This window comes from Nicotiana tabacum, chromosome 19 (genome assembly GCF_000715075.1).
Source record: "Nicotiana tabacum cultivar K326 chromosome 19, ASM71507v2, whole genome shotgun sequence".
Taxonomy (NCBI): domain Eukaryota; kingdom Viridiplantae; phylum Streptophyta; class Magnoliopsida; order Solanales; family Solanaceae; genus Nicotiana; species Nicotiana tabacum.
In genome coordinates, this window is record NC_134098.1 from 19,869,207 (window position 1) to 19,941,295 (window position 72,089).

At 38.1% G+C, this 72,089-nt stretch overlaps 5 protein-coding genes and 1 pseudogene across 8 annotated transcripts in view; 3 read left to right on the forward strand and 3 right to left on the reverse strand.

The window, feature by feature from the left end:
* Positions 1-6,943: 6,943 nt before the first annotated feature.
* LOC107793908 (kinesin-like protein KIN-14T) lies at positions 6,944-21,042 on the forward strand. The gene is made up of 11 exons (XM_016616356.2): positions 6,944-7,613; positions 8,151-8,234; positions 8,344-8,499; positions 12,542-12,648; positions 13,689-13,873; positions 14,317-14,478; positions 14,838-15,053; positions 15,253-15,290; positions 17,409-17,536; positions 18,835-20,209; positions 20,405-21,042. The coding sequence occupies exons 1-11, from the start codon at positions 7,328-7,330 to the stop codon at positions 20,518-20,520; spliced, it is 2,853 nt and encodes a 950-aa protein (XP_016471842.1). The 5' UTR covers positions 6,944-7,327; the 3' UTR covers positions 20,521-21,042.
* A 399-nt stretch (positions 21,043-21,441) lies between these two features.
* On the reverse strand, positions 21,442-26,095 carry LOC107793910 (pentatricopeptide repeat-containing protein At5g56310). The gene has a single exon (XM_016616357.2). It carries the CDS (start codon positions 25,805-25,807, stop codon positions 24,089-24,091), a length of 1,719 nt encoding a protein of 572 aa, XP_016471843.2. The 5' UTR covers positions 25,808-26,095; the 3' UTR covers positions 21,442-24,088.
* A 550-nt stretch (positions 26,096-26,645) lies between these two features.
* Positions 26,646-27,693, forward strand: LOC142173406 (uncharacterized). Its single transcript, XM_075238989.1, has 2 exons — positions 26,646-26,849; positions 27,349-27,693. The coding sequence occupies exons 1-2, from the start codon at positions 26,646-26,648 to the stop codon at positions 27,691-27,693; spliced, it is 549 nt and encodes a 182-aa protein (XP_075095090.1).
* Positions 27,694-33,265: 5,572 nt separating this feature from the next.
* On the reverse strand, positions 33,266-39,034 carry LOC107793912 (transcription factor Pur-alpha 1). 2 transcript variants are annotated; one of them, XM_016616359.2, is made up of 5 exons: positions 38,407-39,034; positions 38,226-38,273; positions 34,206-34,346; positions 33,865-34,101; positions 33,266-33,773 (listed from the first exon to the last, which is right to left on the reverse strand). In XM_016616359.2, exons 1-5 carry the CDS (start codon positions 38,698-38,700, stop codon positions 33,621-33,623), a joined length of 873 nt encoding a protein of 290 aa, XP_016471845.1. In that variant the 5' UTR covers positions 38,701-39,034; the 3' UTR covers positions 33,266-33,620. The 2 variants fall into 2 exon arrangements, with proteins under 2 accessions (XP_016471845.1, XP_016471844.1); XM_016616358.2 differs by having other exon boundaries at positions 33,865-34,104.
* A 20,174-nt stretch (positions 39,035-59,208) lies between these two features.
* Positions 59,209-72,089, forward strand: part of LOC107785718 (bifunctional protein FolD 1, mitochondrial-like) — a 15,608-nt gene continuing 2,727 nt past the window's right edge. The window contains exons 1-5 of one of the 3 annotated variants that reach the window (XM_075239739.1): positions 59,401-59,539; positions 63,399-63,455; positions 64,577-64,893; positions 71,774-72,010; positions 72,081-72,089. The exon at positions 72,081-72,089 is cut by the window's right edge and continues 159 nt beyond it. In XM_075239739.1, coding sequence (XP_075095840.1) covers positions 64,747-64,893; positions 71,774-72,010; positions 72,081-72,089 — 393 coding nt within the window. In that variant the 5' untranslated portion in view covers positions 59,401-59,539; positions 63,399-63,455; positions 64,577-64,746. Of the gene's footprint in view, positions 59,540-63,398; positions 63,456-64,576; positions 64,894-71,773; positions 72,011-72,080 lie in introns of all 3 variants that reach the window. The other 2 variants (XM_075239736.1, XM_075239737.1) reach the window with 2 other exon arrangements.
* LOC142174019 (U6atac minor spliceosomal RNA) lies at positions 62,214-62,361 on the reverse strand (annotated as a pseudogene).

The following is a 72,089-nucleotide window of genomic DNA, read 5'->3' on the forward strand; positions in this document are numbered from 1 at the left end:
CTTATATGTGTGTCTGTATTTGGGTTTGGAGGTCCGTAGGTTAAGTTGATGCAATTTGGCGAAAATTGAAAAGTTGAAGGTTTGAAAGGTTAAGAGGTTTGACCGGGAATTGACTTTGTTGATATCGGGTTCGGATTTCGATTCCGGGAGTTGGTATACCTCCGTTGTGTCATTTGGAACTTGCATGCAAAATTTGACGTCATTACGGGTTGTTTTGATATGTTTCGGCGCGAGTTGTAGAAGTTGAAAGTTCATTAAGTTCGATTTGAGGCATGATTCATAGTTTTGATGTTGTTTGATGTTATTTGAGGCATCGAGAAGGTCCCCGTTATGTTATGGAACTTGGTGGTATGTTTGGACGGGGTCCCGGGGGGTCCTGGGGGGACCCCGGGTGTGCTTCGGACGAGTTTCATATCAGTTTTGGTCATGATGGCAGTTCTGGTGCTAGTTCTTCGCACCTGCGCATATTTGGTCGCAGGTGCAGACGCGCTTATGCGTTGGAAGTTTTTCTTCTGCGAACCAGAGGCATCTTGGTGGGTTTCGCTTCTGCGAATGAATAAGCGCAGATGCGCAAGCGCTTCTGCGGGTTAGGGATCGCTTTTGCGACAAAGGGGCACGAGCTGGGTATTCGCTTCTGCGGTGAGACTGGCGCTTCTGAGAAGTCGCAGGTGCAGAAAATTCTCCGCAGGTGAGGTCATGGTTCTTTATGTTGATGTCTCATTTGCGACGTTATGGCTCACAACTGCGAGGCTGCAAGTGCGGCATTTTGTCCGCAAATGCGAAAAGGGCTGGACAAAAGCAAATATTTCGAGGGTTTGATGATTTATTCACTTTTTGAGTTTAGAGGCCTCGATTTTGGGCGATTTTGGAGGGGTTCTTCACGTGTTTGATTGGGGTAAGTGTTCTTTTTCCGGATTTGATTATATTTCGTGATTCCATCTTTATTTTTAACACTGAATTAGTGAATTGAATGAGAGAAAATGGGAATTTTTGTAAAAACTTTCAAAAATAAAAATTGAGGATTTGAGGGAAGATTAGATGTCGGAATTGGATAATTTTGGTATGGTTGGACTCGTATCGGAATAGGTGTTCGGATTTTGTAAATTTTGTCTGGTTTCGAGGTGTGAGCCCGGGGTTGACTTTTTAGTTTTTATTAAAGATCAAAGCTTTATTATCCGAAATTGTTTCATATGGTTTTTATTTATGATATTAAGTTATTTTGGCTAGATTTGAGTCGTCTGGAGGTTGTTTCACACAAGAAGGTCATTCTAGAGTATCGGTTTAACTTCTTTGAGGTACGTATCTTGCCTAACTTCGTGTTGGAAACTACCCCTTAGGATTTGGGTTGTTTGTGCTATTTGTGTCATGTGAAAGCCATGTACGCGAGGTGACGAGTACGTACTCGGGCTTATATGTGGAAAATTGAACGGTTTAGACTCTTAGGTTTCTTTCATGTATTCATTTGGAATTGTAAGCACATGTTGTACTTTTTATTCGTCATGTCTATTATCACATACTTTATTTAAAGTTGTCGTTACATGTCACATTCTTTACTTGTCGAGTTGCTCTTAATCGCCTTTATCATTATGTGATTTCTTTTATTGTGGAGTTATTCTTAGTTGAAATTGTTGTACATGATATCTTTTTTGTTGCCGGGTTATTCTCATGCATTTAGATGTAGTACTAGATTGTGCCATCTATTTCATTGTTAGCCTAATTCATACACTAGAAGCCAAAGTTAGACATTTCATGGAAATACTTTCACTATTAAGTTTATCCTTAAACAATTAATTGGAATTGAGGTTATCGAAAGTCATTAAACTATTTTAATTAAAATTATGTAAAAAGGGGGTGTCGTTCCTTGTTGAGTTACTTTCCCATTTTCGTTTGTTGTTATTGAGATTTTATACGCACTATGTTTGAGTCGTGGGCTATTTGTTGTGGAAATATTGATATTTGTTGGATCCTTGGAGAGGTTGTGGCCTATGGAAACTTGTGTTACGAGTTGATACGTCGTGTTGTTGTGATGTTAGCATTTGTGAATTTTTGTGTGGTTTTGGTTGTTGTTATGCGAAGTATAAGGGTGGCATTTCACCGTTGTTGTTATGCGGAGTATAAGGGTGGCATTTCACTGTTGTTATTATGTGGAGCATAAGGATGGCATTTCACCGTTGTTGAATGTACGGAGAGATAAGGGTGGCTATTATGTTATTTTTCGGGCAGAGTGATAAGGGTGGCTATTATATGAAATGATACAGGTTGCTATCAAAGAGCTAAGGGTGAAAAATGTTATTGTAGTGATAAGGGGGGCAATGTCAGGGACGATGTGTGATGGTTTGGAGACATTAGGTTGGTGATTTTCGTGTGATGGTGTGTTTTTCCTTGGGTTTTTCATACACCTTACGTGACTTGCTTGTGCTTTCGATGAGCTATTCGATGTCTTTGATATTACGTGTTGACTTGGGCTGCAGTAGTACACTCGCACAAGCATACACCGTAGCATGCCACTTATACTAGCTCAGGAGTATGAAACGTGACATTTATTGATCATACCCATGTGTTCTTGTATTATCTGTTTCCATGTTGATATTGAGTCTGTGACCATGCCAGGCGGATTATGATTGTGAGACTGTGACCACGCCGAGCGGATTGTGATTGTAAACATGTGAACATGCCAGGCGGATTGTGATATTGGCACGTGAGTTGTCCGTGTGGTTGTGATTCGAGATGTGGGCACGAGGTGCCGTGAGTACATGATGGTGGGTTAAGACCCGTGACTTGTGACTATGAGATGAGGTATCACAGGGTGATTCGTTGTGAAACTTGTGTTAGAACGGCTTGATTAATTAGTTGTCCTTTGTATGCCTTATTTGGTTTTTATGATACTTCATAGTGTTCTTATTGCTTTACTATTTATATCACTTGTTGATTTTTGTTACGATTTACTGATTTCCGCTTTCCATTATTAGTTATATACTTCTATATTGCATATGTTATTTTGTCCAATGAGTGTTTTGACTTGTACCTCGTGACTACTCCACCGAGGTTAGTCTTGATACTTACTAGGTACCTACTGTGGTGTACTCATACTACACTTCTGCATGTTTTTGTGCTGATCTAGGTACTTCGGAGTCTATTGATTGTTAGATAGCGGACATATATTGCTGTGGAGATTTCAAGGTATACCTGTCATCGCATTTGCAGGCCTCGGAGTCACCTTCAGAAGTTATTTTGTACAATTTATTTCTATTCCAGAACAGTTGTACTTAGAGGTTTTCTAGTGAACTCAGTAGAGCTTATGACTTGTACTATCAGTTTTGGGATTTGTTGGCTTTGTATAGAATTTTTAGTTTTATATTCAATAGTTGTTTGTTGAATTTTATCATTAATTCAATAAGTGTTAGGCTTACCTAGTCTTAAAGACTAGGTGCCATCACGACATCCTACGGAGAAAAATTGGGGTCGTGACACAAGCTCTTCTTTTATATGGATAAAACCACTCTTGATGGCTGCATTAGGTCAGTTGTACTAATACTTACATTTCTGTACTTCTTGTGCATATTGTGGTGTTGGTCCCAGCGGTGGCTAGCAGTACTTCTGCTCGGATCATATCTATAGCGGAGACTTGAGGTAGAGCTGCTGGCGTTCACAGTCCCTGAAGTCCCTTTCTATTTCTATGTTTACTGTTTATTTCATTTCAAACAGTTGTATTCCGTTTAGACCATACTTGTAGTATTCTAGTTGCTCATGTACTTGTGACTCCAAATTTCTAGGGATTAGACTAGACTGTGCTATATTATAGATTTATTTTATGTATTTCAGTTTTACTAATTGATAATAGTTATTATTACTCTGTTTTAAATTGTTATAATGGTTAACTAATTATCTAATGTTGGCTTGCCTAGAAAGTAGATGTTAGGCGTCATCACGGCCCCGAGATTGGGATTCCGGATCGTGACATAGTGGCTCGCCTATTGGTGCAAAAATTATGTTTATCTCTCATATTGAGTATTATGTTTAATCACTCTTATTGATGTTATTTATGTTTCCTACCTTGCTTGGTACTGTAATATATATGCTTGGTAAGGAGAGTGCATTACACGAAAGGTGTTTCCGTGCATGTGAAGAAGAGAAATTATGCACGAAGGGTGTCTCCTTGCAAGTGAGAATGAGAATTTATGGCACAAAGGGTGTTTCTGTGTAGGCGAGGACGAGAGACATGCATTATATTGTGTTATCTTTCCCTCATGTATACATTTATTCTTTCTTTTCGGAGTTGTTATTGTTGCACCTATGCTTTTATCTTGTTTGTTGTTGCTACGTCTATGCCTTCCACCACATTTGCTATTACTCCATTTGTGCATTTTATTTTATGCTATCGTATATATGCCTTCTTCTTTGATCCGCTATTGTTACATCCATACCTTTTATCCTGCTTGTTACTGTCATATACATTCCTCTACCTTGTTTGTTACTATTATCCATATGTCTTCTACCTTGCTTGTTGTTATTACATCTGTGTCTACAACCTTGTTTGTTGTTGTTGTTACATCTACGCCTTCTACCTCATTGTTGTCGTTATTTATATGCCTTCTACCTAGTTTGGTGTTGTTATACATGTGATTGGTGAGAAGAGAGATAAATGCACGAAGGGTGTTATCATGCCATTTGATTTAACTTACATATATATGCCTGGTAAGAATGAGATAAATGCACAAACGGTGTTACCGTGCCATTTGATTTAATCTCTTGAACATTATCTTTTTTATTTATACGGGTTTCAGTTATGGCTCATATTAGTTCACGTATATTGTTCCTTCCTCACAGACTTGATTTAGTGGAGAGGTTTGGTTGTATATTTGGGGAACATGCTCGGTATTTCTTTTATTTGATCTTTTTATTATTACTTTTCTTCCTCCTTGTTATTTTCTTGCCTATGAATTGCACATCTTATTTTAAGTGGGTATCTTTGGCTTAAAAAACTCGCCACTACTTCACCGAAATTAGTCGAGATACCTACTGAGTACATGAGATCGGTTATACTCATACTACATTTTTACACCTTTTGTGCAGATTCTGGAGCTGAGTTGCTATAGGAGACGAAGCCTTCCATTTGTTTGTGGTAGTCTAGAACTTATATTTCTGTTTATATAAATTTTAAATAGATAATGTACTTTTCTTCAAACCAAAGTTGTATTCAAATATTAGTCGTTCATGGTTTCTACTACCAGTCCTTGAATATATATTCAATAATTTTGGCTTAGACTGTGTTTCTTATTGATTGGTTTATCTAGCGGGTCGAGTTAGATGTTATCACGACTTGCTAAAAAAATTTGGATCGTGACATAATTAGGATTTGGTCTTGATTTTGGATTTCGACCAAGTGGGTCGGTCCAAGTTGATTTTTTGTTGACTTTTTCAAATATGTTAAAGAACGAATCTTTCTAGTATTAGAAGGTTCCTCGAGCTTGTTTTGACTTATTTGAACATTATTTGACAAGATTCGAGTTGTTTGGAGGCTTGTCTTAAAGGGAAAGCGATTGTGGATTGTTGATTTGTTGTGAAAGAGGTAAGTATCGTGATTAATCTTGACTTGAGGGAATTAGGATATAATTGGGTCTATTTACCCTTTTCATTCTTTGGTTAATCGGGCAAACTTTTTTCCTCCCATCCTCCTCCCTCCCCCTCCCCCAATACCCGTAGCAACTCATTAGAGGATATATAACGGATGAGTTTGCATCCAATGCAAAGTTGAAATCCACATAGGAAATTAGGGACCATTTTATGGATTACTGTAAATGTAAGCACAACTAAGCAGTAATTGGTGGATATACAGATAACTTAATTAATTAGCGATTATTCGTATTTATATACTAGATTTGTTTCTCTGTGGATCCCGTGGCACAAGGTCACAACCTAGGAAAACTGGGAACAGTATGCTATGGACCATGTCACAAGGTCACAACCTAGGAAAACTGTGAATAGTATGGACCATGAATTCTTCTATATTTCAGCAAAGCAATTCAATAAAATATGTTCTTGTTATTAGGGTTGTTTTCGTAGGATGGGATGAGATTTTCTTGTGGCCCATTCATTGGCTGTGCTGACGTGCATTGCAAACATGAAATTTATCTAACCAAGACAGGAAACCAAATGCACAGTTTTTACTTCATTCTTATCTTAGATGGCCAATTGTATGGCTCACTCTTTCAAGATTGACAAGGCCTTAGATTTGTTGGTTGGTGAGTGCTGTGGTACCTACCTAATTAACCTATGATACAATATCTTTTAACATTGTACCCTTATATTTTTAGACTTGGGATTCCAACATATTTATTAAAATTCAAAATTTTCACTTTTTGCACTCCGAAGATTGACTACGATACTATTGCAGCATCTTTTAGCACAGTATGACATGCTTCTCAATGGAAGCTCTTTATTAGAATTACACTCTAACAAGCATTTTAAACTGTTGTCCATAAGGTTGATCAAATGTTTAATGAGTAACCTTATTGACTGTGCTTTGAAAATCTAAATTTGACTACTAATACTCGAATATTATGTTGGGAAATTGTTAATAATGATAAGGGTAAAATTAGAAAATACTACTAACTAATTCTCTCTTGATTTAATAAAAGGGATAAGTATTAAAAACTTTATTTTCAATATACTAAACAAGTAAAATGAAGGAAAGGAGTAACCTTTAGGCAAAAAGTTCTAATAATAGAATGACCGGTACCAATTAAAGAGGTTGTCTTTATGTAGTTAGGAAATGAGGGGAACCTATGGCCTAATGAATGGGTCCAAACTCCAGACTAGCTTTCTCTCAATAAATGAATTTTTGTTAATTAACCCTAAAAAAAGGGGGTCCCGACTCCCGTCCTTATAGTCTCAACCAACATAACTAGCTTCTCTCTTTCTCTGTCACATTGTGAAAGCAGTAATGTGTCTTGTCAAGTTCTGTCTCTTAGTCGAGTCATACATTTAAGTATGTTTTTTTGTCAAGAAGCCAAAATCCAAGCATGAATATAATGCTTGTTATTATTGACACCTGAAATAAATGTAGAATCTCTTCATGCTAGCACATGGAGATGGCTTTTGGAGCAGTCTTTAGAATTATTATGAAAAAGCTCTTCCTATCATCGCTGGTTAAACATCAAATTTATTCTCTTGCTCAGTCTCTCTTCCACTAAGATCTTCAGCAAGTCTTCTAGTAAATTGATGATTGAAGTCTGATCGTCCTAAATGATAAGTCTCCTAAATCTCAGTTTAGTGCCTAATTTCTTCCATAGCGCGCACTTCTATTAGTCGTACGTGATCAGGCATAATGCCCCCTGGAAATATGAAAAGCATAGAGTATTCTGAGAGATCCTTTGATTCTCTTAGTGAATCAATTCATTCTCTCATGGGAATGAAGACACACCTAACTTGTAATTGGGTGGATTCAGTCCGTGGCATAATCAAGACCCTGCAGCCACAGCCATCTGATTGTGTGGGAGATGATAAAGAAGAAGAAAGAAAAGCAGAGAAACAGGAAGTACTAAATGGTAATAAGACATGCGAGAATTGTAGCAATAATGACGACCCAAACGCTGCCATTTCAAAGATTAAAGGTAAGTTCTACTAAGGCGTGTGATAGATAGGAGTATCTTTTAATGGTCAGAGAGAACACATTTTTAGTTAATTATATTTTGTTTGAACGCAGGGATGTATTCAGTGCAGAGATTATATCTTTTGCTCATACACACTATTTTTGCCCAAACAATTATTAAATATGTACAAATAATAAATTTTAAACCCATTAAATTAGATGAGATGTGGCAGAGCTGCAAATCTAAACTCATATAGTTCAAATCCTAATTACGCCTCTGTTTATACGTGCTTCATCTCCCGTGTGAGTTTGAATTTTTTAATAGTTAAAAAACATACCTTGAATTCACAATCCTCTTGATTTACATGACATCATGTTAAAATGTGTGATCATCTTATTTAAAAGTTTAAAATTATGCATTTAATTACTTAATTATAAATATGTCTCAACAAATTCATGGATGGTTACAATTATAGTTCCATAACAACAAATGTTCTCTGTAAAATCGAAAGCCTTCTCTGATGTATTATTTTAATTTTCTGCATATACCATATCTCAGATGAAATTGCAGTCTTAGATACTTGCATTAAGAAACTGAACATCCAGAGGAGGCAAGTTCTCAATGAGCTCCTGGACTTGAAAGGTATACATCAATTTTTCCCTCCATTAATGCTTCGTACAGCAGTTATATTTTTTTTAAAAACAATATTGTCAAATATATTAATTAAATCTTATTACGAAACATTACACAGGGAATATTCGTGTATTTTGTCGTATAAGACCCATTAGCATTGCCACTAAACAGCCAGTTTCAGCTATGGGATCAAATGAGGTGCTTATAAATTTGGCAGACCATAAGTTCAAAATATATAGCTTTGACAAGGTTTTCCATCCTTCTTCCTCACAAGGTACTCTCTGTCTTTCTTCTTATTTATTTATTTATTTATTTATTTATTTATTTGTATGTATTTACTTAATCCAATTACATACTTGAGTAGAAAGTAAGGAAGCCTGTCTAATCTATAGTGATAAGCAAACCACTAAATTTAAAATTTTGATACTAGGAATTAAACTATGACCTCTTGCATTTCTTAGGTTGGGTAGTTGACCAAAGGGCTTGAGGAGATTTGCACGAAAGTGATAGTCTCGCGTTGTAGTGTACATTTGTCCCTGGTTTAAATATTTGTGCGGAACTGACCTGTTTATCTTTAATAAAATAAATTTAGACTATAATACCTCCACCTTAAAGTAGTCAACGGTGTCAATGGTTCGGTTCGGCCGGTTATTTTATAAAATTTGTACCATACCAATTTTTCGAATATTCTATTATGTATAATCAAAATTAGACTTTTCGAAACCGTCTCAATCATGTCGGTTTCTCTTTGGTATCGGTACGGTTCGGTAAATTTTCGGTAATTTTTTAATGTCAGGTAAAAGTCACTAGTAGAAGTAGAATGCAATAACATACGTACTTTTATGGGACTTAGCAAACTTTATGACATTTTTACAGTTTAAAAGGTGATGAATTAAGAAAATATAAAAGATGGCTAAAATATAGATCCATCAACTATTCTACATCAACGTAAAAGAAACTAAGCAAATACAAAAATAATATAAATCACATGAGTGAAATAATATTAACTAAGCTGAGATTTAAGAATAAAGTCAATAGAAGATTAAATATTCAAAAGGATAAATCAAAATCACACGAAAGGAAACATATTCAATACATTGTAGTTTGCTACTCATAATCACTATAATACCTTGTGTCTTGCTAGTGAACATGTTGGAAATAATTTAGTTTCAATAGGAGTAGTACAATAGGTTTGGGAATTATGATTTTGAGTTTAATTACTTGTTGGCTTGTAACTGTTTCATAATTCCAAGGCCCAAAAAACATTTTAATGCTTTATTATTTTTATACTTAATATATAAATATATTGTTCACATTGTAAATTTATTCGGTACGGTTCATTATTTTTTTGGTTTGTTTTCATAAAATAAAAAACCTACCCTAATTATCGGTACGGTTATAGATTTATATAAAAACCTACGGTTTTATTAAAAGAAACCTAAATTATCATTCGGTACGGTACGGTTCGATCGGTTTAGTCGGTTTTTAAATATCCATTGACACCCCTACTGTGTTGCACATAAACAGTAAGGTGTTCTTTGCCATTTTAATTTCGATCCAACCACCTAAATCTACCCCAAATAATCTTAAATTTAAATTAGTAACCTAACACCAACACCGACAGGGAGAAATAGGAAAATAATCACTTTCAACCCCTGAGTTTAGACGATAATTTTTAAGTTGTTATTAGTATTTAGTCACTTCTTTCACCCGAGTTTGGACTCCTACCTAAAATATGGAAGAACGACTACTGGATTTCAAAGATTTTTCAAGTGAAATATTTGCACATTATGCTGGAATTCGCTCCGATCCTGTGTACTGGAGTTTCACTTAGAAATTTCGAACTCCAATATACGATGCTGAAATTTAGATCTTTTACAAGTGAAACTCCATGATTTATCTATGGTTTCCTAATTGTCGAACCATGAACTCCTTGACTTTGTCATTAAATTTCTTGAAATTTCTATGTTGCCAAGAATAAGAAAACCAAACACCCAAAAGATTAGAGTTTATTGTCATTTGTGAAACTGCAAAACAAGTGGTGCTATAAGTGGCATAATGGTATTACAAGTGGCATAAAACATTTAGTCACAATACTAAAAGCATTCTTTTTAGATTGTGTTTTAGGAGTTAAAAGAGCTCAGCTTTAAACTAGTCGAAAAGATAGCACGAGTGGAAACCCCTCAAAATCGCATGTTGACCGTAGCTGACAACAACAACAACCCAGTATAATTCCACTAGTGGGGTCTAGAAGGGTAGTGTGTACGCAGACCTTACCTCTACCTTAGGGTAGAGAGGCTGTTTCCGATAGACCCTCGTCTCCCTCCCTCAAAGAACTCCCCACCTTGCTCTTGGGATGACTCGAACTCACAACCTTTTGGTTGGAAGTGGAGGGTGCTTACCACTAGAGCAACTCATTCTTGTTTGTTGACCGTAGCTGACATCCCCTCAAAATCGCAGTCAGTGGCACCAAAGGGAAACTGGAATCGGGGAAGGAAATGGAGGGCCAAGGCAAGGACGGCTGCAAAGGAGTCGCTCAAACTTGGCAACAAATGTCAATCCAATATGCAAATAAATTCCATCATTAGAAAAGGCAGCGCCTTTGATATGATATCACCTTCTTCAATATTCAAGAAGCTTGAGGTTGAAATTATTAAAGTGAAAATCAATAGTTTCAAACTACCCACTTAGTATAAGAAAGCTCTACAAAACGACTAGCAGAAGTTTTGACCTTTACAAATTAGTGAACTACAATCAAATATCTTGAGGAAAAAGAGATAAAAGTAACCAAGCCAGAGGTAGCTACCTCTACCGAACTTGTGAGATACTCCTGATGAATTTATGGTTAAATTTGATGATGTAGAGAAGCTTTTAGGAGATGCATGTACCATTGAAGTAGAATAGGTACACCTGGTCGAGGGCATAAAGGACCAAAATTCATAATTTTGAGAAGTCATCTTTAAAAATGATCGGACACCTCAACAACAACAACAACAACAACAACAACCCAGTATAATCCCACTAGTGCAGTCTGGGGAGGGTAATGTGTACGCAGACCTTACTCCTACTCTGGGGTAGAAAGGTTAAACCCTCGGCTCCCTCCCTCCAAGAACCCCCCACCTTACTCTTGGGGTGACTCCGAACTCACAACTTCTTGGTTGGAAGTGGAGGGTTCTCACCATTAGAGCAACCCACTCTTGTTAAAAAAAAAAATGATCGGACACCTGAAACCTTTTAATGCCAAAGCAAATTTCAACGAGAATCCACTTAGCCATGTAATCCTGGCAAAGAAGCAATCCTAACTTTCACCTTTATGAGCACTCTAAAGAAACTATGGAAACAACTTTGATCACATCTTTACCATTTGCAATATGGTGGACTTGGCTTGGGAGGCTTCACCAATAAAGGGAGTTCCACGGACATTATTTTTTTAGGATCCAAAGCCACAAACATATTGTTCTTCACAGTGGATGGTAAGCTCGCCCATTACATTTTAATTGGGAGGGATTGAGTAAAATTCTGTCCATTGTGTACCATCAACCCTCAATCATGTGCAATTTTTCTGATATGGAGATAGTTTCAGCCACCAAAAATCCATTTCCTACTGATATGCATATTTCAGAGGAAGTGTTATGGCCTCAATCATATTTTTCAAGTGCATTCTCAAGAAGAAGCCATAACCTTATGATACTTTAGCCCTCATATTGGTTAGAATCCAGTATTAGGCAGATACTTGACCTTATCCATAAGATAATGATGTATTCGAAAAATAAGTCCTGTTTAGAGTCAAGATGTGGAGCCAAGAATTGTCTCCCACAACAAATAGGAGGCAAGACAATTAACAAAAATAGTCAAGTACTTTAACAACTGACGGAGAATTTAACTCCCTAGCTAGGAAGGATACCCAACTTTGTTGTCCAAGATCGACTCATTAATGTTAATCTCGGTACAAAAAAAAAAACTATTTTTTTTCTATTGGGTGGTGGGAGGCTTAGTGAGAATTGAACTTTAGTCCTATTGGATTCAAAAAATTAACTTAGTAAATTATTCCTCATTTCTATTTTTAAAAGAACGAAGAAATACCATTTTCATTTTCATGCACTAATCCAGGAACATAGACTACATTTCTTGATTTTCTTCGATGCGCAAATTTTAAGAACAAAGAAACTTTGAAGAGATTGAATTTAACACAAAATCAGATTTAATTACAATATGAAACAAAAAAACAAAGGGAATTGATATATTACGTTGATAACTTCTCTGGTTCAATGACTAACTGGAGAAATGCAAACCTGATTGTTTCTTTGCTACGGCAGGTGAGGTCTTTTCAGAAATTGAACCAATAATCAAGTCTGCTCTGGATGGCTATAACGCATGCATATTTGCTTATGGGCAGACAGGCACAGGGAAAACATTTACAATGGTATGTTCAACTACCTATGCTTCGATTGACTTCTGATTTAGCATGCAAAGCAGATCATTTCAGCCGGTGTGAAATAGAGTTTTGCCATAAAATGGCACTCATGATATACAAGAATTATTGCATGCTCATCTTTCGGAGTGCAGTTTATCTGCTAGAACTGTATTAAACACCAGGGCCATTTGGTTTAAAGTATAAGAAAATTTAATCACCATTCTAAATTATGTATTTTACTTATACTGTGTTTGGTTCTCAGTATAAACACCTACATAACTAATACAATCTCTGTATGACTAATAGATTCCGATAGTGAACTCTGCAAAGTTATGAGAAGTTCAATGTCGGAAACCAAATGTCGTATTAGAAACTACGATAAAACTTATACGTGAATCTATATATTAATTTATATAGAGATAGATGGTGGGATTAGAATACATGGATAAAAGTATCTGAAAACAAAAATACCCTCATAAACTAGGCAATCCCTATGCCACAAGCTATCTACTACTCCCTCTGTTTTAATTTAGATGACACATTTTCCTTATTAGTCTGTTCCAAAAGAATGACACGTTTCTATAATTGAAAATATTTCAACTTTAAACTCTTCATTTTACCCTTAATGAGAAGCTTTTATAACAACACAAATGTTTTGGTCCCATAATGCTTTTACCCCTTAAGCTTTTAAGACCACAAGTTTCAAAAGTCTTCTTTTTTTCTTAAACTCCGTGCCGAGTCAAACTACCCATCTAAATTGAAACAGAGGGAGTATTATTCAACGCATAACAATCCCTGCACTATTATTCATCAGATAACAATGTCTAAATTATTTTTCACACATAGACAGTCCATGCATTATAATCTCTGCATAACTAAACCGTACACGGAACAACCCCTTAGGATTTTACTCAACTTCTAGAAAAAAGTTAAATGAGAACCGGACAGGAAAATTAACAAGTGATATCTAGAGAGAGTCCAGTATAAAATTTCAGAAAGCGTACTGTTGCATTTTCTAAGATGATGATTTTGGTAACTATACCTGCCAGGAAGGCACGGAGGAGTTTCCAGGGGTTGTGCCCCGTGCAGTTGAGGCGCTCTTTAAGCATGCGGCAGACAGTAACCATGCATTCCTCTTCAGCTTCAGTATGCTGGAAATATACATGGGATATCTAAAAGATCTCCTCATTCCTCATAGTCAGACAACAAAATCAATGTTCCCTTTACCACCATGGTAAGTCACAGACTAACCTGTTAATCTGCTGTAAGGTTGCACGGCTTGCATGCTTTTCTGATTGAACTATCTATTTTGATGGATCCGCTAGACCTGGTCCTGTTGAGCAAGTAATGATACAATAAGAACTCCAGAATGATCTTATGCTTATTTGTTAACTTGAATGAATCCACATGCATAGACATCTTAGGAAGTGTTTCAGTTGCCTAATCTGCTAATACTAAAACATGAAGTTAAGCCATTCGGAATGGCAGGTTTTCATAAATGCTCACTAAGAAAAAGTTCCAGACCATGTTCATATATCGAAACCTCAGATGATCAAACACACATTTGACTATGAACGATCAGGTTAATTGATGATCAATACTTAAATTTTCATCCACTTCCTACTTTCTGGAAAAGGTTAATTGCTTTCTCATTTAATGCAAGTTTTCTACATGCAGTCTCTCAATCCAAACACATCCCAATGGAGAAATCGAGATTGAAAACCTTGTGACCATCCAAGTAAATGACTTCAACCAAGCCATGAGACTGTACAAGTTAGGATGTGGTTTCAGATCCACTGCTTCCACAAATTCCAACCGAACATCAAGCAGATCTCACTGGTAAATCAATTCATTTTGATACAAAAATGTTAAGTAGAAAGGTATTTAATTTGTTTTAAGGCCAGCTAAATGACTATGATAAAAACGAACCTGATATATGTAGCTATCTTGAATTTGCTCCAGGATTTGGAGGATAACACTAAATAATCTAGATCGCAAAAGGTTTCTAAACTCTAAATAAATTCTTTAACTTTTTGAACTTTGTCAGCACCTTGGTCTAAGATTAGCCTTTTTTTGTATTAGAGCTGACTCAGTTTTTTTGTTGTATTATCTTGTGTACTATTGCATCTTCTTGATGCCATCAATGAACAACTTACATCATAAAAAAACTCTAAATAGATTCTGTCTGCTCCATACAGCATGATTCGCATATCAGTTTCCAGCTTTAGTGCCAGTGAACGGAGAAGGTTAACAAACAAACTGTGGATGATCGACCTTGGAGGAAGTGAACGTGTTCTAAAAACAAAAGCACTGGGGAGAAGATTTGAAGAAGGAAAAGCAATTAATCTTTCACTTTCTTCCCTTGGAGATGTCATCCATGCCCTCCAAAGTAAAAGGCGCCACATTCCTTACAGGTAACTCACAAACATGGTATTAGATAGCAATTCCTGATTCAAGGAATCAATTGAATGAGAATCCAAGCTGATAGATTCTGTCCACTCAAAAAAGTTGTAGGCTTCCGGTAAATTGGTAATTGCTGAAGGTGGCGCATAATAATAGAAGTTTCACCATTAACTCAAAACTAATCCTGATCTGAGTGTTTACTGTTGACAGGAATAGCAAGCTGACACAAGTTCTTAAAGATTCCCTAGGTAAGTATATGTCTTACTGAAAGCTCATTTGACAGACTGCTTAACTTATGCTAAGAGCCCCAAGTTATTCTGCATGTTCAATATCATGTGATCTGCAAATTGGCATTACAGATGAAATTGAAATGAATGTACACTACCTTACACATTGGTTTCTTCAAGTAGCAGATCTTGATGGCTGAATATAAAGTTCTCGTTTGAGTTCTTCATTGACAAAAACAGAACATGAATTATTGCGCTGCATATCTGGTTATGCTTATAGTAGCAACTTAGGATGAAACCACCCAAAAAACACTCTAATTTGTAAACAGAGAGAGAGACTAGTAAGTAATAAGCAGGTGCCAATGGCCTCTCCGGCAAATCCTGATTCAAATTTCCACTGGCAGCTACTATAAAGGCTGCATGGTTTCTGTCAGTTAGGCTGTTAAAACTAGTGAGGGTAAAATTGTTCTGCTATGGTAACGCTAAATGCTCAAATTCCAGTGATATACCTTGCTAATGTTCATGCATAAATAGGAGATTTGGGTGATGAAGGAGGAACCAACTATTGATCGATTGAGGACTCATCACATTAATAGGTCCAAACCCATATGTTTAGCTGTGAACTACTCCCAGACAATGCGTATACGTCTGTAGAGCCATTACAGAGTATGAAGCAGTCGAGGGGCCCACTGCTGAAGCACTTTCTCCTTCCTGTTAATGATAATTAGATGCATAAAGAAATGGAACATGGATAGATAATTGTTACTGATCAAAATATATAAATATATAAATAAAAATAACCATTATGCTGTTGTAAAGCATTCGTATATTGTTCACAGCTTACCTACAGTCTGTGAACTTTGATAGAGTAGCTAAAGTGAAGGAACGCTAAGAATTCAAATGAAGTGTGTTAGATTATGCTATTCAAGGAGAGGGAAAATGTAACTAGATTTGCATTATTAAGCTGTTTAATGAATGTCAAACAGAAACAGGGGACCTACTTTAATTCAACCCCAAAAATTTCTTGCATTCATGGACTAAAACAAGAACGATATCATGTAGTCTCCTCTGAATTAAAGCACATTGAAAAGTCTGCAAATGTTCACAATAGACTTCTTACAAGTTTACAGTTACATAGAAGCATGAGGAAGACTTACTTTATGGGAGTGTTTAATCAATCTACTGGCCTTTCTTGTGGACATCATTCTCGTAAATGGTGAATCAGACACTCTATTCAAAATCTCAATAGCTAAACCATTTGAGTGTCCAGTTATAAATTTTATTGTCTTAAACTGCAAAAGGCAAAAGGGTAAGCGGAGGCTTTCATTCTGAATAGGTGAGGTAAACAGTGCAAGGAAAAGCAGAATCCAGAAACTGATAGATAGAGAGAGGGGGGGGGGGATGAGAACTAGATGGCTGAGAATGAATTAAAAATGAAAATGAAGTTATAGCTTCAGTGATATGCCATTTTGCCAGCTGTTTTAGACATTTAGTGAGCTTAAAGAAATTCACAATGTGGATTAAAATAATAGGGTTAAGCAAAGGCTTGGAATGTGACATCACTCCTCACCTACATAAATGAATAAATCAAAAAATCTGTAAACCACACCTTTGCTCAGTCAAATCAAGCTGTAAGTACAGCTTGTAGGATGGAAGGGAGTAAGGAAACTTAAGGGAAAGCCTTTATCAGGATACTCAACTTTCAATATTAGAGGATGAATGGATTGAAATGCTTGTACATACATAGTACATATGTTCTTGTTAGTCTTCTATTTCATATCAGAAGCAGCAACCAATAGCATGAACCTAATAAGGGAGACCTCTGGACCAGCACCAATCAGTGTTAAAGCACCATTGGAAGATGTATAACATGGGGAAACAAAACATCCCAATTTCTTTGAAGTTCCTGGTTGTTATAGTAACTTGAACTGAATAAGTTTTTAGAAGATTTTTCCTGTTGAATATTTTTCATACTTATTGGAACTGTCAACAAATACTTTTCATACTCATGGAAGGTTTCCATTTAATTGCCAAACATGCAAAATCTAGACAACTGCAGATTTCACATTTCTTCACTCCTTTTTATGATATATATCACACCAATTATGCCAGAAAGTAATGTGTTTTTTTAATATCCAGGTGATGATTCGAAAACGCTAATGCTTGTTCATGTCAGTCCCCGAGAAGAAGATTTGTGCGAGACATTGTGTACATTAAATTTTGCAACACGAGTTAAAAGGATTCAACTAAGAAATGAAGAATCATCAGTAAGTCACTGAAACAATCAACTGAGCCTAATATTGGAATCTGTGCAACTTCTTCACATTATTACTACATATATGATACAACATATCTCTTTTCATTTCCTGTCATGTAATTGATGTTTATGACTAGTTCAAAATATCGTCCTGACTGACAAAAAACTATAGGAATGTTGAAACGGTGAACATCTGCTTCGACACAAAATATACTTGCTGAAATCACAACCACAAACAACCTTACTAGGAATGCGAAATCTAGGCCATTGATGACCCATCATTAATGGCATCAATATAAATAAGATTGTTTACTGATTTAAATTTCAAACACGGAAGAGCATAGACCAACATCTTCATAATCCATATGCTTACTGTCATTACATTTGGCTCCACCTGGTCTAATACTTTCTTTTTATAACCGTGGTGTCCTAGACAGCTTGCGCGCACCTCGACTAATTCAACCGGGTACCTGCTATCTCCCACCAGCACAGGTACCAGAGTTAGACAGATAGGAAGAAATCACCTAATTAATACTTAAACTGCTGGAGACGAGAGATGCTTATTTGCTCATAATATGTGTTCAATATACCCCCTTTTATCTGGGCTAAGTTCTCTTCTATCCTAAGATCAATGGAACTTTTAGGTAAGGTGTAATGACAAATTTAACAGGAATGGAACAGGTTGATAGGTACAGATGTTAGGGGGTAATGTTGGTTGAGATGAGCAATACCAAGTTATAGTTGAACTATAAGCACTTTCACTTGGCATTATAAGAAAGTAAAGTTGCACAGTCACTAATAGCTTGAGCTTTTAGATCGGATGAACCTGCATTATTCAAAAGTGTTGCATAAACATAAGACGAAAAGGCACTAGGCCTGTAAATATTCCTTGCAAGTTAAGTTATTAAGCCAAAATGTTTTGCGGAGAAACAGGGAGACAATGGTGAATGAAATGGAGTAAAAGAAGCTAAGCAGAATTCAGAACAAAACTAGTGATCATTTCACAACTTCTCAATAAAGTTAGTGATTATATAATCTCAGTTAAAGAAATTTTGATGTTTTTTTGATGTATTACTACAATAATGTTTGATGCTTCAAGAAGGAAACTAGAAGAACATACACGCTCATGACATAAGTGCAAGAGGAATTTCCTGATATACCTAGTATAATCTTTATACATGACATGCCATGATGAAGGCATAAGTTAGGCCTGTTGGTCCAAAAGATAAGAATTTGGCTTTCTTACCTCCTGCTCTCCCATCAGTGCTTCTCCATATTTATAAGCAAATGTGACATTTGGAATTACAGGAAGTGAAGGAAGAAAAGGAACTTGCAACAAATAATCTGCTGCAGAAGATTAAGCAAATTGAGAACAACCGCAATGATGTAACACAAGAAATCAAAAAGCTGAATGAGAAACTAGGAAAGCTTACAGTGATATCAACTTCTTCAACTGAACTAGCGAATCTCTCAGATGTATGCATTGAGGGGCTAGGTTCTAACATGAGATTTCTAAAAGATAGTGTCACAGTTAACCATTTAGCAGACTTTCCCAGATTTATGAGGCCTACTGTTTGTAGCCGAAGTAAATCAGGAAATGCTGGAGTAGAAATCCAAGTCTTAAAAAGTAGAGCATTGCTTCCTCCTAGAAAAGGAAAAAGATCCTCCCACTGTGCCAAGTCTGTGGCTTTTCCCGTAGAAGGAACATCAGAATGTTATTCAGAGAGCAGTATTTCCAGAACTAGCTGCCTTGTTGGTCCAAATACGAAATTCAGTGCAGATAATGAGACAGAATTCAGCCATGACACATCTGATAGTGACATAAAGGTGGCAGTTTTTGCGAAACAAGATTTATCAGAAAGAGATTCAAAGCATAAAAAGTTTAATCTGAGACCCAGCAGGAATAACCATGCAAATACAACCGAAAAAGTATTAACCCAAAACCACTCAAAGGTTGATAATTGGCTTCAACTTCACAAGTATGAATCAAATACAAATAGGTGCACTCATAAGAACAAAAGAATTCTTGCGATACCAATTCCAGGGATGAAAGCAAGGGCCAGAGGCAGGATGGCACAGGATTTACATGATGAACAGGTCCCAGGCGAGGGTTTGAGAAAAAGAATCGCGAACCATCAAGATGCAAAATCAGCTGATATGGAGAATCATATGGATTTGAGCTCCGAGTTAGAAGCAGAAGCTAATGTGTCTCATGCAATTTCGAAGCGCTTTATGGATTATGAGAAGTCATATCCTGCACTTCCAGCATGCAATATTGATGAAATAACCATGAATGGAACACAAGGTCAAGTATTTGATTCAACAACTGAGATCAGTGAATGCAGCAATTTTAGTGCACCTGACGATTTTAATGATCTTAAACTGATTATGCCAGACATTGAGTATCAAGAAAAATATAATATGTCAGCATCTACAGTCAACAGCCATAGCATAGGCTTGATAGAGAGTCCCTCCAGTTCAAAGAAGAAACCAAACTATGAACAAATGCTTAAAATGGAAGAAGAACATAACTTCGAGAATATGCATGTCTCAGGATGCTTTAAAGGAGGAATAAAGCCCTGCTACTATGGGCTCAGATCTCCTGGTGCTTTGTCCATTTGCAAAGCAAATCAAATAGATTATTACCCTGATCCCAAATTACTTAACAATACCAGAACCAGAGGTAAGACTTTGAGATCCCATCTTTACTTGTTCATCCAGTTAGTACAAGTCTTTTTGCAATAAACAAGAGGACGGAGACCATTGCCTTCTTGTGTTTTTATCTTCAGCGTAAACTAAGTTTATGTCCACATTCTTATGCTTTTCTACTTTGTTTTTCTTTTTGTCTTATGATTTTCTCAAATTGCATCTGCAACAGGGTTCCTTCATCTTTTGAAACCAAAAGTACAAATCTTATTTAGCAGCATTCTTGTCGCATTGGGATTTGCAAGCCTAGGTCTTGGGCATGACTTCTTCTATGCTCTGGCTCTCTAATCAACCTGCTTATCACATGTCAAGACCTGATGCACGTTTGAGTTCGCCTTTCGAAAATTCGGTGATGTAGTTAATGAAGAGACAGAGAGATGCCCAACGGCTGCTAGGCAACTTTGAGGCTACATTCGTGCAACACTGGCACTCAGAGATTTCTCGGTTATGAAAAAGTAAGAAAATAAAAAAGAGATGCCCATTGGCTGCGAGGCAACTGTGAGGTTAGAATCTCATTACCCAACTCAAACTGTTGATAATGCAGGAATTACATATGGAAGGGAACAAGGCATTAACATGTCTTTATGTGTGGTGGTTCTTTTAAGTGCCATCTCAATTCTCATGATTCTTGAAATCAGGGTGAAAGGTCAATATGTACATGTGCCAAATATTGATCCCAAGATGTTTAATAGTAAATTCAACTCTTTGGAACACCTAGATGCTGTCCAAGATGCACCTTACTAGTTTGTGTTAGCATTCTTAAGTATCAAATACACTAAAGAAAAGGAAAGGTCCAAGTTTCCCCCCCAACTATTGACTTTTGTTCAATTATATCATCTATTAGAAGTTGACAACAAAAACCCCTTGCCGTTACCCAATACGCCCTTATTCTGTAACATAGCTCCAACTGTCCAGTTGGATCTAGGCTGGAGCTGTATTATTGCCACGTGCGATGACATGTGGAAAACAATACACGTTGACCCATCAATGCTGTCTTACATGAAATTTCACCTAAATCCTGAAACAAGTCTAGCCTGATGTAGACAAAATCTTCTATTAACACTTAAATATGCATTCAGAAACAAGCTAAGCGCACCCAACTAGCTAATCCAAACTAGAGTTTCACGAAACTAAGGTAAATTATTTTTTTTATAAGTACGAAATTAAGGTAAACTATAAAGCAGTAATTAACAGTTGTGCGCATCCAAAAGAAAACAAAAAACTTTAAGCAAAATTGACAGGAATTGCAGAGATGAAAAGACATTCAAGGACTGCATCTAGTTTCCTCCAACTGATTCACGGAGAAGCTAAGTTGTTCGGACACGGCTGGGGTGTCCGAAACGGGTGCGGATCTAGAGGTCGGATCCTTCGAGATGTAAATTCTAAGAGTCGGGAATACGGATCCTAGTACGGATACGGGTGCGGGGATCCGGCTAAAAATAATTCAAAAAAATAAAATAAAAACATATCTCTAAATTATGAAAAATTATGTGGAATACTTACGTATAGCTTGTAAAGTGTGGATTTCTTTTTTATTCTCAAGTTGTAGATAAGTAAAGGATTAATTTCCTAGATAAGGTATGCTATTTTCTTCAAATTTACCCTAGTTTTGGTTCTGATTTTGGGAATCAAATTGTATCTCGTCTCGAATATTTCTGTCCGTCGTGGTCAAAGTATCCAAAATTGTTTGACCAGATCCGGTAAGGATCCCATACCCACACCTAATGTTGTCAAACGCATGCTTAAGCCCTGAAGCAAGGCTCAAAAACAAGTTGAGCGCTTTGCCTCGCTTAGCAGTGCTTCGCCTCACTTAGCGGGCGCTTGAGTGTCGTCATTAAGGCTCTAAGGAACACTTTTTCCAATGAGTGTAATCCTAAAGAGGCGACACTAAACAATTGATATTTCACTTTATCGTAATTCTTCTTCAATTTCTTTGTCCATATATTTGTTATTCACACTTTATAATTATTCGTCTTGGACTATACATATATATTTGTATTTTCTCCCCATTTGCGTCTTTCTTCATTAAAGCTCACGCTTTATTTGCGCTTAAAGCTCCAACAACCTTAGAATTTTTTTGTGCTTTTCGTCTTTGATAACACTGCATGCACCCATACTAGTGTCGTGTCGACACAGGTGCGGCACCTAAACTGCCATGTCGGAGCAACTTAGCCAAGAAGTGCCAATGACTTGTTCCTGACCATATCCTAAAACTGAAGGTTGAAAATGGGCAGCTCACAACCATTAGGCTTCCAACTCCAATTCAAGCAGTCAATATCAGGTCTTTTGTGCTTCATACAATTTTGGTGCTCGTGGACCGCAAACAGGTCATCTTGGTGTATGAAGCATCAAGATTTTGATGTATGAATCATCAAGATTTTGAACCCATTCTCCAGTGAAGATATCACATGTCTCGGGCTCTTTAATTTTTGACTTCTGCTCCTTAGCATAGTATGTCGGTCATATTTCAGATGGATGGGTTACTAAATCTGCAGAGTACCAATTGAAAGGTGGTAAAGAGGGATAAGAACCAGAATGATTAAAATGCTAAAAGTATGAATATTCTTTGGGTTCTTTGAGCTGTATTAGAGTTTTTAATAAAAGAAAGCTACATTCCTGGGAGATTCTTCAATGGAGGATTGGATGCGAAAGCAGAGATGGGAGAGAAGTCATTATTCACTCTCAAAAGTGCTACAGGTTTCCTTTTCGTTTCCTATGTTTCCACGTATCTACTGAACTAGCTCATAAATTTACATGTATTATCCATGTATCAGCTGACGCCAGACATGGACAATGGTGAAAACCAATGAGGAATCCATTTGCTAAGCTGGAGAAAAGGAGCAAATATGATACAATCGGGTAATGGCGAGGGTATTTTTGTTGCCAAGTTCATATGGAGAGCAAGGTTAACTGTAAGTTGACAGTTAGCGGCAAATTTGAACCTTTTCCAGTTTTCCCAAAAGAAAATGCAAGATAGTTTATAGATCATTTAAACCATAAAGTATAAATTCCACAGCGGTAATAGTATGGAAACAGAAAAAGGAACCCCCACGGACAACAGCTTCACAGGATTTAGAAGGAAAATTCACTTTAAGAGCAAATAAAATGCATTTAGTAGGACTTATTGCCCCACTAAACAAAGAAAATTCAACAACCAGCTGAAACATAATTCAAAAAGAAAGCTAATTTGTTATCCTTTAAGCATGATATATCACTAGCTTAGTGACTCCGCTAACTTGGTCAATCGGGTACCAGTCACCAACACTAGATTCGAAGTGGGGGTTGGAACGGAACAAGAAAGAATATTGGTATTAATCACATTTGCATAATACATTTAGTTCTTTTTGATGTCAAGTGCTATGAAGATCTTAAATTGTGTTCTCCTGAAGTTCTACTTACTTCACATTTAGGCTAAGTTGCTGCGACAGGGCAGTTTAGGTGCCGCACCGTGTCGACACGACACTAGTATGTGTGTGGGTATGGGATCCGTACTGGATCTTGTCAAACAATTTTGGGTACTTTGACCATAACAGACGAAAAAATTCGAGACGAGATATAATTAGATTCCCGAAATCAGAATCAAAACTAGGGTAAATTTGAAGAATTTTTTTTTTTTTGAAATATTTTAGCCGGATCCCCACACCCGTATTCGTACTAGGATCCGTATCCCCGAATCTTAAAATTTACATCTCGAAGGATCCGACCTCTAGATCTGCACCCGTGTCGGACACCCGCACCCATGTCCGAGCAACTTAGCATTTAGGTGCACTTAAAGCTGCTACACATAAGTTGATCTTCTGAAGCCAATGGTCCTTGAAACAGTCTGTCTAGTTAATACAAAATTCTACCCCTTGTCTTATAAGTGACCCTCGTAAAGGTTATCAGCATCAAGCAGCTCTTCATACCCCCAATCTTCATGCAGTCCCATCTTTGATACCTTGTTCAACTGTGATAGAATTCTGCATATCCTCTCGCACTGAAAATGTGATCTGTCTCCTGAATAGAAGTAATAAACTCTGTTTTTCACCTTGATGAAGCTACCGCCTGGCAACTTTTTGACACCTGTGTCCCTCATGATCTTTCTTGCTACCCTAGCTTCACTCCACCTACCAAGAGCAGCATATGTATTGGACACAAGGGAATAATTCCCACTGTTATGTGGTTCCACTTCAGCTAGATGCTGCAGAGCTTGCTCCCCAAGTTCAACATGACCTTGCTTCCTGGCTGCAGAAAGAAGTGATCCCCAGATCGCTGCATTTGCTTCAAAGGGCATCGTTTTAATAACATTTGCAGCCTCATCGAGGTAGCCAGCACGCCCTAAAAGATCGACCATGCAACCATAGTGTCTGATGTCAGGACTAATACCATATTTTTCTTCCATTATCTTAAAATACAATCTGCCCTCCTCCACAAGACCTGCATGGCTACATGCAGATAGTACTGCTATTAAGGTGATACTGTTCGGCCTAATTCCAACCATTTCCATTCGAGAAAACATGTTAAGCGCTTCTCGTCCATACCCATTGACAGCCAATGCAGAAATAATTGTTGACCAAGTAACAACACTCCTTGTTTCCATGCACTCAAACAATTCTACTGCCTTTTTAACACTCCCTGACTTTGCATACATATCAATAAGGGCATTGTTAAGCGGCACAGTTCTGCGTAACCTGTGTTTTATAGTATAATTATGGATCCATTTGCCCAACTCGAGTTCACCCAAGTGGGCACAAGCAGAAAGCGCAGCTAGCATTGTTACCTCATCAGGCTTGACACCAACTTCTGCACTCGTCATTTCACGGAAAACACCAATAGATTGAGAAAACTGATTCCCCTGAGCATACCCTGCAATTATGGTAGTCCAAGAAACCACATTCTTCTCCGGCATATTATCGAACAAGTACTTCGCGGTATCCATATCACGAGCCTTAACATAACCCGTTATCATGGTATTCCACAACCCCACATCTCTGTCGTGCATTTCATCAAACACCTTACGTGCATCCGAGACGCACCCAAAAGAAGAATACATCCGTACAACCGAGCTTGCCACATGTATGTTGTTATTCAATCCGGTTATAATAGCCTCACAGTGAATTTGACTGCCGGTGCTAAGACACGTTACAGCATTCAACACAAAAGGGATAGAGTAAGTATCATGATATACGCCAATGGCTCGAGCTTGTTTATAAAGGAAAATTGCATCTTTTAATAGATATTGTTGTTTAGAGAAAACACTGATCATAGTGTTGTAAAGATAAATGTTTGGGTTGGGGTTCGAAGTGAAAATTGAACAAGCATAATTGACAAAGCCCATGGAGGAGGAGCACGTGTGGAAGAATTGGCTTAAAAGGAAGTTGTCTTGATCTAAAGCACGATGTAGCATGAAGCCATGTGTTTGATAAATGTGATTTTTGTGTGAACATTTTTTGAGCAAAGCTAAAAATGAGTCTTCTATGTCGAATGGGGTTTTTTGGAGAGGGAAGTTGTGGTAGTTGCAATGGAAGTTATTGGAGTTGGGTTTTAGTAGAGGGTGAAGAATTTTAGAGGATGCCCGGGAAAATGAGCACAGCATTTGCTTGTTTGGTTTAGCGCCTGCAATCCATTTCTTGCAATTTTGTACCAAAGTTCAAATAATTAAAGCCACAAGCACATACGGGGGAAAATTGTGACTTGTTTAGGTGCATGAATGGAGGTATCCCGAGACTATTAGGTGCGAAAAAAGACACTTCGAGTGAGGGGACATTGATCTAAGTCGATGATAATTGCACTTCATTAGTTGACTTGGGGTTAGATTATAATATTAAAAACTTGTATAATAGATATTATACATGTTTGTACTTTTGCGTATATCACCAGTCTAGTTTACTGTGTAATAGTTCTGCCTGTTTTTTTGTGACCGTTAGTTTTAGATTATATTTCCTTTATTTCTTGTATTTTAATTCGTCACTTGTTTTAGTGACTTTTAGTTGTAGATTATATTTCAGTGATTTCTTTTATTGTAAACTTGTCGCTTGTTTTGGGATAGGGTTTGCGTAATGTCCCTTAGATTATAGTGGCTTTGATGAATAATGATAGGGTAAAGTTTTGTCCTCGAGGGGTTCATTGCGGGAGGGGGAGTGCGGGGAAAAGGGGGTAAGAGGGCTAAGGAAGCCATCAGGCTGAGAGTTGGGTCTTAGAACATAGGAACTTTGACTGGAAAGTTTATAGAGTTAGCAAAGATTCTCCGGAATAGGAAGATTAATATAACTTGTGTCCAGGAGACTACATGGGTAGGAGCTAAGGTGCGGGATGTGGACGGGTTTAAACTATGGTATTTTGGGAGTGCGGAGGGCAGGAACCGGGTAGGTATTTTGGTTGATAAGGACCTTCGGGAACTAGTGGTAGAGGTTAGGAGAGTGAACGATGGGTTGATGACTATTAAGCTAATTGTTGGTGAATTTACTTTGAACATATTTAGTGCGTACACACCCCAAGCATGCTTGAATGAGGAAGAGAAAAGGCGTTTCTGGGAGGATTTGGATGAGATGGTGTGTGGGATACGACACATTGATAAGCATTTCATTGGAGGAGATTTCAACGGCCACATTGGAGCGATGTATGGGGGTTATGATGATGTGCATAATGGCTTCGGTTTTGGAGGTAGAAATAGATGAGGAACTTCATTGCTAGATTTTGCTAGAGCATTTGATTTGGTGATAGCAAATTCGAGTTTTTCGAAGAAGGTGGAACATTTGGTCACCTTCCGAAGCTCAGTGGCCAGGACCTAGATTGATTATCTACTCTGCAGGAAATCCGATAAAGGTCACGGATTGCAAGGTCATCCCGAGTTATAACCTCACGACCCTTCATAGGGTTTGGTCATGGACCTTGAGACCGCGAGGAAGAGGGCAGTGTATGGACAACCTAAAATCAAGTGGGGAGCCTTGACTAAAGACAAAGAGCTAGAGTTGGGGGTTAAGCTGTTGACTATGGGTGCTTAGAGGAGTAGTGAGGACGCGAGCGTTATGTGGACCACGACTACACAGTGCATTAGGGAAGCTGCCAGAGAGGTATTAGGGGTCTCCGAATGGCTACTTTGGTGGTCACAAATGAGACTGGGGGTGGAACGAATAGGTCCAAGAAAAGGTGAAAACCAAGAAAACAGCGTATCTGAAACTAGTGGAAAGCATGGACGATGAGGAGAAGGGGATGAATAGGGAGTGGTATAAGTTGACTAAGAAGGAGATGAAGTTAGCAGTTACGGCGGCTAAGACTATAGTGTTTGGTCATTTATATGAAGAACTTAAGGGTAAAGGCGGGGATAATAGGATGTTCAGGCTAGCCAAATTAAGAGAGAGAGAGTCATGTGACATGGACCAAGTGAAGTGCATCAAGGACGAAGAAGGTAGAGTTTTTTTGGATGAGGCGCATATCCGTCGAAGATGGTCAAATGGTAGACTTACTTCCATAGTCTCTTGAATGAGGATGGGGATAGAAACATTATTCTGGGTGACTTGGAATCCTCCGAGAGTCGTTGTGACTTTGGGTATTGTAGGTGGATTAGAGTTGAGGAAGTTGTGGGGGCTATGCGTAAGATGAGCAGGGGCAAAGCGACAGGGCCAAATGAAATCCTAGTGGAGTTTTGAAGAGTATGGGCAAGGCGGGCTTGGAGTGGCTCAATAGTTTATTCAATGTCATCTTTAGGATAATGAAGATGCCTGAATAGTGGAGGTGGAGCACGATGGTTCTTTTATACAAGAATAAGGGTGATATCCAAATTTGCAACTACTATCGTGGTATCATGCTCCTTAGTCATACTATGAAGGTCTGGGAGAGAGTGGTGGAGTTAAGAGTGAGGAGGAGTGTGTCTATTTTCAAGAACCGGTTAGAGTGTACACCGGGGTTTTCAATTACGGAAGCCATTCACCTTGTTAGGAGATTGATCGAACAATTTAGGGAGAGAAAGAGGGACTTGCATATGGTATTCATCAACTTAGAAAAAGCTTATGATAAAGTCCTACGGAGGTTCTGTGGAGATGTTTGGAGGCTAGAGGTGTACATGTGGCCTACATTAGGGCGATTAAAGACAGGTATGATGGAGCAAATACCCTGATGAAGACAGTGGGAGGGGTCTTGAACCATTTCCAGGTCATGATGGGGTTGCACCAAGGTGTCGGCACTTAGCCTTTTTGTTTGCCCTCGAGATGGACGTAATGACTTGCCACGTGCATGTTTTTTGAAGACAACATTGTATTGATTGACGAGACACGAGGCGGTATTAACGCGAGATTAGAGGTGTGGAGGCAGACCCTGGATTCTAAAGGTTTCAAGTTGAGAAGGACCAAGACAGAATATTTAGAGTGCAAGTTCAGTGATGCGACTCAAAGAGTGGAAAGGGAGGTGAAGATAGATTCACAAGGCATCCCTAGGAGAGAAAGTTTTAAGTACCTTGGGTCTATTATATAGGGAGTGGGGAGATTAACGATGATGTCACACATCGTATTGGGGCGCATGGATAAAATGGAGACTTGCTTTAGGTATTTTGAAGAAGTGAGAATTTTATATACATCTTGAGAGATGTTTGAAACATCTCTTGGGATGCTTGCAACATCTTCATGGATGTTTTTTTTCTAGTTATTTGAAATGTGAGCGAAAAAGAAAAAAATTGGTGGGATTTGATGAAATGAGAATTGCGCAAACAATCCTGGAGATGTTTCGGGATGTTGAAACATCTTTCAAGATATTTATGTTTCAAACATCTTTCGAGATGTTTGAAACATCTCAAAAAATGTTTCAAATATCTCCAATATAGTCCAAACATTTTGAAAATATTAAAAATATTTCTTCAGATGTTTCAAACATCTATATAAATATTTGACATCTCTCCAAATTATTTCAAGGAGGAGCGACGGGAGGAGGAGGAGCAAAAAAAGGGGAATGGGGGACGATGAGGGGACTTTGTGTGAAAAAAAACTCCGGAGTATCTTTTCCTATATTCAAAGACTCAAAGGTCACTTGTAAATGAAAGCCCCAAGTATCCCCTATATTCGAGTCTGAACAAAATATAATGGCATTTCTGAGTTGAGTTAAAAGTTAATTTTTCAGTTAACAAAATAGTAGAAAAAGTACAAATACTACGTATCTAATTATGACATTGTCAAATTATAACCCCTTTACTAATTTGTTTCATAGAAAACTCTGAAGTCTACGGTTTGAGGAATTTTTTAACTATCTAGTCTAGTTTAATTGGAGAAAATAAAAAATCGTATATTATTCTCACACGTGTTCTACAAATGATCAATTTTTCCAAATATCCGTCTCCTAAAGATTATTACAAAATCTACTTCACAATCACAATAATTTTATCTTTCCTAAATTTGGATGTATTAACTAAGACCTTCAACGTCAGGATCGGAGGCTCCTGAGGCCAAGTCGAAAGCACCCATTCAATTTGCAATGTCGTTTAGGTGTGGGATTAGACACTCTCAAGGGAGTAAATCCTCAGACACGCTCTCTGTAAGTACTATATAGATTAGGGGCGGATACAGGGGTTGAATCGTTGACCTCTAAGATGAAAAAAGTAAACTATACCAACAGGCCAACTGTGGTTTGATGTTCTAAAGCAACAATGTAATGATCCCAAACCTTCAGGAAAAAAAGCATTTCGACAAACTTACACCCTAATTCTAAAGAACTAGTCACTTGTCCGAAATTTTTACTTTTCTATACTACATATAAAACTTTATTACCCTCTAAAATTAAGTTTTAACTTAATTACATGGTCATATACAATTTACCAATTATATACAAATTAGTTTTAAATGAGTATCTATTTATATTAGGAATTGAATAAGGAATCAGTTATTTCTCATCCTTATTCTCTCTCTCTCATGCGCGCTCTCTCTCTCTCATGCGCTCTCTCTCTATCTCTCATTCTCTGTTCTTTCCCCAATTTTTCTTTCTGTGATGTTCTCTACTTTTTATCCTTTCATGTTATATATATTTTTAATGGAATTCATCAATGGATTTCAATCGTTTTACTATATAGTTTTAAGTTTACAATTTTCTTTCATGTTGCACAATTGGTGTTCAAATTGAAATTGTCAATCAATAAATTTTGAAGGTGTTTGACTCTCCACAATTGACAGTCATTAAAAAACGTTGAAGCTTTGAATTCGAATTTGATTTTTCAAAAATCATTATTTGTTTAGATTGAGTGTTGTTGCGAACAATTGGGAATATTGTTTGGAGTTTATAACTCAATTTTGAGGGTGTTTGGTGAAGATTAGACTTGATTTTGGCTAGAACACATGACATACAATGTACTTGCAAATTGTAGTAAAGTTGTAGTATAATTGTATGTAAATTGTATTCTGTTGTAGTTATATATTTTTTTATTTGAATGTTGTATGAAAGTTGAAAAATAGTTGTATAATGTATGAATCATTGTATGAAATTTGTATTTAAGTTATAAATACTATTTGTTTTACATAAAATTGTTGATATGTATCAAAATTGTATTAAAAGAGAAAATTTTGATTGAAATTTCAGAGAGGAAGAAAAACACACTACATACAAAATATATACAAATCTTTTACAAAATACATACATAAGATATATTGTATAAATTTTATATGAAAATTGTATTTAAATTGTATGATGTTGTAGTTATATTTAACTGGGTGAAAATAATGTATGAAAGTTATAGATAAGTTATATATTATATAATTAGTTGTATAAAATTTATTTTTAGTTTATATGTTGTTGTAGATGTACCAAATTTGTACGAAATTTATTTTTAATTTGTATGATGATGTACCATACAAATTTATCATCATCAAGTTTATATTGCTGTTGCTGCTGGTGCTACATCGACAAATATGGAGGCATTGAACATTTTACTTAAATTTCGAGTTTGTCTTTGACCAAAAATTTAAAATCTCTTTCAGAAGCTAAAGAGCAATTATACTTTTAAGAAAATTAGTTTCTGGACACGTGTGTTGCACGTGTATCCCATATCAAATCAATATAAATTTTTTTTAATGATTTAATTGTTTAAAGTATACATGAGTGGGATGAGTAACATGAAATTTTAATGCAACATTATTTGGCATATTCTCTGTGAAGTTGAGGCCGGTTAGTACAGTGTGACAATGTGTAATGAACTTAATTTTGATGTTATTAGGTCCAAACATGCAACACAATCGTATCTCACACCTAATGTTTTATTTTGAAATGATATATGTTTCATTCTCAAGTTTCAACTGGTATGTCATGACCAAAACTCTTGACATTTATGTAATTTTTAATTCACAGTTTGTACATACATTACTCATACTATCCTGTGAGAACTATTAAAAAGATTCTACACGTCAAGACAACAAAATTATAATAGAATCAAATAAAATCCAATATTATTTATTCAAGAATTATTTACATTTACCTGTCATTAAAAAGCTAACTATTGAGGGTACAATTCTTGCAACCTTATTTTTCCAACTAAAACGACCAAGCATGACAGCCTGATTGAAGAGTTCTAGCTCTTAGTTCTTCAGCCACCTAATAGTACTTCTTTATTTCAGTTGTTAAATGATTGGTATTGGCTAACCCACCAAAATTTATAGAACATAAAAAGATAAACTAAATTTAAAGTAAAAATATTCAAATGTTAAACAAATTAAGCATTTGTACAGGTTACTATTACCAAATCACTACAATAATCTTTATTGTGCTTTAACATATAAAAAATAGTATAATTTCCAACATACATTCAAATACTATCGTTACATAAATTTATAAATAGTTATATATTGGTTCTCCATGTTATTTTAAAATATCTAAAGATGATGTAATAAATACGACGCAATAAAGCAGAAGTAGTCACCTCGAAAAATTTCAATTTAAAAACGAATCTTCAAGCTAGAAATAAAAATCACTAGAGAAATAAAAATAAATGTGCACGGACAGAAAGAGGTGGTAGTGCAGTACTTTTTCCAACAATCAAACCTAAAAAAGCAACAAATAGATATCCTTTCAATTTTTATGTGTACGAAACTTAAATTTATGACAAAAATAATTGCTTACTTAGATGGTTAACAGAGTTGATGCATGAGCAATATCAATGAAATCCAAGACACAGACGCGTATACGAGCTAAACATTGAAGATTAGAAGATAGAATAATGAAGAAGAAGAATGGGTATTAAAACTCCTCTCCTCAAAGAGAACGTCCATGTCAATGGTTCACGAGTTAGGCAAAATCTGTAAGTTAATACTCTTGGAAGTTTAAAAGAACTCCAAAACCTTGAATAGATATAGGAAGAGAAAAAGCAATTAAAGCATTGAATAGGCTGCAGTAAGCGGCAGTTGCAAGGAAAATATTCTACCCGTCTATATACCCAATTACCTGATTCATTATTGTACAACTTCATAATTATTTATTGGAAGGTAAGTTTTAGGTACAAAAATATTTAAAAATTAGAGTTTAAGTGGGGGGTAAAATAGCCATTCAGTTTTTTATGGACATTTTAGTAAATCAACTTTACCTAAAAGTCTCAATACTTATAATATAGTATGATTTGTAATCTTCTTTAGTAACTCTAACTAATTGACATTTAGTAACAACAGAGAATAGGGAAAGAGAAGATGAGAGAAAAAAGGAAAAGAGTGTAACTTAATTCCCTAATTTAAGACACTAATAATATTTAGGGCATATAATTTCCAAAACTGGGACAATATTAGTAATAAGGTTTCATATAGTGTATAGGAAAGAAAAAACTCCTTTGCAATTTTAGGGGATTGAACTAACTCACTTGTAGTCAGTCATTTGCTTCTCCCTTTCATCTAGCCCCCCTCCCCCCCAAACCTGTCAATCCCCTTCGCCCCTCCCCAAATTGATGCAAGGCAAAAAAAGGAAAGTATGGAAATGAAATATACCGCTTGGGGTTGGGGGGGGGGGGGATAGGGGGCATTTCGGAGCGCGATCATTCAAAAGTTCATGATACTGAGCAGTACGCTCTTGCCTGAAAATAAACACGAGAGCAATGTTCCAATTAACCAAACTTGGCAACTTACGATTCAGAATAATATGTTTAGTCCAAGCCACAGCAGAAAGTTCCTCACATGGTGAGAAGCTCAAATCACGCCCAAAACAGTAAAGATGAACTTAAATACGAGTGTGTCATTTTATGCTACAAGCCTTCGCCTTACATAATGGTTTATTTGTCTTATTGCCCCTCCTATTGATGATTGACATTTGACTTCATATTCCCAGCTTAGAACAGAGATACCATTTTATTCAACTTGAAACACCCAATGACTAGACAGAAAATAAACAAAAGGATCACAATTGTCCGCCCATCAGCTCCAGTGCATGGTTCCAGGCCTTAGGCAACCATTCATCAGCATTCATCTCTGTGGAGAGTCAATTGTCCGAACATTTGCACCTGTAATTCCTTCCAGCCGATCTTTACTTATCTCCACAAAGTGACCCACCATTTCATGAAATTGTTTCAGGCCAGAAAGAGGAAGAATTATGGAAGAGCGATCAGAACCTGCCACCTGCAAGTTACAGTGAGAACATGACATAAGAAACAGAGAAGACCAAATTAGAGTGCTTTTAATTTATATGAAGGCTGCGAGAAAGCCAAACCTCAGATATTCTTAAGAAATGGCCCCGGTTGTTACTCCCAAGATCAAAGAAGAATCTCTTTTGGTCAGCCCTGATTACTTTGGAGACCCCCAAGTTACTAACTTCATCAGCTGCTGGCAGATCAATGGTCCGTTCTACACTCAAATCAGCTGTTGGGCCAGATTGAGAAGAGTGACTGGATATAAAACCGGCTCCTACATCATCTGAAAGCCCAAGACGCTCTGAGGGTTCCGAAGTCTGCTGTGTTCGTGCATTTAACATTTAAACAAGAGAAAATGCAACTATTATTTTGAGAGAGACCCTTAAAAAGGGATACAAAATGGCAATGACTGTAAAGTAACCTGACTGGGCGAAATAAATAGCCTTGAGGCTTCATTGATCTCTGCCAAAATATTCCTAAATGCTGCCCATCCCTCATCTTGGGCACTTCCTGCTGGAACAATAATTGTACTACGGTTCCTGCTAACAGATGCTTCAGAGACCTGCATGCATTACTCTGTTAACAGATAGAAGTACAAAATCTAGGGCGGCAAAACCCTGTTATCAATCAAAGTACGATTGTTCTTCTAGACATAGATAAACTAAGACGGCAGTCGATAATGTCATGGCTAGCCCGAGAATCAATTGATAGTACTTATATTTCTACTTGTGTCTTGATTCAGTTTCTCTTATGTTTTTCTTAACTGTGTCCATTTAAACTTCCTTTTAAATTCATAATTCTAGGTATTTCAGTAGCTTTTGAACCCCTACACTACACCTAAAACCCCAGAATACTGCAGATTAATTTCCAATTGGGTCTAAGAGACGTACGGGAAATGGGAGTTTGTTCCAGAAGAGTTTCATCATTACTTATGTCACAATTGGTTTGAGATTCTTCTAGACATTTTCTTTTCCTTGAATCACTTTCCTGATATTTTGACAGTATAGCAGTCCTAGACTTCTTCATGTTTCCTTAATTTCAGAAATTAGCCACTGTTCATAATGCCAAAATGAAAAACTTCTCAAAATATCACTGTGCTGTTTTCATTACCAAAGTAAACCTGTTACAAAATTCAGTAGAAAAATAGAAGGAAAAGAATCTAGCAAGGGGACAAATTTAGATATCACCGGATTGCTTAGGCAATGGAGCTAGGGTATGGCTGCAAATAGAATCATTCACACAAATAGAAGAAGGTAGAGAAGGGTCATGCATTTGTAAGGAATGTTCTCTTGCCAAAGAAAGAAATATTTGGTGATTAAATATCGGAGAGAATTCAGGATATAGATTAAGTCACTTGGGTAGTGAAAGGGGGAGAAAACGAGAGGGCTCCTGCTCAAGAGGGCTAAGAGAGGAGTACATTATTCTTGTTGATTGAAATAAACAGAGAAGGAAAGAAGCAGAAAATAGGGTACTGGACAGGGGTCCACATTCAGGTTTAGATAAATTAGGGGGAAAACCGAAGGCTAAGGACAAGATGATGGTTACCTCAAGGTCAGAGAAGGCAAAACAAGTCACATTGAAGTTGCAGGTTAATAAAAGAGAACGCATCAATTGGCAAACAAGTGGTTCAAATCAGAGAAAACTTTGACCAGTGATTATCATAGTAAATTACGAAATTGTAGACACTAAGGGATAATATTACCAATAACCTATATTGCTCGGACATGGGTGCAGGTACCCGATACGGGCGTGTATCTAGAGGTCAGATTCTTGATCACATAAATTTTAGGATTTGGGGTATATGGGCCCGAGTGCAGATACGGGTGCTGGGATATGGCCAATAAAGATATATTATGACATAACAGTATATATTTCGATTAATTTATGTTATTAAACTAAACCTAATAAAATTTAATTATATAAACCCCTAATATCTTACTCATAAGATATCTCGCGTTATAGCAAAGCTTTGGTCAACTTACCTAGGGTGCTTTGATTACATCTTTGATTGAGAAGTATAAATTAATTGGGTATTTGGTTCGGTTATTGGGTTTGTCCCATATATATATATATATATATATATATATATATATATATATATATATATATATACACACACTCAATTATACCCAAATACCCAATTAATTTATACTTCTCAATCAAAGCACCCTAGGTAAGTTGACCAAATCCGGTGTGGTCTCACGGATTTTGAAGAGTCCGAGCAACTTAGCCGACAACAATCTTAGCAAGCAGAGATCACAATAAAACGCCTCTCAACTAGGATATAACCAACTTCAAAGTATCTAGCCAGATCTTTTACATTTTGTACGCAATATTAAAGGCAGCTCACTCAGTAGAATTTCACATTCAATCAAGCCACAGTGACATCACAACACAGTACTCAAAGCTTCCAAACATACATAAAGTATAACCATCTTGAAAATGTTTGCCAACATATAGAGTGCTAATAATTGAGAAAGACACATGTAGCATCCACCACAAGAGGAGTATCCAAGTAAAAGGCCTCTCAAGTCTCAACTAGGATTTAACCAACTTCAAAGTATCTAGCCAGATCTTTTACATTTTGTACGCAATATTAAAAGCAGCTGACTTAGTAGAATTTCATATTCAATCAAGCCACAGTGACGTCACAACACAGTACTCAAAGCTTCCAATCATACATAAAGTATAACCATCTTGAAAATGTTTGCCAACATATAGAGTACTAATAGTTGAGAAAGAGACATATAGCATCCACCACAAGAGGAGTATCCAAATAAAAGGCATTGCTTAGTTGGAAAAATGGATCTGCTATTACATAATTCAGGTTTGGATGACACAGATAGCTATTCAATTCCATTCTAATTTTTGGAGACTCGGGTTTAATTGAAATTATGTTAGGACTCATAAACAAGTAGATGTAACTAGGCAAAGGGAAAGAACTACTCTAGACAATAAAATTCGTGAATACTTTCCTGGCCAAACAGAAACGCTTTTATGAACTCTTTGACTTGGTTCCTTATCTCCCCCAAACTCCACCTGTATAGGTGTCACACATACGTACACAGATACATGACAGTGATTTTCCAACAAATTATTGGACACACAACGACGAGGACAGGAAGGAGTCGAATACACAAATAAAGTTTCTTCCAATAAATAAATTGATTATCGGATTTGACAGGAGCATTCAGTTGAGTTAAAGAACTTCTATATTTAAGACTCCTTCAACATCTTATAGTTTTTACATTTCTGCAGATCCTCAGCATCCACATTTTTCTCTGATTTTGTATCAATAACTCTGGAACCTTCTTAGTGTTCCTCTATTGCTATATGTGGCCCTTTAATAATAAAAAAGATTCATAAGCAAGGTAGAAAGAGCTTTGATCTTATGCCTATGTTAGTGAGATTTGCAATATACATGTTATTTGTATACCATCAAATAAATAATTTTACTACCTTCTTTTTGAAAGGAGAAATTGAGGTTATACATAATTGAACCTCTGACCTCCTCTAAGATAAGATACAACTAAACCAATGGGCCAAAGCCCCTCGTAACTAATCAAAAAAGAAATGTTTTGTTCATATATATGCAGGTCGAGAGAGAGATATTGATCATTTTGGTTCATGTAACAGGAAAAGAAATGCAGTTTACTACCCAACCCTGAGAAAGGGGTAGGCTTCTTCACATTAGATCATCAACATAGTGTCTGAGTCATTAACTGAAATCCAATTAATAGAAATTTCCTTTAAGGTTGGTGTAAAGGCAATCCGACATTAGATCATCAACATAGTGTCTGAGTCATTAACTGAAATCCAATTAATAGAAATTTCCTTTAAGGTTGGTGTAAAGGCAATCCGAATAATAGCAATTCCTTCAAGGTTGGTGTAAAAGGAACAGAGGAGTAACAAATTTTGAGTGCGATAGCTGTAATCCTGATAGCTAACAAAGAAAACAATTATCAAAGTTACCAATCTAGCCAAGCCATGGTTGTGTAGGTCCTTTGGATTTCCTTACATGAGAATCTACAGATGAACCCAAATTTATATATTGGTCACCATCACAGTGGCGGAACAAGAAATTTTAACAAGGGGATTCAAAAAATTCAAACTTGCGATGAAGCAATTTTTGAACTATCTCCCTTATGTAAAAAGGATTCAGAAGTTCATACATATATAGATGAAAGAAAATATTTTTAATCTATTTGGGAAGTATGATATTTCGACGAAGGGGATTCAATTGAACCCCTTCCTTAGCTGTAGCTCCACAACTGCTCTCACATGCCAGCTACTCATTTAACATATTTACTAAAAATCAAAATCTCAATAATGATTACGAATTAAGATTAGACTTGAAGAAACAGCCATATCAAATGAAACGTATTACTATTAAAACAGGGGGAAAAAAAAAAGCCTAACAAGGTCAGTAAAGTAAAGTAACCTTGAGAAAGCGTCCTCGTCTATTCTCCCCTACATCAAAGTAAAACACCTGCAACGTTTAAAAAAACCAAAAAAACTACATTTATCGAGAGTTAATGACAATATAAAGTAAAAAAAAAAAGTTATAGAAAATAAAAGGCAAAATCAAGCCACATATGTATGTCATAATAATAATAATGTGCCTTGGTATCAAGTTGGAGTTCTTTGCTAAACACGTCCTGTTGATCATCATCTGAATTGACATAGTAATTGAATAGATCGAGGAACCATGAGATGCCGTTGAATGGTACTATTATAGTAGACCTTGTTGCCGACGTTTTCTCCGATATTTTCAAGTAACGCCCGCGTGGATTCTCCTTCAGGTCGAAGTAGAAAAGCTTGTGTTCTACCTGTAACGTCTTGCACAGCAACTCCACGTCGTTTCCTCCTCCGCCACCGCCACCGCCACCACCACCGCCGCCGGAATTTCCCTCCATCAGCACTCACTCACTCTTCTTCAACTTAAAAATTAAGAAATCAGTGAGAAATGAATGGCAAAACCGACATTATGGAGAAAAAATTGGAGGAGTGATTGATAGTTGGGTGAATTAGGGTTTGGGATATTTCAGTGGGTAATTAGTCGTTGACCAGTTCCACTTGCTAATCTGAAAATGAAAATGGCCTTCGTCACTTCGCTTTGCTTTTATTTTAAGTTTACTGTACCAGTACATCTTATCATCTTATGGGTTTCTTTAAATGATAAAGACCGTTGGATGGGGGTGAGCTGAACCGTAACCGAAAATATATCCGGTAAACATGCTTTCTGTTTTTACTCAAATTCTGAGTTCTGACTGCTTTTGTTGTGTAGGGATCGATTCGGTTGGCCTTTTCCACAATGTAAATTAGTTTGGCTAAACGTCCAAAATTTTTGAAATTTGTAACCATTTTTATTTGGCCAAATCATTTAAGAAGTCTTTTTGATAATATTACAACAACAAAAAATCAATAAATTCCATATAATCTCACAGGTAAGGTTTGGGAAGAGTAGTGTGTACGCTGCTTACCTATTTCATATGCAGATAGAGAGGTTATTTTTGATAAATCCGGCTCAAGCCAACAAAGTCACAGCATTAAAGCAATAGATATATAGTAATAAAAGGAGTTATGAAAAAGCAACAACAACAGCAGCAAAATAGTAACAAAGCAAAAGCAACCTTTGATAGTGATAGACATTCAAGAATACGACAAAATAAAAGTAACACTAAAACTAATGATAAAGGACAGGAAGAAAGTTTTGCTACCTACTAACATTTTACTCTAATTTTTGACCTTCATAATTTTCTATCAAGGGTTTCGTTCTCGGTAAGCTGAAAAAACGTCATATCTTACATAACCACATCTCCCCAATAGTTCTTTGGCCTTCCTCTACTTACTTACTTTGGATTACTGACCCCAGATACTTAAACGGTTAAACCTTACTCTCTAAGGGATGACTTGTGAATCTAGCCTCACTCCCACTCCAGTTTATGTCAATGAACTTGCACTCTATTTATTCGGTTTTAGTCCGGCTCAACTTGAAGCCTTTGGACTCCACGGTCTGTCTCTAAACCTCCAACCCCGCGTTGCCTCTGCCTCATATCTCGTCAATCAGCATTATATCATATGCAAATAACATGCACAATGGCACATCTCCCTGAATGTGACGTGCCAATATATACATCGCCTAGGCAAATAAGAACGACTTAAGAGTCGATCCCTGGTATAACCCCATCACGACTGGAAAGTGCCTCAAGTCCCCTCCTACTATCTTAACCCTGATTTTAGTATCATCATACATATCCTTAATCGCCCTAGTGTATGCCACAGGAACATTTCTAGCCTCTAAGCACCTCCATAGAACTTCCATTGGGGGTTTGTCGTATGTTTTTTTCAGATCAATGAACATCATATGCAAGTTCATCTTCCTCTCCCTATATTTCTCCATCAATCTCCTTATAAGATGAATGGCTTCAGTGGTCAATCATCCCGACATGAAGCCGGACTGGTTTTCAGATATAGACACACTCGTCCTCACCCTCACCTCCACCATCCTTTCCCAAATTTTCATAATGTAGCTTAACAGCTTGATACCCCTATAGTTATTATAATTTTGGGTATCACCCTTATTCTTGTACCGCAAAATCATCGTACTCCATATTCATTCCTCTAGCATTTTAGAAGTCCTAAAGATGACATTAAACAACTTAGTTAGCCACTCTAAGCCTACCCTGCCTCGCGCTCTTTCAAAAATTCATCGGGATATCGTTTAGCCCAGTTGCTCTACTCTACTCATCTTACGCATAGCCCCATCAACCTCCTCAATCTTTATACGCCTGCAATACTCAAAATCACGACGGCTCTATGCTCCAGTTCGTCTAGCACAATGTTCCTGTCACCCTCCTCATTCAAAAGGTTATGGAAGTATGTCTATCATCTTCGTCTAATATGTGCCTATTCCACCAATACTTTGTCTTCCACCAATAAGATTAAAAAAAGGTATGTATTTGGTCCATCTTTTCAAAAAAATATTTTTAAGCGTGAAATTATGAAAAAGAATATGCCCATATTTACTTTTAAAATTAATATTTAAAAAATTAACTCTGATTGCTTTTATATATATCCTCATATTTATGAATAGTATCGAAACATAGCTTTAAAACGAGAAAACGGCAATATGGTTGGTCATCCGGTACTCCATATATAAATCTTTAATCTAATTCATTCTCTTTTCTTATCCACTTTATCTTTGAATTTATGTTGTAACCAACCTTTTTGAGACTCTCTCATCCTTTTTGAAATTCTATTATCTATAGTTCTCACTTTCCGATCTATCCAAATTCCAAAGTAGTGAAAGTACAGAGACTCCATTTATCTCTCCCTCTCCTTTTTTTTAAGTATTCCCGTAAAATGATTATACTGGCCAATCTTTGTTCTACTCTTATGGAGATATCCTGACTCCATTCATCTCTCCCACTTCCTTTTCTTTTCTTATTAAAATATTAGAAAAAATAACATTGCATAGTCGCTTTTTTAAAATAATAGCAATTTATTTTTTGTATATATATATATATATATATATATATATATATATATATATATATATATATTATGTATGTTATATACAAAATTTATACGTATTTTTATACACTTTTTCGGCTACCGAATATAAATAGTTTCTGGCGCGGATTAAAATGATAATACCCCAAAATATTACCTAAAATGGTTATACGAATATATGTCTAATCTTTGTTCTACTGGAAATATCCTACCAAGAAACTCCATATAGCTGAAAGTTCTTTGATCTAAAAGCTACCACGTATCTAAAAGTTCTTTGAATCCCCACTTTGAATGTCAGGACGTCGTTGTCACTGTAGGTCGTGATGTCGCGCAACGTTGCTGTTAGACAAGCTGACAATAACTCAACACGTCGATCGATAGTTCATGACACATTTTTAAAATAAGTAATGAAATCAATAAGCGGAATCGTTCCGTTTGGAGTAAACTACTGACATTATCTTCATGGTTTGAATATGATCGAAATATAAATCTGAATGTTATAACAGAAATACAACTGAGGCCAATAGCCTAAATTCTCAAATCGGGTGTCACAAGTGCATGAGCATCTACGGGAATATACAATACTACTACAATAACTGTCTGAAATAGGTGATAGACAGAATACAATAAACGAATAGGAAGGGACTATGTGTATTGCGGACCGTGACATAGAAAGTAGCTCACCACAAAGGCTCCTCAGCAGCTGCACCTACGCGCATGTATGACCACCAAATGCACATGTCTCAGTATCAGCACAATTAGTGCAGAAGTAAAGTATGAGTACGTAAATCAACGCGTACCCAGTAAGTATCTAGTCTAACCTCGAAGAAGTAGTGCCGAGGGGTTGACATCGACACTTACTAGTGATCCGATAATTAAAGTACAATAAAAGCATATAGGTATGAAGCATAGCAAGTAGCAACTAAACAGATAAATATGTATGACATGATCCTTAACAGAAGAATAAATACGACATCATCAAATGCCAAATACTTCCTCAAATATAATGTATATGACCAATATCCGATGTAAATGTCAAATCCGAGTCAGGATACTCACACAGGCTCTCTATTGAAATATCACGCTCGATTCTGCCAAGACGAACAACCCGATCCTATAAGAATGATCTTACAATATCATGTTGACGCAAACGACCTGATTCTATAAGAGTGGTGTTACTATAATCCTTCTGAGGTCGTACGGCTTGATCCATAAGTGTGTCTCATAATACTGCCGAGGTGAACGACCAGCTTCCATAAGAGTAGTTCTGAGGCGATCATCATGATCCCATAAGAATGGTGATACTTTCGATGAGTCATTATCCCAACTCACAAATATACTTACGAGTTAAGAAATCATGAATCTTCCAGACAAATGAGTACAATACGGGAATGAATCCATACAAGGAGGTATAATTTTTGCGGCTAATCAAGTAACGCGCCAAGTCTCTATAATAGCAAAGTTCAGTACTCTACGCAAGTTTAGTTTCAGGCTAAAACATGAATTACAACATTCAAACAAGCAAGATTAACTCAAGTAGCATTACAACTTGGTGTGAATCTAAATCTACCCGGACATGCCAAAATCCAGCATACGCATGGATGCTCATCATTTCATACGTGCGTAGCACCCATATCACGTAGCACGTGCAATTAGAATCCCTACGAGGATAAATTTCCTTTTACTTAGACAAGAGACTTACCTTGATCCGAAAATCCGATAATCGGATCCACACCTCTCTAACAAGCTAAAACAATGTCAAACGATTCGAAACTAGCCAAAGAACATGCAAACCAATCAAAATATACTCAAAACCCCGTAATTTAATGATTAGAACAAATTCACAATCCCACGCGAAAAGTCTATAAAGTCAACCCCGAGCCCACATGCCCGAATCCCAAAAATATTCAAATATAAATATTACCCATAGCACCACGAATTCAAATATATAATCTATTTCAAATTCTATGCCTGAATTCGTGGTCAAACTCAAAAATATCATTTTAGGTCATCTTCCAAAATCTCATATTTTTCCTCATCAAATCATAAATTTACAAGTCTAAATTCATACACATTCATGAAATATAATCAAAAGTGGCTTAAAAACACTTACCCTCAATAGGTGGGTGAAAAGGCCATTCAAAATCGACCCAAAATCGTCTCCAATTGATCCCAAATGAAAAATGAAAAATGAAAAGAAATTCTGAAATTCCAACTTATAAGGTCTACCCGGACATTGCCCTTCGCGAACGTGGTACGTGTCTCGCGTTGACAAAGATCAAATCTGCTTCTGCCGAAAATCCTCTTCGCGATCACGATATGATGCCCGTAAACGCGATGCTCTGCCAGCCCAGCCTTACACAAACGTGACCATCCCTTTGCAAACACGAATGACCTCCAGTCCCAGCTTCTTCTTCGCGAATGCGACTTCCTTGTCGCGAATGCGACTTCCTTGTCGTGAACGCGTAGTACCCATGCCCAACCTTCACGAATGCGACTCACCCAACGCGAACGGGAAGCACAAACGACTACTAACCCAAATCCTTCATTGCGACACATGCTTCCCACCGCGTTCGCGAAAAACAAATATGATTATGGCAGATGATGATTGGTGGGGGCGAAAAATTAAGGTACATCTCTCATATTTTTATATGTGTTGTTCTTATTTTTTTCATTGTTAATTTTATAATTTTGATTAAAGTAGTTTTGATTTTCTTTTTTTACAAGAGAATGCAAAATATAAAAAAATTAGGAACAAAGATCTTTTACTCATATGGTTTCGCTAAGACGCGTTGTTTGCTGAAGTTGTTGCCACATGAGAAAGAGCACGTGCAATAAATCAAGAACAATCGTCCAACATTGGACTAAATCTTGACGAAGAAGGAATAAATGTTATTGATGGTTGTGACAAAGAACACTTTACTCATCTTAATAATGAAATGCACGATTCTAGAGCCATTACTAAAAAGACGAAAATCAGTTGATGGTGTTAGCACTAGCAGTCAAGTAAGAAAAAACCAACTGCAACATTAATAAAAGAGGATATACACTCTCTCATAGAGTTTATGTCTAGCAAAAGCACTGCTACATCTCCTGCAGTTGACGAGACATCCATCGAGAAGTGTATTGGCATGTTGAAACAAATTTCTGATATTCTAGTGTATACGGTTAAAACCGATCCTCGGTCGTGAAGATCGATCGAGGATGGCATTTCAATCGAGGGGTGCCTTCATGGAAACCCCGAGCGTATTCCGAGATTGGGGCGTCGAGCCCGGGCGCTCGATTCGAATGAGGTAACATCGGTCGATACAGGTCCCGAGCATCGATGCCCGAAAGTGACCACCTAGCTCGAAATCAAGACCGAGGTTCCGATTCGGTATCGAGCTTGAAGCGGTATCGAGCTCACAGACAAAAGCTGTTACAACCGCACCAAAGGAGGGAATCTCTGCAGGAATTAAGGAGGAGACATACCATCATGGGTCCTCTACTAGTAATATTTATTCCATTATGTTGCTATAGATAAAGTAACAATCCTTGGCTATAAAGCAGAGGAAGAGTTTGTAATAGAACACACTTTTGAGAGGAGATTAAGAATTCTTTGTGTTTATCTTTCTAAGTTCACCTAATATCTTTGTTCATCATCTCCTATTTTCGCAACATAAATACGTGCATTGTTATTCTTATATCAGAAGAATCTACTTGCCCTTAGAACCATATATAAATTCTACTTTATCCGATTTTTCGGGTAAACAATTTGGCGTCCACCGTGGGACTAAGAATAACAAGTGATTATTTGATACAAATATACAGCACACTCCAGCTTACAACTTCATGTCGGCAATGGCTCTCCCAATCGACCTTGAAGCCGGCCTTCAGGATGAAACCAACAACATGATGCCCGTGGCCGAAAGGCTACCCAACAACGTCAACGAGGCTCGAATCGAGGAACCCGAAATTCGAGCCGAAGTACCAGTAGATATCAATTCACGAATATCTCTAGAAGTGAATCAACGTTCCGAGCAGGAAAGAAGCGTTCAGGGTGGCGCTCGACCCATAGCCCGAGACACCCACAGCACGGGGGAAATCGGGGTCAGCTTGCGTATGATTTTCGAAATGCTACAAGCCCAACAAGTAGCGATAGCTCAGATGCAGAGCCAAACTCACATGCGGAGTAATCCAAACTCCAATCTGCTTCTTCGAGAAGTAACCCTAAGAACAGAACCCGACACGGTAAAACCGAACGAGCAAAAATCAGGAACCACTCCTGAAATTGCTCAACTGCTCGAGGAACTAACAAAGCGAGTCGAAGCCAATGACAAAAACTTCGAGACATATAATGCTAGGATCGATCAGATCCCGGGGGCTCCGCCCATGATGAAAGGGTTGGCTTCGAAGAAATTCATACAAAAGCCTTTTCCATCGAGCGCGGCCCCGAAACCGATCCCAAAAAAGTTCTGTATGCCCGTAATTCCCAAATATAACGGCACGACCGATCCTAACGAACATCTCACCTCCTATATATGTGCCATCAAAGGCAACGATTTGGAAGACGATGAGATCGAGTCCGTATTATTGAAAAAGTTTGGAGAGACCCTCGCTAAAGGAGCAATGATCTGGTATCACAACTTGCCGCCGAACTCTATCGATTCTTTTGCCATGTTAGCAGATTCGTTCGTAAAAGCACATGTTGGTGCCGTGAAGGTCGCAACAAGAAAATCGGATCTATTCAAAGTAACACAAAGGGGTGACGAAATACTAAGGGAATTCGTATCCCGGTTTCAAATGGAACTCATGGATTTGCCACCAGTCACAGACGACTGGGCCGTACAAGCTTTCACCCAAGGGTTGAACGAACTGAGTTCGACAGCATCACGTCGGCTGAAGCAAAGCTTGATCGAATACCCTGCAATAACTTGGGCGGACATACACAATCGGTACCAATCGAAAATCAGGGTCGAAGATGATCAATTGAGATTTCCGTATGAACCCACACGTCAGAACCGCACAACTACTAAAATTCTGAAGGAAACCAACAGAGAACAAAGGTCAAATAAAGACCGATATCAACCGTACGTCACAGATCGGGTGAACCACAGTTCGGCGCATGAGATAGTTAGGAATAACCGCAGATATGATCGGGGGCAAATTTCTCGGGGACTTATGAGCAAAAGAGGCTTTGACAAACATGCTGATCCTATAGAAGTTCCTCAATTATCGGAATATAATTTCAACATCGACGCATCCGCCATCGTATCGGCCATCGGATGTATCAAAGATACCCGATGGCCTCGACCCATGCAGACCAATCCGGCCCAAAGGAATCCCAATCAAATATGCGAATATCATGGCACCCATGGTCACAAAACGGAAGAATGCAGACAATTAAGAGAGGAAGTAGCCCGCTTGTTTAACAAAGGGCACCTCAGAGAATTCTTGAGTGATAGGGCGAAGAACCATTTTAAAAACAGGGACTTCGGCAAACGAAACGAAAAAGAAGAGCCACAGCACATCATTCACATGATCATCGGCAGCGTTGATACCCCTCAGGGACCTATACTCAAACACGCTAAAACATCGATTTGTGAGGGAAAAGTGACCTCGAATTCAAGATTACACTCCCCCAAGGACTTTATCGTTCAATGATGAAGATGCAGAGGGAATCATCCAACCCCATAACGATGCACTGGTAATATCCGTACTCATGAATAAAATTAAGATTAAACGTGTGTTAATTGATCCAGGTAGCTCGGCGAATATTATCAGATCGAAGGTCGTAAAACAGCTCGGCCTACAAAACCGGGTCGTATCCGCAACTTTGGTCTTAAACGGATTCAATATGGCCTGCGAAACCACCAAAGGCGAGATAACCCTACCGATAAACGTCGCCGGAACAATTCAGGAAACAAAGTTTCACGTGATCGAAGGCGATATGAGATATAACGCCCTTTTCGGAAGGCCATGGATCCACAACATGAGAGCTGTACCTTCGACCCTACACCAAGTCCTCAAATTCCCAACACCAACAGGCATCAAAGTGGTGTACGGAGAACAACCAGCCGCAAAAGAAATGTTCTCCATCGAATAAGCAAAACCAATATCTTCGTCTTTGCCAGTGGGTGGATCGGGCTCAAAATGAGGCACAGTCGAAGACCGGAACGCCAAATAGCAACCAAAGATATCGGCCCCGACCCAGCCAGATAAGTAGAGCATAGATGAGAATAGTGATCAGTGTATCCCTCGATCCTTCGTTGCCCCCGATGACTCCGATGCCACCAAATCAACTATTGAGGAATTGGAGCAGATCATTTTGATCGATCACCGGCCCGAACGGAAGGTATACCTGGGAAGGGGTTTGAGACCCGAACTCAGGAAGAAAATTATTCAATTTCTTATCGATAACATTGATTGCTTTGCTTGGTCCCATTTAGATATAACAGGAATCCCGCCAGACATAACGACACATCGACTAAGTGTGTCCCCTAGATTCAGACCGGTGAAGCAGAAAAGAAGACCCCAAGCGGAGGCGAAGCACGCATTCATAAAAGATGAGGTAACTAAACTGCTCAAAATAGGATCCATTAGAGAGGTAAAATACCCTGAATGGTTGTCCAATGTGGTCGTAGTACCTAAAAAAGGAAACAAACTTAGAATGTGTATAGATTACAAGGACTTGAACAAAGCATGCCCCAAAGATTCTTATCCACTGCCCAACATCAATCACTTGTTCGATGCCACGGCCGGCCACGAGATCCTTACTTTTCTCGATGCCTATTCCGGGTATAACCAAATCCAGATGAACCCGGAAGACCAGAAAAAGACTTTGTTTGTGACCAAATGCGAAACATATTGTTATAACGTAATGCCTTTCGGGCTAAAAAACGCAGGAGCTACTTATCAACGCCTAGTAAATAGAATGTTCGAAGAACAAATAGGTAAATCAATGGAAGTCTATATTGATGACATGCTAGTCAAGTCCTTGCGCGCAGAGGACCATTTGAACCATTTGCAGGAAACGTTCGATATTCTGAGGAAAAACAACATGAGACTCAACCCCGAAAAATGTGCCTTCGGAGTTGGCTCGGGTAAGTTCATCGGCTTCATGGTGTCAAATCGGGGAATCGAGATTAACCCTGACAAAATCAAGGCCATTGAAGACATCACCATCGTAAACAACGTGAAAGCTGTACAAAGGTTAACAGGAAGAATAGCAGCCCTAGGCAGATTCATTTTGAGATCATCAGATCGAAGCCACAAATTTTTCTCTCTACTCAAAAAAAAGAATGACTTCGCTTGGACACCGGAATGCCAGCTAGCATTGCAAGAACTAAAACGATATCTATCGAGCCCACCACTGCTACACACTCCAAAAACCGGCAAAAAACTTTACCTGTACTTGGCAGTGTTAGAAGTCGCCATAAGCGGTGTCCTAGTTCGAGAGGAAGAAGGTACGCAATTTCCAGTTTACTATGTAAGTCGGACTTTAGGGGAAGCGGAAACTAGATACCTGCACTTAGAAAAATTGGCGCTTGCGCTGGTTAGCGCCTCTAGGAAATTACGACCATACTTCCAATGCCACCCCATAAGCGTATTAACCACCTGCCCACTTCGTAATATTTTGCATAGGCCCGAACTATCGGGTCGATTGGCCAAATGGGCTATCGAACTCAGCGGGTACGATATCGAATATCGACCTCGAACAACCATCAAGTCTCAAATTTTAGCAGATTTCGTGGCCGATTTCACGCCGACCCTCGTACCCGAAGTCGAAAAAGAACTAATGTTAAAATCAAATTTATCAACGAGGGCATGGATACTTTTTACGGACGGAGCTTCGAACGTAAAGGGATCCGGGCTAGGCATAGTTTTAAAATCCCCCGGGGGCAACATTATCAGGCAAGCTATTAAAACTATTAGTTTAACTAACAATGAGGCCGAGTATGAAGCAATGATTGCAGGTCTCGAGCTAGCTAGGAATCTGGGAGCGGAGGTCATGGAGGCCAATTGCGACTCTTTGCTAGTGGTGAGTCAAGTAAACAAAACCTTCGAAGTCCGAGAAGGCAGAATGCAAAGGTATTTGGACAAGCTGCTCGTCACTTTGAACCATTTCAAAAAATGGAGTCTACGACATGTTCCTCGTGAACAGAATAACGAGGCCGATGCGCTTGCTAAATTGGGATCATCAGTCGAGGTGAATGATTCGAGCTCGGAAACTATCGTTCAAATTTCAAGATCTGTAATCGAGGAAGGGCACGCCGAAATAAATTCTACTAGCTTAACATGGGATTGGAGAAACAAGTATATTGAATACCTAAAAGACGGAAAGCTCCCTTCAGACCACAAATAGTCTAGGACCCTTAGAACTAAAGCTGCTCGATTCACCCTGACTGCGGACGGAACGTTATATCGTAGGACATTCGATGGACCGATGGCGGTATGCATAGGTCCGGGAGATACCAATTACATCCTCCGAGAAGTATACGAGGGCACTTGTGGCAATCACTCTGGTGCCGACTTATTAGTTCGAAAAGTGATCAGAGCAGGGTATTATTGGATCGATATGGGCAAAGACGCAAAAGAATTCGTTCGTAAATGCGATAAATGTCAAAGGTTTGCTCCGATGATCCATCAGCCCGGAGAACAACTTCACTCGGTCCTATCACCGTGGCCGTTCATGAAATGGGGAATGGACATCGTCGGCCCCCTGCCATCAACCCCAGGTAAAGCCAGATTTATCTTGTTTGTGACTGACTATTTTTCTAAATGGGTTTAAGCACAGGCGTTCGAGAAAGTAAGAGAAAAAGAGGTTATCAACTTTCTGTGGGATCATATCATATGCCGATTCGGAATACCATCCGAAATAGTATGTGATAATGGGAAGCAATTCATTGGCAGCAAAATCACAAAATTCTTCGAAGATCACAAAATAAGAAGGATACTAGCAACCCCATACCACCCCAGTGGAAACGGACAAGCCGAATCCACAAACAAAACTATTCTTCAAAATCTGAAAAAGAGATTAAACGACGCTAAGGGAAAATGGAGAGAAATCCTGCCCGAAGTCCTTTGGGCGTACCGAACAACATCGAAATCCAGTACAGGGGCGACCCCATTCTCCTTAGTATATGGCTCCGAAGCATTGATACCAGTCGAAGTCGGAGAACCCAGCCCGAGGTTTCGATTCATGATGGAAGAATCAAATAACGAAGCTATGGACGCCAGCCTTGAATTATTGGACGAAGGACGAGAATCCGCCCTCATCCGGTTGGCCGCACAAAAGCAACGAATCGAAAGGTATTACAATCGAAGAACTAAACTTCACCACTTCAAGCCAGGAGACTTGGTGTTAAGGAAAGTCACTGTCAATACTCGGAATCCAAACGAAGGAAAACTAGGACCAAATTGGGAAGGACTGTACCAGGTGCTCGAGCACTTTGGGAAAGGGTCGTACAGGATCGGCATCATAAACGGCAAACAGCTATCAAGCAGTTGGAATGTATCACATCTAAAACGGTACTACTACTAAGGTCCGACCTTATTCATCTATCCCGTACAGAAGTTCGAACAAAGATCAGAAGTATTCTTTTGCTCAAAAGCACATGTTGCACTCTTTTTTCCTTAGACCGGCCTTTTCCCAAATGGGTTTTTTGCGGCAAGGTTTTTAACAAGGCAACCATCGATCGTGCTGCACTGACAAAATAGTATCCGAGGCTTTCGACCCTTAGCCCAAACGGCCTCGAATACCGGGGGGCACCAGACCCTCAAATACATCGAGTTCAGATGCAATAAAATCTTCTCACAACAATAGAGAAAAAATTGTAAGAGCCAAAATGGTCAAAATAAACCATGCTCATATTTGATTGCCCCAAAACATATGTACAGTGGCTTGAGATTTATTATGCAACCAGAATTAACAATAACTCGAGTATTAAGTCTACGGGCTACCACATAATCTCGAGTTCGAAATAATCACTCGAATATTAAGCCTACGGGCTACTCCTATATCATGTTCGATATACTCGGCTGACCATTAAGTCTACGGGCTACCACATAATCTCGAGTTTGAAATAATCACTCGAATATTAAGCCTACGGGCTTCCAAATAATTTCGAGTTCAAAATAATCACTCGAATATTAAGCCTACGGGCTTCCACATAATCTCGAGTTCGAAATAATCACTCGAATATTAAGCCTATGGGCTACTCCTATATCATGTTCGATATACTCGGCTGACCATTAAGTCTACGGGCTTCCACATAATCTCGAGTTCGAAATAATCACTCGAATATTAAGCCTACGGGTTACCACATTATCTCGAGTTCGGAATATTCACTCGAACATTAAGCCTACGGGCTTCTCCTATATCATATTCGAAATACTCAATCGACCGTTGAGCCTACGGACTGCCAAGTTCGAACAAAGACCCAATCGAATTTGAAATATTGGAAAAGCTACGAGTTTACGTTAATATTCGAATCATCGTCAACTCTACAAGCAAAATCAACCTTGTCATATATATACAGAATTACCTACGTAATTAATTTACAGGTAATGAGAATTAGACTCTAAGCTTCTGGGCCGAGGTCTTCCCCACCCTCGGACCCGCTTTTGCTACCATCATCGTTATCATCATCATCATCATCGGAAGCCAAGGTTTCAGCTTCCGCTTCAAGCTCCTTTGCCTTTCTTACCTCCTCAATAAGATCGAAACCGCGAGCATGAATCTCCTCGAGGGTCTCCCTCCGAGATCTACACTTAACAAGTTCGGTAACCCAATGAGCTCGAGCATCGGCAATCTTCGCCGCTTCCCAGGCCTCCACCTGAGCGGCCTCAGTATCAGCTCGGTATACAGCGATAGACTTATCCGCCAAAACTTTCGATGACTCAACCTCCGCCTTAGCCTCAGCAAGTCGCATCTCAAGCTCATCAATTTTCTTAGTCTGAGCCAACACCTTTTGCTTGACATTTCGAAGCTGAACGTTGGTTGACAGTAACTTTGTTAAGATGGTTTCTTTCTCCGCTGCCAGGCGGTCAATAGTCTCCTTCCACTGGTTGCATTCGGCCCGGATTTGATCGACCTCCTCTCGAAGTAGCCCGATCTTCTCGATCTTTTGCTGCAACTGAGACAACGTATGGTTAACTTCCACAGTCGAGTCGAACCCATACTTTAACAGAACAAGGCTCACCTGCTGATCGAGCTCGACCCTTTCTTCACGGACTTTAGCCAAATCCGCTTGAAGGTCCTTAATAGCCTCCTCCTTCTTGCTACAAAGAAGCCGAAGGTCATCCCTCTCACCTAGGACCTTCCGGAGTTCGGCCTCACACTGGCTAAGATCAACTCGAAACCTACCGATGGCCTGCACAGTTAGAAACTATCATCAAAACGAGCAGCTTCCTCTAACGAAAGCTGTATGGGAAAGTACGAAAGAATTATTACCCGAGTAATAAAATGCTGAGCTTCCTCTAACAAAAGAGAGGCATCACCGATATCAGAACTATCATCAACATCGGTAAAACAATCCTTAAAAGGATCCGCTGCACCTGAGCTTGCACCGATTTCGGGAGCCTTCAGCTCTCGAGCCTCCTTCAATGCCTCCTCAGAAAAAGACGGAAGGGAAGGTGAATGGCCCATTGCCATTACCCCAAGCATATCACTCGGAGTACTTCGATCGAGATCTAGGTCTTCCGAACCAACCCCGATGGGCACGGCCGCCGTCATCTCAGCGGTTCTAACCACCTCAACTGCCTCCACGGGTCGGACTACCAAAGCCGAGGAGCTGTCTTCTTCTTCTTCTTCCTCCCTCAGTCGATGGACCGAGTCGATCGAAAGGGCAATTATATTTCTCCTCGCCGTTCGGGTTTTGGGCTTAGGGTCCTCCGGCCGAGAGGAGGCCTTTCGTTTCTTTCCTTTCCCCTGTTCCGGGACCGGGGGCTTGTTGCCTTCATCAACGCTGAAAGGCCACAGAACGGCATCCCTAGTTACACCTATATACAAGGAAAAAATCTATAACAAAATGAACACAGAATATACCTCGAGAGAAACAGGAACCGAACCTCACCATGATTCTTGGCCTCCCATCTACCTTTAGCCAAATCACGCCAAGCGTGCTCGGCGTAGGATGAAGTCGAGGCTAACTTTCGAACTCAATCCTCGAGATCAGGTACAGCTTGTGGCATCCAAGGTGCAGCTGAACATCAGAAGAATAATATTAGCAAACACAGAAAAGGACACGAAAAGCAAACACGGATCACTTACGGTCAAAATTCCATATCTCAGGAAACGACATCTTTTCCTCCGGGATAAGATCACGAGTCCTCACTCGAACATATCGACCCATCCAGCCTCGATCCTTATCTTCATCGATGCTCGACATCAAAGCCTTCGATGCCCGACGATATAGCCTAATAAGGCCACAATAAATCTGAGGCCGATACAGTCGTATAAGGTGGCTCAGAGAAAAATCCAACCCTCCAGCTTTGATAGAGAAGAAACGCAATAAGATGACTATACGCCATAAGGAAAGATGAATTTGGCCGAGGGTGACCTGATATCTCTTGCAGAAATCAAAAATCACAGGATCGACAGCGCCCAACGTGAAGGGGTAGGTATAAACACTCAGAAATCCCTCCACATAGGTAGTGACGCTCTCATCGGAGGAGGGGATTTGTATCACAACCTCAGAACCCCAGCCGCAATCTTTCCTGACGGCCTCGAGGTTAACCTCCGCTATAGAGCACATATACATCGATACGTGCTCACACCGACCCGGAACGGACGAAGGATTCTCCACTTTAAAATCAGCCTTTAAAATACACGGGCCGGGAATATAATCTGGAACGGATGGCTCAGTCGGTGCCTTATCGTTGCACAGCCGTGAGGAGGAAGCTTTCTCCTTGTGAGGTACGATTTTTGAAGTTTTCGCCATCAATACGGGAGGAAAAAATCACAAAGAAAGGTGAAAGAGGGAGCGACACCAAAACTCTGGTACAAGCGACACCAAAACTCTGGTACAAGCGGCACTAAAACGACGAAATAAGAGAAACTGATTAGAAAGAATTTGGAAAAGAGGAAGCACAAAAGCAGAAAATATCGTATGCGAAAATCATTTATAAGGCACGGCGATTCGTCTAGCGGTGGCCGACCACCGACTAACGCTCATTAAATGCCTCGATAAAACAAAATTGATGGGACAGCTGTCACGCACGTCATAGTCAAAGTCGATAGAAATGTCAATGTCGATTCGGTCGAACCTTAAGGAAATTACATCGTTCCTCGTCATCTCCTTTCCGAGAAATGAGGGGGCTATCTGTATACGGTTAAAACCGATCCTCGGTCGTGAAGATCGATCGAGGATGGCATTTCAATCGAGGGGTGCCTTCATGAAAACCCTGAGCGTATTCCGAGATTGGGGCGTCGAGCCCGGGCGCTCGATTCGAACGAGGTAACATCGGTCGATACAGGTCCCGAGCATCGATGCCCGAAAGTGACCACCTAGCTCGAAATCAAGACCGAGGTTCCGATTCGGTATCGAACTCACAGACAAAAGCTGTTACAACCGCACCAAAGGAGGGAATCTCTGCGGGAATTAAGGAGGAGACATACCATCATGGGTCCTCCACTAGTAATATTTATTCCATTATGTTGCTATAGATAAAGTAACAATCCTTGGCTATAAAGCAGAGGAAGAGTTTGTAATAGAACACACTTTTGAGAGGAGATTAAGAATTCTTTGTGTTTATCTTTCTAAGTTCACCTAATATCTTTGTTCATCATCTCCTATTTTCGCAACATAAATACGTGCATTGTTATTCTTATATCAGAAGAATCTACTTGCCCTTAGAACCATATATAAATTCTACTTTATCCGATTTTTCGGGTAAACAGTTTGGCGCCAGTGAATTTTACAGTTTCACTATGAATATGTTCCACAAGAAAAATAACCGACAGATATTTTTGGAGATGCCTATTGATGAAACTCGCAAGTTTTGGTTGGAGTTTAACTATCAATTATACCTCAAGAAAAATGAATAATATATTGTTGTGGTTGAATATTTCTATTGTTCTGTGTTCGAATATTGTGGTTGTATGTGTAAACTTTATTACGGTTTTATGTGTAAACTTTATTTATTGCTTCTTGTTTAGACGTTATGGTTATATCGCTTAAATTAAAGCTTTTGTTTGTTGAGATTTTATTGTTAAGTTCCGGTTAAGCTTACTATTGTTAAGCCTATTTAAATGCTTCAGTAACTTTATATTGGATGCTTCAGTTAACATCATTGCTGTCTTATTTAAACACTTCAAAGAAGATATATCTTTCTCTTCTCTTATTATGATGCATATAGCCACAGAAAATGTGCCAGTTAACTTCAATTAGCTTTTAGTTAGCTTCACTTTATTTTATGTTTGTAAAGCTTCAGTTAATGTTATGTTTAGAAAGCTTTAATTAATTTTATGTTTTCATTTTCAGCTAAATGGAGAGTTAGAACTTTAGCGACTTGGTAGATCCTTATCCAAGTTATTTGTCAGACGATGAAGATGAAGAAGAACTGGAGGAAATACGGAGGGAGAAAGATGAGAAGGAATGGACGACTTTATGTCAAATAGCAGGTAAATTGATTTTGATGTATTACAAAAAATACATGTGCAAGGAACTTTGTCGCACATCTAGTCGCTCTGGAAATGTATTTATTAAAGAGATATTCAGAGCAAACGAAACTCGTTGTTATGAAAATTTTCGATTGTGGAAGTCAGTGTTTGTTAGGGCTGTTCAAAACCAACCCGAAACCGTTAACCGAACCGAACCGATAGTTTATTGGCTTATTGGTATCAGATTATCGGGGTAATTGATGGTGAACGGATTGAGATTCTATAATTAACGGCTTAACGGTTTGGGGGCGGATTACTCAATTTTCTTATCGGGTAAACTGTTAACCCGTTAAGAATTTTTATATTCATACTTTTATCCCTATGTATATAAAACACTACTGAGAAGTCGCCAGTCACCAGAGCTTAGAAAATCTTTCAGCAGTTCTGCAACGTAACTTAGATGCCTTCTGTAACGAAAATGTCATCTAAGTTACTTAGTTTCCACTTAGATACCTTAGAAGTTATGTTCCAACAGATTCAGACTATGTACTTGCAGCATATTCAGACTATGTTGCCTTAGATGACATTTGGACTAAGTAACTTAGATGCCTTTGTAATAACCAAATAAAAAATAAGTGGAAACTAATAAGAAGTTAGAAGTGCATCTGTATTCTGTGCAGTAGTGATAGAATTATTATTTTTCATAGCAGAATTTTACCAGCTATATAATACAATTGTTTAATCAATACTTTCCAGAAAATATGCATGAAAATTGAGACAGTGCAAACACAATTCCAAGATAGAATCAAAGAAGACATCAACACAACATCTCAAGATAGAACTAGAGAAAGAGATCTATGATAATGGCCAGAATTGGAAGTAATTTGTAGATCCTAGATGGAATTGATTTGAAACCGTTTGGTATTGATCGAATGATTGTTCAAAAAAATTCTATTTGACTTAGTCGATAAATCGCCCGATAATCGATAATCCGATACCAATCCGCCCGTTGTCTTATTGGATGGCTAGCGGATTATTACATTTATAATTCGATAACCGATAAGCCGATCGTTAAGCGTAATTATCCGTCCGATCCGTCCGATAAGCACCCCTAGTGTTTGTTGATCTATCGAATGACTTAATTGGAAAGCATGGGCTTAAGCCCACACGTGGAATGTATATACACGAGATGTTAGGCATGTTCTTGATGAATTGTGTACATGGAGCTGGAAATCGATTGATACAGAAAATCTTTCAACATTTATGAGAAATACTTCATAGACACTTTCATAGTATTTTAAAGGCCGTTTGTCAGCTTGCAAGATATATTATTAGACCACATACAAATTATAATGATGGTGCAGGAGCTCACAAGCCATGTAGCAGCCGATGTCTCCCTTTCTTTAGAGTAAGTAATAATTTTACATAATTATTTTTTATTAAACTTATAACTTAATTTTTATCACTCTTACTAACTTAAGTTAAATTTATACTTGTATATGTATATAGGATTGCACTGGAGCACTTGATGGCACACATGTTAAAGCAAGATTACCGCAAGATCAAGAGATATCATATATTGGACGTAAAGGTTATCCGACTCAAAATATTCTTGCTGTCGTACATTTTAATATGTGTTTTACATTTGTATGGGCTGGGTGTGAAGGAGCAACTCACAATAGTCGTATATTTGGTGAGGCTCTTCGTACACCATAACTCAACTTTCCACTTTCAATTGGAAATAAGTATTATCTAGTTGATGCAGGATATCCGCACATGAAGGGATATATGACTCCATACAAAAGAGATAATGTGAGATACCACCAAGCACAATTCCCCTGCGGTGCAACAAGACAATTGCGAGAACCAAGAGGACGAATTGAAAAATTTAACTATTTGCATTCTTCTTGTAGAAAAATTGTAGAGCGCACAATTGGGGTTTGGAAAGCAAGATGATCTATTTTGCGAGACATGCCTTTCTATCACATGGCCATTCACAACTATATTAGACAGAAATGCACTATGGATGATACATTCCAAGCAGCTGAATGAGAGATATGGTCCATCTGTTGATCCTGATGTTGGTACATCTTCGAGAGCTAATAACAATATAAATGCGAAAAATGTAGAAGAACAAGTGATCTCATTTGGATAGGTTTTCGTGATTTGATTGCTAATAAAATTTATGAAGTTTGATGCTTGTAATTGTATGAATATTATATTTGAATCAATTTAAAAATATATTTGAAGTGTCAGCCGTATGTTTTAGCTTTTAAATTATGAGATGCTTCGGAACAAGAAGTTAGAATGCATCATTTTTTGTTTCTTTTTCTTATTTATGGAGGACAATGGGCTCGTTTTATTTTTATGGAAGTTTACTTGATTGAGAGTGGTGAAAAATGAGCGTTCAAAAAATTATATTTATAAAAATTATCTTAAGTAATCAATTAAATTAAAATTAAATTAAAATATAAATTATTCTTTATTTGCATTAATTCAGAATTAAATATATTGTAGTAATCATCTCCTTTATGATGTTAACAATTTTAAGGATATTTATATCTTTTTAACAGAAAAAGTGCTTACCAACACTGTTTAACAAATACTTCAATAATATTTTTTAAGCTTCACCACTTTATCCAAACATATAACTATTTATTTATAAAACAAACTCCAGCACTTAAAAGCTGCTTCTAAACACTTGTGCTTTAAAGCTATTTTTTCCGGCTAATTCAAACAGGCTCAAAGTGTTATTTTTTTCGGACTACCAATTGAAACATTGAAAGTTTAGCTAACCGAGTATAACTTTTTTTTTTTAAAGAAAATAATTATTTGAGTGAAAGCCCTTTTTGATCTAGCTTTTTTCTTAGATCTTCTTGGTTAGGATGGATAACATCTTTTGCTCATACACCAAAGAATAATTTTTTCAGTGAAAAAGAGGAATAATTTTTTTTAATTAGTCTTATTTTTAGTAACATGTAGCAAAGGGTTTCAGTTTTGAAAACGAGAAACTATGAACTACTCCATCCGGTCCTAATATTAGTAATTTTGACAAACTCAATTGTCCCAAAATATTTGATAGTTTAAAAAAATATGAAATTATTTATTAGGTTAAATTTTTCAAATTTACACTTCTTGTTAATTAATAAAGTATCTTTTAAGTGATGAATTTTATAATAACAAATAATTTGGACTAACTATATTATAATTAAGACCATTAAATTTAAATATATTTTAAAGTGCGGAGAAACCATAAAAAATTAATATGGAGGAAATGGGTAGTACTAGTATTTTAGAGAAAATTAGTACATAAAAAAAATACAGTAAAATTCAAATTGGAAACCGAGAAGTTCCCCTTTGTAGTTAGCGAGTGACTGTTTCCTAAACTTTTTCCCACCATCGTTTCAGAGAACTCAAAAGTGTTCCTTTTTATATCCATATAAGTCAAAAGATTCACAATTTGAGCAGCGAGATGCAAGATAGAGCGGCAATGTTCTGTCGAATGTTGGAGAAGGCATTTCATTCGTCGGCGCAGAGGGCAAATAAACACCGCCTACGGTTTCCACCCCTCACATCCGTCGATCTTCCTGACATTTGGATTCCACGCCACGACACATCCATCGCCAAAACATGTTCTCCTCATCTCAAGACTAATTGTTAGTGGTCCTTTCCTTTTATCTATTTATTTGCCAGCCAATGGTTAACTGAACTGCATTATGTGTTAACAATTGGTAATGCTGTTCCTTTTTGTTTTTCATGTTTGGCTCACCTCTTAGCATATAATTTCTGTTATTTTTTGTGGTTGACAGTTAGCTATCCTCAGAGAACTTCTGATATGTCTGAATTTACAAGTACATTCTTCTTGATAAGTCGAAACGTTTCATTAATTAAAACTGAGTTGGTGTCAAAAAAAGAATACGTACAAGTTGTGACTTGTTTATATGACTCAATCGGAGTCTCCACTGTGGTCCATCAAGTTTATCGAGCTATCAGTGCAATGCGTCATGCTCCCTTTATACCACCAAAAAAAAAAGGGGGTCGTTGGGTTTCAAGCATAAGGGAAAATAATCCCTGTGGAAATTTTATTCCACATTTGGTTGAACTTTTGATTCAGGTATAAGCAATCCCGGGATTGTTTATAACACAATTGTGGTATTATTTTTTTACCACATTCTATATGGGATAGTAATCCTACTAATCCTGGGATAAAACAACAAAGCAACACATTTGCCCTTTAAAGTCTTTAAGGAAAACCAAGGTTAGAATTGAAAATAAAAGTTTATTCAAGTTTATCTAGTGTAAAACCAAACACATAGTTTATACTATACTCCATATATCTCATTTTTAATCTTATTTTTAATCCAATGAACCAAACATCTACCAATAAAAGTATATCCCCCAAATTATCCGTCATTGTTTATTCCTCGTACTATAATCCTCACATTATAATCGCAGTATAACTTGTTTGCAAACCAAGTAGGGCAGACCAGTGTCCTGCGTTCACGCAGGCTCCAGGAAAGGGCCGCACCCCAAGGGTGTAATGTAGGCAGCCTACCCTGATGCAAACATCAATGGCTGATTCCACGGCTCGAACCCGTGACCTATAGGTCACACGAAGACAATTTTAAGAAAAAAAATCTTCTAATGATTTCTGTATCTTTTTCAGTAATTTGAAACATTTTCCTAATTCTTTCATTCACATACAATGAAAAGAGATGACATTTTCAGACTGCCTTTCTTCTCTATAATCTCCACTTAACATGGTAGCTTCCTCCACTACGTCTTCTGTAACCTCCACGATCTGTCAGAAAACAAGAGTGCACGGAATCACAGTAGTGAAGCCATCATGCAATGAAGCAAGGCGATAACTCTTTTGTAATGTGAAACCATCATGTAGTGCAACAGTTGTGTATCCTGCACTGCGGACTAAGCGAAAAAGAAGCTACTTCTTTTCAAGCCTTTATGCTTAAAATTTGTTTCCCCACCTCTCTCCTATATCCTCCTGGACCCATACTGATAGCTCCATGTGATAATGTTTTATTGTAATTGATGGATTTGCAAGTACATAAAAATGGCTTAACCCGTGCATAAGTGCTTCCGGCTAGTGCTGAGGATTTACTAGTTCATAAAACAACTACAACTATGTCGCGATCGCAAAAAAGATGGGGATTTTATTAGTACAATTTTTACTATTCTAATGTCAAATGTAACATGTATTTTCTTTCCTGAAAATAATGGTTGATGGAAAATGGGTTATTAACTGTGCGAGAATCAGGTTGGGGATATTGGGATTAACCTGGAAGGTAAAAATATCATTGTTTTGATAGTCTTTAAGTAATTTGGTGTACCTGGTCAGGAACATCAAGATTTCTATGATCCTACAAGTGAAATTAAAAGATCTTTTTCCTTTCACTTGCATTTTTGGTGTAACAATAGATATCATATTGCATAGATAAAACAACACCAACAACAATTACGCACCAATCCCCAGCAAGTTGTAATTGTTGATGATTCAGGATGAGTCATATGCATAACTTGTATATCTGTTAGACGCCAAGTTTTTGTCACTAGTGAAATTATTGACTAAAACATGGTTATGTTTTCATTAGTGAGATCTAAGTGTAATGAGGTTCTTTCTCCACGGGGGATCTGATGCCTTTGCAATGTGAGTGCAAAAAGCTGTTCTTTTTATGTATATAGAGTTTCACTAATGACACACTACGATGGTGTAAAAAATGCATATAATGTGATGGTATGGAGTATTTTCACCCCTCTAACAAATCTGTCTAACTTTATTATTATTATTTTTTTATTTTATCAGATCTGTCTAACTATCCGTTCAAACAGGAATATTCTCTTTACAACAAAAATACAGATGAAACACAAGAGATATTTCTATGCTCTCTACATCCTACCCTAAAAAAAAGGGCAGCCCGGTGCACTAAGCTCCCGCTATGCGCGGGGTCCGGGAAAGGGCCGGACCACAAGGGTCTATTGTACGCGGCCTTACCCTGCATTTCTGCATACTACAAAATATTCTTCTCTTTCCAAACTGACCAAAAAATACAAAGAGGTACCGCCTCCCAAAGGGCTTACCTTTTCTTATAATTTTCTGTATCTTCCAGCTTGCAACTTTTTTCCGTTACTGTTCTTGGAAGCACCAGTACTCACCTGATATAGAACAATGAGAACATTTGTTCCTAGAGTTGGATGACCATCTCGCAATGCAACTTTGAATAATCGGCATCCTCTCCTCCCTCTTTGCACATATAAGATCAACTCCTTAAAATGTCATTCTTGGGTATCACATTGAAGGATGCTCATGAAGTAAGAAATGCATCTTCCTTTGGCACCTGAGTATGCTACATCCCCTTCTGCACCTCTCCCTTGTCCCATGTGTCTGGTAACAGGTAAAGCCCGAAGGCTGTTTCAGTCCCTTTCGGCGGAGGTGCCAACTATCTCTCTTTTCTACTAACACTTCCTTGTCCCATGTGGTAGGATTTTATCCCAAATACCCTGATGCTCGGGCAGCTCTACACCATCTCTCTTTTCCACCTCCCCATCCCCTGTTGTCTAACTGTGCAATTTTATGCAAAATCTCCCAAAATTCCTCCCACTTATAATATTGAATGACCCTTCTAAAACTTATATCCCATAATATCCCCGGACTACGCCTTCTCATAACTTTAACTACCATTCTCTCCTTATCATTTCCAATGGCGTATACTTGCGGGTATAAATCACTCAAGGATGTCTCCCCAACTAATAGGTGTTACCTTGGAGACTAAAGCAATATGTGGTTCAGATCTTGTAGTTCGGCCACCTTTGTGTCACACAACATTGAAGTGTCATTAGCAATATGTGCATCGTCTTGTTGATAATGGGATATTGAAGTAAAATGGCTTTGGATGGAGTTAAAAAATCTACTATGGTAAAATTAGGAACTCATTAATATTTTGTATGTTTTCATTGTTAAGTGAATATAGTCTAGGTGATTGTGTTTTTTGTAGGATTTTTTATTAAGCTTATTAGATGTGTAGCTTCACTTTTTTGTGGCATTGGCTTGGTGCTTTGATGGAATTATCAAATTTATCGAAAAAGAAACATATGTTTTTTTACTGCGGTGCCTTCAATATATGAATATCCTATTAGAAGAGTTTAACTTATTCACAAATCTTTTACTCAAGGAGAAAAAAAAGTATCAATAAAAGTACAACAAATTATGTGATATCTTCTTATTAAGAAATGAAAGGTATTAAGCAAACAAACTTCAAACAAAGAGGGCTCAAGGGTTCCTGTAAGTTAAGTCAATTTTTAAAATAGTCACATTAACTTACTCCACACTGAAGTCAATGATATTACTATAACCTATGGGCATATTTCTGTGCACGATTACTATAGCTTTGCTTGACTTCATGCATTGGATGATAGCATAATTGGGATGGAAAGAGCATGACTACTTTCATCAGTTTTGCCTGTAATTTTTACTTACTTTAATTTGCGCAAAATATGTAGAATAATCTTACCCGAAGACCATAATCTTACTCCCAAAGGACTATATCTTGAATGCAGGTAATCCAATTTCATTACATCTACTTATTAAAATTTTATTTACCGAGTTATTCCCTGTTCTAAAACTAATGTGTTAGACTATATTACAAATCATAATTTGGAAAATGAAATAAATGGATGAAATCAAATCATTTGAAAAAAGTACTTATTACCTACTTTTGGAAAGGGAAATGTTTCAGAAACAAAACGCCTCAGGCCCAATATGTATATATATATATATATATATATATATATATATATATATATATATATAAACAAACTTCTAGAAATAGATTTGATATAAAAATCAAAACAACCTTCTTGAGTTTCTCTAGATGATACAAGAATTAGGTTGTGTTTGTCACCACTAAAAGAAAGTAAATGCATTGTTCCTAATAAGACATTCATCTTGTTTCCAATGTTTGATGGAGTGAGAAACATGCATGCACTTCTTAGATGAAAATATTAAGAATAGAAAAGATTCTTAATGACTGCAGCTCTTTTATTCGGTTAACTCTATTCTATTGTAAAATGCAAACAAATAACAACTTCAGTTTTTAAAATATCCGAAGAGAATGAAGTTATTCCTTAGCGAACTCACTCCATAGACTCCTGATATGTTTCCAGTTCCATTGTCATTCAATACATGGCATCATGTAAAAATATTATCAATTACATAATAAAGTATTAATTCATCAATCTCTCCCTGATAATTTGTGCATTGCACATTTACAAACTAGTATCGTATACAGAGTGTATCTATCACCTAAGGAAAAACTATAGAATGCTGTCACCCTAGGCTCAAGAACTATCTATCGTACCCTAAAGTTGTTTCAGAACTTTTACTTATAACAAAGAATTTCCTGAACTGTCAATGGCGTGGATAATAAATCAAATAACGTGAATTAGTCTCCTCTGTGGCCAACTTTCTCATGTTGCAAAGTAACTATCTTGCTATCAGTAATGCTGAGAGAATGTAAATATGAGAATGCACTTTTAGTTATTTGATAATAGCTATGATGTTTTCTACTGCTGTTGTATTAGTTTATTGAGCAATTTTTATTTGTGAGTTGTTTCCTTATGCACATTATTTTTGGTTTAAAAGCATAATTAACTATTTTACTGCTGTGTAAATAAAGCAGCTATTGGTCAGATTGCTAGAGTGCTTGAAGGAAAGCCAATTGCAAACAATATAAACTCTTGGATAGCAGCTGAAATATCTGAATTGAAGAATACGATCGGAAAGACTCCAGGTTTAGGTGTTATCCTTGTGGGTGGAAGGAGGGATTCTCAATCTTTTGTCCATATTAAGATGAAAGCTTGCATGAAAGTTGGAATAGCACCATTCACGGTGGAACTTCCTGAGGATTGCACTGAAGCTGAATTACTTGATGCAGTTTCAAGTTTTAATGAGAATCCATTAATACATGGTGTAGTTGTGCAGCTTCCTCTACCAAAAGTAATTTACCCATCCCCAGTTCTCAGTTGAATTTGTTCTTCATTTTCTTCACCTTTTTTTGTCCGTATTAACTTCAAATTATTGTTTCTTGTTTATAATAGCACACCTCCTTTTTGATTTAGCTGTTTCCAGATTTTTGGGGTACTCCAGATGACACAATGTGGTCATGCTGCTTTCGTTGTGCAACATGTGATCATATGTCCAGATCTCTAAAGCACATAACTTCTCATATTGCACTTTTCCCTTAAATAGTAATGTAAAGCCTTGTAGTCACATTTAGTTAGTATTCTACCCACTAATTTTCCTAATCAAATTCTTCATAGAGCTCTATTCCATTCTATTTAAATGAAATTAATCAAGAGATGATTGTGTTGAGCTCGATGAATCTAGATTTGCTACTTTTAAGGAGCAATATCTTTCAAGGGGAGGGAAATTGACCCTTGTGAAAACTTCTTTGTCAAATTTCATTCTATGTCACTTTTGGTCATGCCCATGTCCATTTCAGATGGAATTTATTACCTTTATTGGGAGGGAAAAAGAAAATTTAGTAAAGGTGTCTTATCAGATTGGACATCCACCATTTCTTGTGCAGGGTTGCGAGTTAGGAATCATTACCACCTTTAAACCAAGCCCTTCTAGGAAAATGGTTACTAAAATTTAACATTGATGAGAATAAACTGCCTGATAAAGTCAAATATTTTTATTATAATAATGAGAGAGGAAGATAGATCAGTAAAGAAGATAGGAGACATTCTTTATCTTGTGGAAGGGGATTAGGAAAGGTTAGATCAGGTCCATTCACATTTCTTTCAAGGTGGGGTTTTTTCTTTTTATTGGGAGGACACTCTGACTCTGTGCAAAGAAGGGACTTTGAAGAATATATTACTGTGAGAAGGCACGGGAGAAAATATGTTATTGATATTAGATGAACAATACAATACAAGAGGTCCTTATTTATAGCTATACTATACAAGGACATACTACTCTTCTACCAATGTGGGACAATACTACACTATATACATGCTGTAAACTAACACTCCCCCTCAAGCCGGTGCATACAAATCATATGTACCGAGCTTGTTACATATATAACCAATACGAGGACCAGTGAGAGACTTGGTGGAAATATCTGCAAGTTGATCATTCGACCTCACAAACTTTGTAGCAATCTCTCCTGAAAGTATCTTTTCTCTGACGAAGTAACAATCAATCTCAATGTGTTTAGTTCTCTCATGGAACACCGGATTTGATGCAATATGAAGGGCAGGCAGCTTGATTATCGCACATAAATTCCATCCGACTGACTTCACCAAATTTCAACTCCTTGAGCAATTGTTTGGTCCAGACTAGCTCACATGTTGCCATAGCCATTGCTCGATATTCTGCTTCTACACTAGACCGAGCAACTACATTCTGTTTCTTGCTCTTCCAGGACACCAAATTTCCTCCTACTAAAACACAATATCCAGACGTAGAACGTCTATCAGAAGGTGATCCTGCCCAATCAGCGTCTGAGTATCCAATGATCTGCTCATGACCTCGATCCTCAAAGAGTAACCCTTTGCCTGGAGCCGATTTTATATATCGAATAATGCGAACAACTGCATCCCAATGACTATCACAGGGAGAATTCATAAACTGACTTGCAACACTCACAGGATAAGAAATGTCGGGTTTAGTCACTGTGAGATAATTTAATTTTCCAACCAGCCGCCTATAGCTTGCAGGATCGCTAAGCGGCTCCCCTGTCCTGGCATAAGTTTAGAATTCGGATCCATCGGAGTGTCAACAGGTCTGCAACCTATCATCCCCGTCTCCTCAAGAATGTCTAAAGCATATTCTCTTTGAGAAATAACAATACCTGAGCTAGACTGGGCAACCTCAATACCTAGAAAGTACTTCAATCTGTCTAGATCCTTAGTTTGGAAGTGCTGGAAGAGATGCTGCTTCAGATTGGTAATACCATCCTGATCATTGCCAATAATAACAATATCATCAACATAGACTACCAGATAAATACAGAGACTTGAAGCAGAGTGTCGATAAAACACAGAGTGATCAACTTCACTACGAGTCATGCCAAACTTCTGGATAACCGTGCTGAACTTACCAAACCAGGCTCGAGGAGACTGCTTTAGACCATAAAGTGACCGACGCAAGCGACATACAAGGCCACGAGACTCCCCTGAGCAACAAAACCAGGTGGTTGCTCCATATAAACCTCATCCTCAAGATCACCGTGAAGAAAGGCATTTTTAATGTCCAGCTGATAGAGGGGCCAATGACGAACCGCAGCCATGGATAGAAAAATGTGGACTGAAGCCACTTTAGCCACGGGAGAGAAGGTATCACTGTAATCGAGCCCAAATATCTGAGTATATCCTTTGGCAACAAGACGGGTCTTAAGTCGATCAATCTGTCCATCGGGACCAACTTTGACTGCATAAACCCAACGACAACCAACAAGTAGATTTACCTGAAGGAAGAGGAACAAGCTCCCAAGTATCACTTGTATGTAAAGCAGACATCTCGTCACTCATAGCCTGTCGCCATCCTGGATGAGACAACGCTTCACCTGTAGACTTAGGGATGGAAACCGAGGACAAAGATGATATAAAAGCATAATGGGGAGATGACAGACGATGATAGCTCAAACCGACATAATGAGGATTAGGGTTAAGTGTGGTCCGTATACCTTTCCGAAGTGCAATCAGTGTACTAGGAGCAGGGTCCGCAACAGGAGCAGGGTCAGGTGCAGGACGAGAACCAGTTGGGCCTGATGGAGGACTCAAACGACGATGATAAGTCAAGAGTGGTGTTCCTGTGGCTGGGGAACTAGGGGGAACAACACTAGACTCCTCAACGGTTGGTATGGATGAAACCTCTGTGGTCGAAGGTGGAGGAGGAGCTATAGTAAACTCCTCAAAGGTCGGTATAGGTAAGACCTCAGATATATCATGGTGTTCAGCAGAGGTAAAGAAAGGTTTAGACTCAAAAAATGTGACGTCAGCTGATATAAGGTACCTACGAAGATCTGGAGAATAACAACGATGTCCCTTCTGAACACGAGAATAACCAAGGAAGACACACTTGAGAGCACGAGGAGCTAACTTATCTTTCCCAGGGGCTAAGTTATGAACAAAACACGTGCTTCCAAAAACACGAGGTGGAAGAGAGTATAAGGGTGACTGGGGAAACAATACTGAATGTGGAATCTGATTCTTGATGGGAGATGAAGGCATCCGATTAATCAAATAACAAGCTGTGAGAACTGCATCGCCCAAAAAACGCAACGGAACACGAGATTCAATTAGAAGTGTGCGAGCAGTCTCAATAAGGTCCTTGCCTATTCTTTCTCTCAGCAACCCCATTTTGCTGAGGGGTATAAGGACAAGATGTCTAATGAATAATTCCTTGAGAAGTCATAAACTGCTGAAATTGAGAAGATAAATATTCTAAGGCATTATCACTGCGAAAAATGCGAATAGAAACACCAAATTGGTTTTTGATTTCAGCACAGAAACTCTGGAATATAGAAAATAACTCAGAACGATCTTTCATTAAGAAAAGCCAAGTACATCTTGAATAATCATCAATGAAACTGACAAAATAACGAAATCCCAAGGATGAACTGACTCTACTAGGACCCCATATATCAGAATGAACTAAGGAGAAGACAGACTCTGTATGACTCTCAACACTACGCGAAAAAGAGGCTCGGGTATGTTTCCCAAGTTGACACGACTCACAATCTAATGTAGACAAACTAGATAAACTAGGCACCATCTTCTGAAGTTTGGATAAACTCGGATGTCCTAAACGTCTGTGGATTAGATCTGGAGGATCTGTAACTAGACATGTTGTGGAAGGACTGAGTGAGTTAAGGTAGTAAAGGCCTTCTGATTCACGTCCTATACCAATTGTCTGTCCCGTACTGCGGTCCTGCATAATAAAAGAATCGTCAATAAAATATATACCACAATGGAGGACACGAGTCAAACGACTAACAAATGCAAGACTAAAAGGACAGCCAGGGACATAAAGAACGGAATCTAGGGTGATAGAAGACAAGGGATTAGCTTGTCCAACTCCTTTTGCCTTAGTTTGACATCCATTGGCTAAAGTAACAGTGGGAAAAGACTGTGAATATACAATATTTGACAAAAGTGATATATTACCAGAGATGTGATCAGAAGCGCCGGAGTCCATGACCCATGGGCCAAGAGTGCTAGACTGGGAAATACAAGCAAAAGAATTACCAGTAACAGAAGTATCAGTCTAAGCAACTGAGGCTACTTGTGGAGATGTCTGCTTACTTGCTCGATACTGAAGGAGCTCATTATATTCTTCTTTAGATAAAGAAAATCCTTGGTTACCTGGAGTCTCGGTCTGAGCAATGTAAGCATTTTTGGGTGGACGACCATGTAAGGAATAGCACATTTCACGAGTGTGTCCAAGTTTGTGACAATAAGAACACTTGGGTCTAGATCATCCAAAACGACCTCCTCCTCGTCTATGCTCCATAGTTTGAGATGCCCGAACATCCATTGTCTGGGATGCAAGAACAGAGGAATCAAGTATCTGTGATGAGATCACTGGTGGACTTGGTGCTGCAGCAAGGCGGAGTAATCGAGAGAATAATTCATCAACTGTCGGGACAGACGGACTAGCCAAAATCTGGTCGCGTACTGAATCAAGATCATTAGGAAGTCCAGCGAGGGTAAGAACGAGAAACATCTTCTGTCGCTGCTCTTGTTGTTTTTCCACACTAGCAGAAACTGGTATCAACTTCTCAAATTCTTCCATGACTGCCTGTACTTGACCCAAGTAAGTAGATATATCCAATTCCTACTTCTTTAAGCTTGTCATCCGCGATATCACATCATAGAAGCGAGATATGTCATTAGTGTATAAGGTGCGTGCCTTTGCCCAAACCAAATAACATGTCTGGAATGGACGAAACAAGGGCATCAACTTGGAATCAATAGATCGCCACAAGATGCTACATAACTGAGCATCGATTTTTGCCCAAAGTGCTATTGCCTTTTCATCTCCATCGCTAGACTGTTTGATTAGATGATCTTGAACACCTTGACCTCTACACTATAACTCGACAGATGAAGCCCAAGCTAAGTAGTTTGAACCTCCCATTAAAGGTTCTGAGGTAATAATAGCACTAGAGCTTCCAGAACTCATGTTTCTAGACCCAAAAGCATCAAATCCCAAAGACATTGTTGCAAATTATTACCTAATAAAAGAAAGAATCAACTGTAATCCACTGAAACAGTATACGGAAACACAGAAATAGAATACTGAAATACTGTAGCTGCCGGAATCTACTGTAGCTGCCGGAATAGTACTGTAGCTGCCGGGAAAAAAACTCAAAGTTATCGGAATGAAATGAAAACAGTAGGGATAGTATCGGAATTACCAGGCGACCCAACTGTTCTGAAGGAAGATTTTCAAAAAATGGCCGGAAGTGGTCGTACGCGCCGGCGCGTGAGCTCAGGTGCGTGAGCTTCTGGTGGCGCGTGGAGGCGCGTGAGGAGGCTGCCGCCGGAGCTTTTCACTGGGGTTTGGTCGCCGGACAGTGACGACTCTTGTGGTAGTGTTGGATTTTGCACAACACTGACAGAAATGAAGCAGCTAGAAAACAGTCTTAAAAAAGTACTGATTTCTCTTTCCCTGAATCGCTGGAATTTATGCACAGCGATAAGTCTCTCACAATTGCTCTGATACCATGTGAGAAGGCACGGGAGAAAATATATTATTGATATTAGATGAACAATACAATACAAGAGGTCCTTATTTATGGTTATACTATACAAGGACATACTACTCCTCTACCAATGTGGGACAATACTACACTATATACATGCTGTAAACTAACAATTACCATACATAACTGTTGTTGACAAAGTGTGGCGACGTGGAAGCAGTCATTGTTCACAATTCTCAAATTGTTCACCAGCACACATCTGATAAGAGCTAGATAAGATTAGGAGTTGGAGCCATATCCTTTTATCTTTTTGATTGATCCATAACATTGGGATTCTTTTGGAGATTGAGAGAACTTGAATAGGAAAACATCCAACAATGGTATGCTTTTCGTGATGCATTCCTTGAGTTGGTGTACTATTATTAGCAGTATTGTCGTCATCGATATCATCATCATCATCATCATTATTGTTTGGTAGGTTTCATGAGTGTAACCCGGAGGAGGATTTTTCTCCCTTGACAATTACATGGAGGCTTAATGGTCCTAGGAAAGCTTTTCTATAATTTTTTCCCCTCGCTTGAAAGGGTTGTTTGGAAGCAGCAATTACTGTGGATAATCTTCATCAGGACAGGAGGAAATAATTTTAGTAAATGGGTGTGTTTTCGTGTGAGCGAGCTGAGAACACTGTACACTGTACACAAAATGTTTCTTCAATGTGATTGAGCAAATGACTGTTGTCGGCTAATTTTCTCTCTACTGGGCATCCGGCATTTTATGATTGAGTTGGGTTAATATCCGCTCTAGGCCTAGAAGCACTTATGCATCGGCAGTTATCAGAAGCACTGGGAGATAGTACATAAGTGCTTTAGTTGAGATAGTAGGTAAATGCTTTAGTTTTATTGCTTTATTCTGTTGGAATGAAACAGAAGACTTTCTTGGGATAAGACAGATCTGCCACAAGTTTCATTTCACCTAATGTCTGCCCTTTTTTGTTTGCGCCATGGAGAAAACGACCTCATCGCTCTCAGATGTCTGTGCTTTCTGGAATGTTTCTCTTTGTGCAGCTGATATTCTTTATGGTCGGATGATGTTCTTTCTGAGATTAGTCCAAATGTGTGATCTCTGGCATATTTAACTTTGGGTATTGATTTATGGGCACAGCACTTGGATGAAGAAAAGATTATAAGCTATGTGAGTCCGGAGAAAGATGTGGATGGCTTTCATCCCACCAATGTTGGTAATCTTGCCATGCGCGGAAGGGAGCCCTCATTCATCCCTTGTGCTTCAAAGAGTTGCGTTGAGTTACTGCTCAGGAATGATGTGAAAATCAAAGGTAAAAATGTAGTGGTAGTCGGGAGGAGCAAGCTTGGGGGGTTGCCCACTTCCTTGCTAATACAGGTAGACCATTTTCTTTTACTGCTAAATTTTAAACTATTATCCTTGGCTTAATGCATATTTTAATTTGCAGAGGCACCAT

Excerpts from the sequence above, each read along its gene's own strand:
- LOC142173406 (XM_075238989.1), top strand. The coding sequence starts at position 26,646 with ATGACTATTAAGCTAATTGTTGGTGAATTTACTTTGAACATATTTAGT. Across the intron at positions 26,850-27,348 it reads TGTATGGGGGTTATGATGAT|GTCCAAGAAAAGGTGAAAAC; the intron begins GTGCATAATGGC and ends TGGAACGAATAG.
- LOC107793910 (XM_016616357.2), bottom strand. The coding sequence starts at position 25,807 with ATGCTGTGCTCATTTTCCCGGGCATCCTCTAAAATTCTTCACCCTCTA.
- LOC107793912 (XM_016616358.2), bottom strand. The coding sequence starts at position 38,700 with ATGGAGGGAAATTCCGGCGGCGGTGGTGGTGGCGGTGGCGGTGGCGGA. Across the intron at positions 38,274-38,406 it reads AACTCCAACTTGATACCAAG|GTGTTTTACTTTGATGTAGG; the intron begins GCACATTATTAT and ends TAAACGTTGCAG. Across the intron at positions 34,347-38,225 it reads GACGAGGACGCTTTCTCAAG|GTCTCTGAAGCATCTGTTAG; the intron begins GTTACTTTACTT and ends TAATGCATGCAG.
- LOC107793908 (XM_016616356.2), top strand. The coding sequence starts at position 7,328 with ATGCCCCCTGGAAATATGAAAAGCATAGAGTATTCTGAGAGATCCTTT. Across the intron at positions 7,614-8,150 it reads TGCCATTTCAAAGATTAAAG|ATGAAATTGCAGTCTTAGAT; the intron begins GTAAGTTCTACT and ends ACCATATCTCAG. Across the intron at positions 15,054-15,252 it reads AGGCGCCACATTCCTTACAG|GAATAGCAAGCTGACACAAG; the intron begins GTAACTCACAAA and ends TACTGTTGACAG.